Source organism: Pelodiscus sinensis, chromosome 25, assembly GCF_052426305.1.
Source record: "Pelodiscus sinensis isolate ZL-2025 chromosome 25, ASM5242630v1, whole genome shotgun sequence".
NCBI classification, from domain to species: domain Eukaryota; kingdom Metazoa; phylum Chordata; order Testudines; family Trionychidae; genus Pelodiscus; species Pelodiscus sinensis.
In genome coordinates this window covers 234,773-304,271 of record NC_143076.1, presented here as the reverse complement: position 1 = coordinate 304,271, position 69,499 = coordinate 234,773, and the positions used below count along the sequence as shown (strand labels likewise).

At 58.8% G+C, this 69,499-nt stretch overlaps 1 protein-coding gene and 1 long non-coding RNA gene across 2 annotated transcripts; both read right to left on the bottom strand.

Moving 5' to 3' along the window:
• Window positions 1-28,335: 28,335 nt before the first annotated feature.
• On the bottom strand, window positions 28,336-29,624 carry LOC149521602 (uncharacterized). The gene is made up of 3 exons (XR_016347836.1): window positions 29,459-29,624; window positions 28,604-29,059; window positions 28,336-28,440 (listed from the first exon to the last, which is right to left on the bottom strand). It is a non-coding gene; the product is annotated as an uncharacterized LOC149521602 (long non-coding RNA).
• Window positions 29,625-43,196: 13,572 nt separating this feature from the next.
• Window positions 43,197-45,642, bottom strand: LOC149521601 (maestro heat-like repeat-containing protein family member 7). The gene is made up of 6 exons (XM_089773346.1): window positions 45,518-45,642; window positions 44,896-44,963; window positions 44,391-44,496; window positions 43,773-43,877; window positions 43,239-43,374; window positions 43,197-43,207 (listed from the first exon to the last, which is right to left on the bottom strand). The coding sequence occupies exons 1-6, from the start codon at window positions 45,533-45,535 to the stop codon at window positions 43,197-43,199; spliced, it is 444 nt and encodes a 147-aa protein (XP_089629472.1). The 5' UTR covers window positions 45,536-45,642.
• Between the last annotated feature and the right edge of the window lie 23,857 nt (window positions 45,643-69,499).

Genomic DNA, 69,499 nt, shown 5'->3' with positions numbered 1-69,499 from the left:
CCCTACGCTGCAGGCTTCTTGCACAAGAACTGTTTCACACCGGAGTTCTTGCGCAAAAGGTCTCGTGCAAGAGCACCTCCACCCTGCCATGTGCTTTTGCACAAGAGTGTCCATGGCATTGTGAACGCTTTCTTGTGCAAGAAAGCTCTGATGACCATTTTAGCCATAAAAGTGACTTGCTCAAGAAGCCCCTGGTGCCCGTCCACGCTGCCTTCTTGCACAACAGCTCTTGCACAAAAGGGGCTTATTCCTCGTGGGGAGAGGAATAACTCCTGTGCAAGAAGCCCTCTTTTCTGATGCTTTACTGCAAATTTACTTGCACAAGAATTCACGTGCAGTGTAGACGCGCCACAAGTTTTTGCACAAGAACAGTTGTTCTTGAGCAAAATACCTGCAGTGCAGGCGTGGCCTTGGTGTCACCCAGCACTGGACTTCCTGGCCAGGAGCAAGAGTTAGAGCCTCCCACTCGCCCCGCTGCCTCTCACGGGCTCCCGTCCGGCCCCAGCCCTGGGCTTTGCCCTAGCGCATCCCAGCAAGGCCTCTGGCCTGCACTAGACCCATTGACATGTGGAGAATCCACCACTGCCCTGGGGCGCTTTTGTCTATGGGACTCGGACTCACAGCTGAGCATGGAGCCTGATTTCTCCCAGGACTTGGGCTCTTTCCTGGCCAGGCCCTGGAACTGGTTCCACCTTTGTCTGCCAGGGACCGATACTGTCTCTCCAGGGAGGCCCTGCAGTGCAGGCACCTTCCTTTCCCCCCTCCGGAGCAGTCATTGTTCTGCACCCCACAAAGCAGTGGGGGGCTCCTGGCTGCCCCAGCTCCAATCTCTGAGCTTCTCTCTCAACGGGGGCCAGGCCTGGAGGCTCTAGTCCCCCTGGGTATGTATTTCTACACTACCCCGCTAGTTTGAACTAGCGAGGTAATGTATGCATACCGAACTTGCTAATGAAGCCCGGGATTTGAATTTCCCGGGCTTCATTAGCATAAAGCCGGCGCCGCCATTTTTAAAAGCCGGCTAGTGCGAACCCCGTGCCTCGCGGCTACACGCGGCACGGGCTAGATAGTTCGAACTACGTAGCCCTTCCGAACTATCTGTACTCCTCGTTCCACGGCACGGGGTTCGCACTAACCGGCTTTTAAAAATGGCGGCGCCGGCTTTATGCTAATGAAGCCCGGGAAATTCAAATCCCGGGCTTCATTAGCAAGTTCGGTATGCATACATTACCCCCCTAGTTCGAACTAGCAGGGTAGTGTAGACATACCCCCTGAGACTCACTGGTGCTGGCTCACCCCCTGTCCTGCTCGTGGCTCCGTTGTCCTCCTCCCCACAGCCCCCCCCAGCTCTAAATGCTGCTCACATCAGTTCCCCTTCCCCGTGGCCAGGCCCTGCAGGGCTCTGGGGGCTGGTTTGCTGCCCTCAGCCCTGCAGTAGCCTGCTCCCCAGTTTGCAGCCCCTCCCATCATGCGTGGGGTCTCCTGGTACCGGAGGGAGGACGGGGGCAGACCAGGAAGGTTAATTTGATGTTGCAGCGGCAGGAAGAGGAGGGGTGGCGCAGAGGAGCTGTCAGTACATTATCCCAATACGCCATCCCAGTGCAGGCGTCGCACTCAGCTCTACCTGCAGAGGAGTCTCTATCTGCGCTGAGCAGAAAGGGGGTCTAGGACACACACACAAGTAGCCCCAGAACCACGCAGGAGCAGAGTCGTTCTGCGAAAGGGAGAGGTTTATTGGGTCTGCGAGGGCGGCCGTAGGGGGGTGTCGTGTGTGTGCCACTCATCTCCGTCTGGGCAGCGGCACCGGTCGGGCTCAGAACTGGGCACAGGACCCGACCACGGCACCATCGATCTCCACTGTATCGATCTGCTGGAAGCCGCGGCAGAGCTGAATTGCAGAACGGCTGCCCATTGGCAAAGACCTTGAAATGCTGGTTCCTGCAGCCGATGGAGAGGAACCCACTCCTCCTGGGGGGAGGAGCAGCCAAGAGAGGGACCCACTCAGACCGGTCTGGCAGCGTGACGTAGTGGAACCAGCGCTGCCTAGGTAGGGTTTTACCTCCCCCCAGTTTGCTTCTGAGACCGAGTTTCCCCCTCTGCCCCATGGGCTAACAACAAGGCACTTTACAAACATTCTCTGTGTCATCGGCATTGTATGAAGGGGGAAACTGAGGCATGGAGCGGCATCTGATTTATATAGCTCAATCCAGTCCCCACCCCTCTCGGTCTGCAGGAAAAGAAGCCAAGTGCTCTTGTTCCCACCAGTCCTCCATTCCCCTGCTTCCACCTGATGTCAAATACACAAAGCTCACTACTTCTTCTTTCCTGCACTTAAGCCAAGCAGATCAGGATGGGGAGGAGACATGAGGGAGCCCCCAGGCTCTTGCTCTTTCTCGCACATACACACACATATATTACTTTAGAAAATGCCAGGTGTGAGCTAGAGGAGAATCTCCATTAAATGTTAGCACTATAGGGCATATGATACATACATAAAGCATTTACAGTCCATCCAGCAGAGGGCAACAATACACCCCGCACACATGTAGCTCCCCCTCCTTTTCCAAATGCCCCAAGATTTAAACTACTGGAGACTACCCATTAGCTGTTAGTTGTATAGGAACTATGGGTATGTCTACACTACAAAGTTAATTCGAACTAACAGCCGTTAGTTGGAATTAACTTTCATAGGTGCTACACATACAAACCGCTAGATTGGACTTAATTCGAACTAGGTAAACTTCATTCTACCAGGAGTAACGCCAAATTCAAATTCAGTAGTTGGAATTAAGGGCTGTGTAGCCACTTAATTCGAAGTAGCTGGAGCCCAGCCCTCCCCAGGTTCCCCTGGTGGCTGCTCTGGGCCAAAGCAGGAAAACTCCTCTCCTCTCCCCTGCCCTGGGGCCCTTAAAGGGGTAGACTCTGGCCAGACGGCACTTGCCAGAGCCAGCCCTGCCAGCAGTCTCTGCCCCGAACCAGGGGCTGTAGGATGAGCCAGGCAGCCAGTGCCAGCGAGCCATCCCCCTGCCCAGTCCCCCAGCACCCAGGGGCCAGCCAGGGGCCGTAGATGGCGCGCACCCTCCTGGTCTAGTGTGGAGGTCATGGACCTCATTGAGGTTTGGGGGCAGGCCCCCAGCGTCCATGATCTCTGTACTAGGAGGAGGAACGTGGCCGTCTACGGGCGCATAGCGGCCGCCATGGCCCGAAAGGGACACAGGCCACCCAGGAGCAGGTGCACCTGAAAGTAAAACAGCTGCGGCAGGCGTACGCCATGGCCACCAGGGGCGGCGCCGCAGCAGGGGCTGCCACCTGCCCCTACTTCCCTGCCCTCGACCGACTCTTGGGGGGCGGGGCGGTCCGTGCCAGCCCGGGAGGCAGCGAGCCGGGACTGGAGGGCCCTGACCTGGGCACACCGGAGGGGCCACCACAAGGAGTTCCAGCACTGGAGTCGGCAGGGTCATCCAGGGAGACCGTACCGGGGAAGTAGTTCCAATTAAGTAGTTCGGGGGAGGAGGCGGGAGGGAGACCAGGGACCGCGCACGTGGGCCATGCCTCCCACGGATCACACAGACACCTGTGCACGTGCAAGCACATGCCATGCCACGCTCCAGCTGCGTGACACCCAGGGGCCGTGGCCCAATAGGCACATGCATGTCTGAAGAGACCTGACATGCTCCTGACCCTGGGGCGGGACCACAACTTCACGAGTTTTGCTTACAACACACCTGTTGATACAACCTAGAATCATATTTGCTTTTTTTGCAACAGCATCACACTGTTGACTCATATTCAACTTGTGGTCCACTATGACCCCTAGATCTCTTTCCACCATGCTCCTTCCTAGACAGTCGCTTCCCATCTTGTATGTATGGAACTGATTGTTCCTTCCTAAGTGGAGCACTTTGCATTTCTCTTTATTAATCCTCATCCTGTTTACCTCTGACCATTTCTCTAACTTGCTAAGGTCATTTTGAATTATGTCCCTCTCCTCCAAAGAAGTTGCAACCCCACCCAGTTTGGTATCATCTGCAAACTTAATAAGCGTACTCTCTATCCCAATATCTACATCATTGATGAAGATATTGAACAGTACGGGTCCCAAAACAGACCCTTGAGGAACTCCACTTGTTATCCCTTTCCAGCAGGATTTAGAACCGTTAACAACAACTCTCTGACTACGGTTACCCAGCCAATTATGCACCCACCTTATCGTGGCCCTATCTAAGTTATATTTGCCTAGTTTATCAATAAGAATATCATGCGAGACCGTATCAAATGCCTTACTAAAGTCTAGGTATATGACATCCACCGCTTCTCCCTTATCCACAAGGCTCGTTATCCTATCAAAGAAAGCTATCTGATTAGTTTGGCATGACTTGTTCTTCACAAACCCATGCTGGCTATTCCCTATCACTTTATTACCTTCCAAGTGTTTGCATAGGATTTCCTTAATTACCTGCTCCATTATCTTCCCTGGGACAGACGTTAAACTGACCGGTCTGTAGTTTCCTGGGTTGTTCTTATTCCCCTTTTTATAGATGGGCACAATATTTGCCCTTTTCCAGTCTTCTGGAATCTCCCCTGTCTGCCATGATTTTTCAAAAATCATAGCTAAAGGCTCAGATAGCTCCTCTATCAGCTCCTTGAGTATCCTGGGATGCATTTCATCAGGACCTGGTGACTTGCTGACATCTAACTTTCCTAAGTGATTTTTAACTTGTTCTTTGTGTATCCTATCTTCTAAACTTACCCTCTCTCTGCTTGTATTCACTACGTTTGGCACACCTCCAGACTTCTCGGTGAAGACCGAAACAAAGAAGTCATTGAGCATCTCTGCCATTTCCAAGTTTCCTGTTACTGCTTCTCCCTCCTCACTAAGCAGTGGGCCTACCCTGTCCTTGGTCTTCCTCTTGCTTTTAATGTATTTATAAAAGATCTTCTTGTTTCCCTTTATGCCTGTAGCTAGTTTGATCTCATTTTGTGCCTTTGCCTTTCTAATCTTACCCCTGCATTCCCGTGTTGCTTGCCTATATTCATCCTTTGTTAGTTGTCCTAGTTTCCATTTTTTATACGACTCCTTTTTTATTTTGAGATCATGCAAGATCTCCTTGTTAAGCCAAGCTGGTCTTTTGCCATATTTTCTATCTTTCCTACACAGCGGAATTGTTTGCTTTTGGGCACTTAACAACGTCCCTTTGAAATACTTCCAACTCTCCTCAGTTGTTTTTCCCTTCAGTCTTGCTTCCCATGGGACCTTACCTACAAGTTCTCTGAACTTATCAAAATCTGCCTTCCTGAAATCCATTAGCTCAATTGTGCTGGTCTCCCTTCTACCTTTCCTTAAGATCATGAACTCTATTATTTCATGATCACTGTCCCCTATACTGTCTTCCACTTTCAAGTTCTCAACTAGTTCCTCCCTATTTCTTAAAACCAAATCCAGAACAGCTTCTCCTCTGGTAGTTTTTTCAACCTTCTGAAACAGAAAGTTGTCTCCAATGCAGTCCAGAAACTTATTGGATAGCCTGCGCCCCACTGTGTTAGTTTCCCAACATATGTCTGGATAGTTGAAGTCCCCCATCACTACCAAATCTTGGGCTTTGGCTAGTTTTGTTAATTGTTTAAAAAAGGCCTCATCCACCTCTTCCACCTGGCTAGGTGGCCTGTAGTAGACTCCTAGCATGATATCACCCTCGTTTTTTACCCCTTTTAGCTTAACCCAGAGACTGTCTACACAGCTATCTCCTACGTTCATCTCCACTTCAGTCCAAGTGTGTACATTTTTAATATACAAGGCAACCCCTACTCCCTTTCTTCCCTGTCTGTCCTTCCTGAGCAAGCCGTACCCTTCCATACCAACATTCCAATTGTGCGTCCCATCCCACCAGGTTTCTGTAATACCAATGATATCAAAGTTGTATTTATTGGTTAGCAATTCCAGTTCTTCCTGCTTATTACCCATACTTCTTGGATTTGTATATAGGCATCTAAGATACTGATTTGATCTTGCCTCCCTGTTGTGCCCTGACCCTCCTTGCTCCTTCCCATTATAGGCCGTAATCCCCCCCATTTCCAACCCATCTCTCAGTCCCGCACATTCAGCACTTACCTGTGGGCTTTGCTCACCTGTCCCCGTCGAGCCTAGTTTAAAGCCCTCCTCACAAGGTTAGCCGGTCTGTGTCCAAACTGAATGACAGGAAATTACCTGTGAGAAATTTGAATGTGTGGAATCCAGGGAGCTCAGGGCTGGGGTGTGTGGGTGTGGGGAGATCAGGTTAGGGGGATGGAGTGTGAGGATGTGGGGGAGCTCAGGGCAGGGGGGTGGGAAGTCTGTAGATGTGGGGGAGCTCAGAGCAGTGGGATGGAGAATGTGGGAGTATGGGGAGCTCAGGGCGGGGGATGAGGAGTGTGAGGATGTGGGGGAGCTCAGGGCAGGGGGTGGGGAGTGTGGGAGGATGGGGAGCTCAGGGCAGGGGTATGGTGGAGCTCAGGACAGGGGGCTGGGGAGTGTATGGGTGTGGGGAGCTCAGGGCAGGGAGTCCAGGAGTGAGGGGGGGCGCAGTGCAGGGATTGTGGTGCAGGAGTCAGGGGTAGGTGGGGGGGGGGGTTTGGAGGCTCAGGGCAGGGGACTGGGAGTGCAGCCACTACACTACTTGGCCACCAAATCCCTGGAGTACACTGTGGCTGTGCAGCCCAGCGTGCTGACAGCACCCAAAGCCCCGCCCCCAGCCCGCCAGGCTTAGTGGGGCACCCCAGAACGGCTTCCTATCGCCCTTGTCTAGCACAACATGGACAGTTGGTTCCCACTACCGTGATCTCCTAGGAGACTGAGACACCATTCTGCCAGGACGGCCCAAGCTGCTGAGGGAAATTGCCCCTCACCATCCCGTCTGTCCATGTCCCTCTGCCTCTGGGTTTGTTCTTCAAGGGCCAGATGTGTGGGGCTGGGACTGTCCTTGTTCTGTGTTTGCAGAGTGCCCAGCAGAATGGCTCCTGCTTCACCCCTGGCCTAGAAATAACCAGAACAGGCAGTTTGGGGAGGGAAGAACCAGGGAAGGGAAGGTTTGGGGCCGGGGGCTAAGAGGCGGGGCTGGGAGGCAGGGCTGGGGTGGAGATGCAGATGTAGGGAGTTGGGGTGGAGGCTGGAAGAAATGGAACTCAAGGAGCTGGAAGGGTTGGTGAAGGATGGAGTAAAGGGAGGGGGGCCAGTCTACAGGACATGGAGGTGCCAGCCACAGGAGGGAGGAAGAGACGTTTGTTTGACAGGACCCCAGGGATTTGGGAGCGAGGAACAGTTGGAGGGGAGTGGGAAACATTTGGGGAGAGGAACCTTTGGGAGACCTGGTGGTGAGGAGGGCGGCAGTCAATGGGAGAGGAGACAAAACGGAGCAGGTGCTGCCTGGGTCCAAGGAGGTGGGGAGAGATGGGGTCTGGGTGTCACGAGTACCAGAGTTAGCTGCACCTCCGTCCTCCTCCCTACCTGGTATCTCTGCCCCCTCCCTCCCGAACTTTCCTTCTGCATGTCTCTGGGCCTCTCTGTCAGTGCCAGAGGGGATCCCCCCCCCCCCATGGCTGGATTCTTCCCTTCCCGAGACATGCAGTCACCATCTCAGTGGGGTGGGAGCCCTTTGATGCTTCGCCTGCGTGTTCCCAGCCGAGAAGGGGCGGCTAATCCCGCAGAAGCAGAGCCCTGCACTTTTGAGTACCTGGACCCAGGGTTTTGCTGCTTTATAGCGGGTGGGGTTAAAATAACGGAACGTCTCTTGTCCCACCAATCCCCCAGGACTCACCCCTCTTCTCTGCATTGCGCAGCGTCCGGGGGATACCGCCCCGCGGGGACACTCATGCCCGTGTCCAAGGGGCTGTCCCGTAGCCTATGTCAGTGTGAAAAGCATTAAAGGACCCTGCCCCAGAGGGAGAGCGTCTCTGGGGGCGTTGTCCCGGGATGACTGCAGTGCTTTGTCCACACCAGAGTAGTGAGAGGCAGCCGCAGCCAGGGTTGCCAGATGGTCAATAAAAATACCAGACATACTTGCCATTGCATCACAACCTAGAGTACATCTTATTTAGAAAATTGAGATATTTTCTCAATTTATCTCCTGGACAGAAAGCTCAAATACTGGACTGTCCGGTTCAAACGGGACACCTGGCAACCCTAGCCGCAGCCCCTGCCCGGAAAAGCTCCCACGCTAAGCACCTGGGGGATTTAGGAGCACCAAGCAGTGGGCACAAAGCACAGTCACACACTTGTGCTCCCAACTCCCTTAGGGCTTTGAAAATGCTCCCCTTAGACGAGTTAGAATCAGTGTCCCCGTTTCACAGACGGGAGCTGAGGCCCACTCAGGGGAGTGGCAGGGCCAAGGGCTCTGCAGCAGACCTGGGACTTGAATCTCAGTCTCCCAGAAGTTCCACAACCAGCCCGCTCTGCTTTGCTAAAGGAGCAGGCGGGACTGTTTGTGCAGGAGGAGGAGCTGGGCTGGCTGGCTGGCTGGGGCAGGCCACAGCAGGGCTCAGCCCTTGGCCTGGCTGAGAGCGAGGAGAGGCCTGCAGGCTGAGGGGCAGTGTGACGGACCGGGCCGTGTCTGGGCACAGCTGAGGGCGTCTGCTCAGGGCGAATTGCTCAAATCCGGGGCTCCTTACAGCCCCCAGACTGGTGACCTCTCCACACAGGCCACAAACCAGTCCCACAGAGCGCTTCAGCTGCCTGCCTGAAGCCTCACGAGCAAAACCCCTCCGGCACCCCAGCAATATCCATGCCCCCGATGGCCCCGGGCCTCATACACCGGTGGGGGTCCTAGCACCCAATCCCACCTACCCCGAACAAGTTCTGTCTGGTCCCAAGAAACCAGCCACAGATCCCTGGTCAATTTACCCTCTGGATCTTACCCACAAATCATGCTGAGCCAATCCTTTAGCATCTAACACCTAAAGGTTTATTATTACAATAAAGAAAAGCATGAGAGTAAGGTTGTTAAAGGAATAGTATGTTACATGCACCGAATCTCCCAGTTCTCGATGCAGCCTCTAGCAGAGATGTTACAGCTGCTGGTTTAAGAGTTCTTGTTGCACATCCTAGGGTCAGGATGGGTTCACAGGTCTCTCGGGCTCTTCGATCCCTGCAATGCTGCCTCTGGGATGAAGTGCTGAGCTGAGAACCAAGATGGCATCGACCACATGGCCTATTTATCCCTCCTTCCTGGCCTCTTCTTGGCTGCAGGAGATCACCTGGTCCTCAGCCTCTCTCTGCTGGCCGCTCTTAGCTGTCCGCCCTCATGCTTTAGGTGTGTCCTTGGCCCATTCAGTGCCATTGTCCCACAGGGCCTCGCTAATTAGCATGTCCACAGGCCGGGCTCTGCCCAATGCTCAACCACATGCAGAGAAATATTCAGGATCCACACAGACTACAGATTCCTAACTACACACACAGACATTATACAACCACATAAATAGCTTACATAGGACTATCAGATAATAAGCTTCTATTCAGCACCCCACATGGCCCCCTTTTCTACCATTTTCTGGGGCCAACACCCCCACCTATGGGTGCAGCAGTGATCTGGCTGCTCCCCTCAAGATCCAGTAATGTGACAGGCAGTGACTGGAGGAGCTGCCTGGGCATAGACTGTAACCCAGGGGCCCACAGTGCAGCAATCAACAGCAGTGTCTGTGTCTCCCCAGCCCCCATTCAGAGCTGAGTACAGGTACCTCCCCAGCCCCCTCCCCACCCCCGTCTCCTGCTCACAGCAGGTCAATAGGGTTCTCCCATTCTTGGGCCTCTGGTTCCCATGCAGCTGCTCCCAACAGGAGTCCCTTGCAGCCCGGCAGGCTGGGGCAGGCCCCATCTCTCCAGCACCAAGGTGATGACGGATACAGACACCAGGAGGAGCGAGACGAGGGTGCAGCCAATGGCCTAGCGGGCAGGAGATGTGGCCGGCCCTGCAAATGGAAAGGACCTGGTGACAGTCGGGTGCAAAGTGGCAAATGGCTCTGCAGTGCCAGCACTAGGCACAGAGCAGCTGCCGTGTAGAGACCTTGTGTGAGTGCCCAGAGGGCTAGATCTACAGGGGATCATGCTGCAGGGGGCATGTTCCCCCGACAGGAGGCCGAAGTGACAGAGGCTGTTGGGGACTCTCCTCCCTTTGCCCAGGTGGTGTTGGAGGAGCAGGGAAGGACCCAGGTTTGCTCAGGCTGCACCAGGACTTGGTGCAAAGGCCTGACAGGAGCCAGCAACGGACACAGCAGCCCAGACCCTCTCGCCTCTCCCCAGTATGGCTGGCAGCTCACAGGGGCGACCCCGCCCTGGGCACGAGGCCTTGGCACCGGCTGTGGGCTCAGGAGGGGGCGGACATGGGACATAAGCGATGCCGAAGGGAGGGGTGTGGGCATTAGAGGCCACTACCATTGCCCCGCCCCCTTCCCCGCACCTACCCCTGCCCCTGTTCTGAGGCCACGCCCCCACTCATTCCACTCCCCCCTCCCTCTGCTGCTTGGGCTCCCCCACCCTCACTCAGGTTCGCTGGCCTGAGGCTGGGGTTATGGTGCAGGATGGCTGGGGAGTGGGGCGCGGGAGAGGCTGCGGGTTGCAGGCTCTGGGACAGGTTCAGGGCAGCGATGGGAGTTTGGGTGCAGACTCAGAGGCAGTTAACTGTGGGAGGAGGATCCAACAGGAGGCTGGGGTTTGGGGTCGGGGGGTGTCTACCCCAGCTGCCTGAGAGATACTAGACTGACTCTGGTTTCCTTGTGTCTCCCCGGCTGGGCTCTCACTCCCACTTCTCCTCTCAGGGTCCCTGCCGGCTCCCCTGCTCTATCTGAATGCGTCCCTGGCGCCTCCAACCCCCCCCCCACAAGCCTCACGAATGTGGCCCCGACTGAGACATCTCACTCCCCTGGCACTCCAGCCCCAGCACAGATTAACTCTCCTGGGTTCCAGGGAGAGTGGCATTTGCGGGTCCCTCTCAATCTGAGGGGGGGCCAAAAATGAGGGATCCCCGAACCTCAGTCCTCCCTGTCCCTTCCCCTCACCTCAGTGAGGCTTGTGGGTTTTGGAAGAAGGGTTTTTGTATTTTGCTTTTCTCGTGTGTGGTCCCCAACTGGTTTTTCTGGGGGTCAGTGGCCCTGGAGACAAAAAAGGTTCCTCATCCCTGCCTTTAATAAAGAAAACTTTGAAACCCTTTGTGGGAGACAGAAATTAACATTTTACCTTATTTAAAATGAAGTTTCCTAAAGTTAAAACACCTAATCTGTGTAAACATTCAAATTAAACCAGTCACCCAAGCTCCAGCACTAGCACAATGGCGCCGCGTGATGATGCAATGGACGGTGCGCACCCAGGCTCCTACCCTCAGCTCTCTTCTGCACCCAACCGCCCCGTCCCAGACCCCAAACTCCTCGGTAGAAATGTGGCCCTTGACCACTTGCCAAAATGCCCCCCCCCATTAAACATTATTGACAAAGCCTGATCCAAATGTTTTTTGAAACGTTATTTAATCAGAATTTAAATACATTCTATACAATTGGGAGGGTTGGGGGGAGGGGGGACGCAGCTGCTGGCTCCTCAGCTCCTTGTGCTCTCACTGGCTGTCTTCCTGCTGCAAGGGAAGCAGAATCCGTCACATTCATCCCTGGGGACTCAGGGGTACTGGGCCCCCCCAGCATTTCCACCCTCCTCCCCCCTGCGCTGAGACTTGTTCTGCTCTCTGCTCACCCCCCGTCAGGCCCGCAGGGTGAGCTTCTGACCCACCCAGCAGGGACGTGGGGTGGGGGCAGCATGAGGAAAGGGGCGGGGGACTCCCTGAGGGGATGGGAAGGAGACCCTGGCCCTGCCCCACTCTCCTGCATCTGCTCCGGCTGCTCACCATGTATCCCAGGAGCTGATGGGCCTGCCCATGCAGGGCGTGGGCCAGGACCAGCCCGGCCTGGCTGGGGCGCCTCAGGGGGGAGCGGGCAGCGAGCAGAGCCTTGTCTAAAAAGCAGTTCTCCTGCTCTGGCGTGAAGAGCTGCCCAAAGACCTGAAATCAAGAGCACGGGAGGTTTCAGCTGACGGCCCAGAGCCCGGCCCCAACTCCTGGGGCTAAAACAGCTTCCTCCTTCTGCAAACTCCCTTCCAGACCCTGCACCCAGACGCTCTCCTCACCCTGCACCCCAACGCCTGCCCCAGGTCACACCTTCCTCCTGCCCCCAAGACCCTCCCAGACCTCACCCCCCTCCGCACAACAGAGCAGCCCTAGGCCACTGGCCAACATCTTGGAGCGACCTCCATCAAAAAGTGTTGCCCCCCGTCCCGCCCTGCTTCCCCTTCTATGGGAGAACCGGGGCAAGGTGCGGCGCTGCCCCTAGGAAGCGCCGCCCCTTTGAAACGCCGGGACAGCGTCACAAAGGGGCAGCGCCGCCCTGTCCACGGCTCGAATAGTCGAGGGAAAATGCATCGACCATTCGATCAGCGACTCCCCGCTTCCCACCCCGCGTCCTACCCGCACGAGAGCCCCAGCCAGCCCCACCCCCGAGCCCTGCCCTGCCCTGGCAGCGCGTCCTTACCTCTCCCACCCTGACGGTGTTGCTATGCGCCAGGACCCATCTCTCCTTATAGTAGTGCCTGCACCACAGGTCCTCTGCCTGGTGGATGTTGAGGCCTGCAAGAGACAAACCAGGGTGATTCTGCTGGCAGGTCTGAGCCCTTCCCCTCCCACGGGTCCCTGCAGGCATCCCTGGGCAAATGGAGGGGCACAGGGGGCAGAAGGGGAACACAGAGGGACGCATCCCCCCTTGGGCCAGTCTGGGGGGAAAGGGCTGGGTCCCCTCCCCCCGCCGCCGGCACCCTCAGGGTGTCCCTGGGGCCCAGGTCCCGGCTGGGTTCCTTACCCCTGTGGTGCAGGAGGAGTCGGTACAGGCTGTGCACCCCCTTCCGGGCCAGCCGGCTGACGTCTTCGGATGGGTCCGAAATAAAAAGGCCCAGCTGGGCCACGTGGTGACCCATCCTCGGCCAGTCGGCGGAGTTCTGAGGGGAGAGAAGGGGGGGGGTCCCTCAGCATCCTGGGGCTGCACGTCCCATGCTAACGGCCGCCGAGGCGGTTCTGAGCTCGGGGACGGACAGAGACACCTCCCGGGGCGGGGCGGGGCGGGGCGGGGCGGGGCCGGCCTTGCGAGGAGACAACCCTGAGCAATGGCCCCGACTGAAGGGTCACTCCGGGGGTGGAACAAGGGGATCCACTGACGGCCACTCCCCAGTCTGGGGCCCAGGTGCCCCCCGGAAAGGCCCAGGGTCGCCCCTCCCCGGGGAAAGGAGAACGCGGCCCATTCCCGGCCCATTCCCAGCTCTGCCTCCCGGGGACGCTCCCAGCCCCGCGCCCTGCAGCCCCAGACCCCCCGGCTCCGAGGTCACTTACCTCAAACCCCGGGAGGGTGGTGGCGACTCCCAGCAGGGCCGTGGTGCTGCCAAGGGCCCTGGCTCGCTCCTGGGGCAGGCGGGACTCCAGCCACAGGCTCAGGTGCTGGGGGGGAAAGAGGCAGGTCAGGACCCGTAGGGAGGCGCCGGTTCTGGGCAGAGCCTGGGGCTCCTCTCAGACTGTGCCCCCCCCCAGCCACTGACACAGCTCCTCTCTCGGCCCCCCGAGGAAGCAGGGCCAATGGCCCCGTCCCCCCCACGGGGCTCACCTCCATGATCAGCTGCAGCCTGACGGTGTCTGGGGACTCGGCGAGGAGGCTTGCCAGTAGGGCCTGGAGGTCGACGGGAAGGGCCCGGATGAACTGCTGCAAGACAAGGGGGAGCCCTGGGTCAGAGGGGGGTTGGGGAATCCAGGGTGCAGCCTTGAGCAGGGTCTGAGCCGCCTCGCAGAGCAGGGAGGAGCCCAGGCTGGGCATGGAAGGGACGGGCCCCCAGGGAGAGCAACGGGAAACCTGGAGGGAAGGATTCAAACCTGCAGCTTCTTCTCTCCCTCTGCCCCCACCCCCACTCCTCTCTGGAGCTCCAGCCCAGCCCGGGAGCAGGGCCCGGAGGGACGTACCTGTGTGTGGATGGGCTCCTGCTGCCAGTCCCCAGACACAGTCTGTCCCACGGCCGCCCTCAGCAGGGGGCTCAGGAGCTGGGCCTGTAGGGGAGGCTGCAAGGTGCTGGCAGGAGAGAGGGGCAGAGACTGTTAATTCAGCAGCAGGGCTGTGTCCAGACTCAGGGGGTTTTTCGGGAAAAGTAGCCTTTTTCCGAAAAAACATCACCTGCGTCTAGACTGCAGTCGCGTTCTTTCGAAATTAAATCGAAAGAACGCGGCTTTTCTTTCCACGGCGGTAAACCTCATTTCACGAGGAAGAACGCCTTCTTTGGAAAGTGCTTCTTTCGAACGAAGGCGTTCTTGAATGGAACTAGGGCTTCTTCGAAAGAGAGCATCCAGACTCACTGGGTGCTCTCTTTCGAAAGAGGCTTGCAGTCTAGACATAGCCCAGGAGACAGAGACTTTCCCACTCCCTGGTCAGGGGATCTGCTCTGGGGGGGAGTCGGTGGGGGGGGGTCGGTACCTGAGGCTGCAGGCGGCGTTGAGGCAGTCGGCCAAGACCAGTGGGGTGGGGGAGTCCTCCATGATCTCCTGTGAGACCCAAGGAGACAAAGGGGCGTGTGAGGCTGGGGCCCCCAAGAGACGCTCACACGGCCAGCGCCCCCACCCAGCAGGATCCAACCCCACTGCCTCCCGCTGGCCTGTAGCCCCCCTGCCCGGCACAGGGCCCCTCCCAGCACCCCCCTCCCAAACCGGGACCAGCTCAATCCTTGTCCCCAGGCCGTCTCCTGCCCCTCACTGCCCTGGTGACCAGCCTCTGAACCTCCTCATCCCTGCTCCCCAGGCGCATCCTCAGCAGCCCGCTCTGCTAACCTTCCAGCTCCCCCCCCCATGGCACGGGGAGACCCCTCCCTGTTCCGAATCCCCCTCCCTGTCCAGCACCCCAGACCTGCCCCATTTCTGTGTCCCTCCCTCCTCCAGCATCCCCACGCACCCTCCCCATGTCCACCTCCCCCTCCCCCTCCAGCATTCCTGGCCCCACCCATCCCATTTCCAGCACCCCCACCCGCCGCCATGGCCCAGGCAGACCCCTGTCCACCCCACGTATCCCCTCCCCTCCTCCCGGCCGCCGCGACTCGCCCACCACGATCCTGGCCATCATGGTGTCCTTGCAGCAGTGCGGCGCCAGGGTGTCCTCGCCCCTTTGGAGGGCGGCGAGGCAGGCGGGGGGGACGGCCAGGAGGAACCGCTGCAGGGCGGCTGGGCTCTGCACCCCAGAGAGAGTCTGTGAGCCTGGGGCCTGCCTGCCCCCCACGGACAGCTGCAGGGCTCAGGCCTCCCAGGAGTGGAGGTGGGAGCTGCCGGTTGTCCAAGCACCCACACTCCCCCCCCCAACTGCTTCCTCAGGCTTGTGGGGGCCCAGCTGGTGCATGACAAGAGACCTCAGCTTGGGGGGCCCAGGTCATGCAGGAGAAGGGGCCCCAGGGGGATCCCCAGGGACAAGCCCCTCCCGGAGGGGGGGACGTGCTGGGAAGGGGCCGGACAATCTCGGGTCCCCCCCCCGTGTGGAGAAGGTTCCTACCGTGTCCCGGGTGTGGAGCTGCTCTTCAATATCATAGATGGCCCCTTCCTCCACCCGGGAGTCCATCCGCTCCTGGCAGAGCTCCGCCGAGGTGCAGGGGGGCTCTGTGCGGGAGGGAAGGGACCAGGGTGACTCCAGCGGCCAGCAGGGGTCACGCGCCCCCATGTCAGGGACCCAGGGCAGGTTGGGCCCCACACGCCCCTCGCAGGGACCCATCCCCCTTCCACCCTCACATCTGCCAACGCCCTCAGCAGAGCCCCCACCAGGAACAAGAGAGCCAAGCAGCAGCTCCCGCCCCCATCCATTGCCCTGGCTGCGGGGCAGACACTGGGGCTGCCCCCCCGTGTACTGGGTGAGCCCCTGGGCCCAGCATGTTCACGGCCCCTCACCTGGGTCTGAGCGGCTGCAGGAGGTGGCCCGGCTGCAGCTGGAGGCCCAGGCGCTGCTGCTCACTGAGCTGGACCCACAGCTGCAGGGGCTGGTGCGGAGAGGCTGGGGGCTCCCGGAGACTGGCAGGTCCCCGAGGGCCGGGCAGGGCGATGCCCCCTGGTGGTAATGGGGGCTGGGCTCCTGGGGCAGGTGTTTCTCTCCACAGAGGAGGCCCCAGAGCCACCCTACCCGGCTGCCCCGCTGGGCTGGGTCCCGCCTTCCCAGCCGCCTCTGGAGCCAGGTCCGGAGGGGCCTGGCCGGTGGGCGAGTCGCCCCGAGCTGGTGGGATTCAGCTTCCCCGCCCGCGGGGACGGAGGAGCTGCTTCCCACCGGCCCTGGGGCCATCTTCAGGGCTTTCCGGAACCACAGCCTGATGTGTTTGGCCATGCTGCAAATGAGGGGAGCAAAGGGGAGCTTGGGGCGCAGCCTGCAGACCGAAATCCAGGGGTTCCAGCTCCCCAGAGCGACTGCCCCCAGCCCCCAAATGGCCCCTTGCTTATCGGCTCGGTCTTGCACAGGCACTTCTGGCCCTTGACCGAGGGCTGGGCCTGCCTGGAACCCAGCCGGCCCCGGGCGGGATCCAAACCCCTGGGGGCTCTTACCTTCTGCAAAACGCTGTCCGGATGTGGAACTCACAGAGGACAAAGCAACTGTGAGCAGGAGACGCACCAGAGCTAAAGCAACCGGGGGTCTCCAAAGTCCCCTGGGCCCGCCCCCCCCTTTATCAGCCTGAGATGTGGGTTCCTCTGTGAGGTCACCACCTCCCCACCTGCCCTTTGCCTGATCTGCTGAGGGCTGCCCAAAGCCCCTGTGAGGTCACTGCCCCCCCCCTCACCTCACCCTGCCAGGCAAATGTCCTGCCTCTGGCCACCCCTCTGGGAAGTTGGAGCCATTCCTAGGGGTCCCCCCCACTCCCTGACTGGGCATCCTGCGGCCAGCAGCTCCAGTAGCCCCATAGGCTGCTCCCTGCCCTACACTGCAGGCTTCTTGCACAAGAACTGTTTCACACCGGAGTTCTTGCGCAAAAGGTCTCGTGCAAGAGCACCTCCACCCTGCCATGTGCTTTTGCACAAGAGTGTCCATGGCATTGTGAACGCTTTCTTGTGCAAGAAAGCTCTGATGACCATTTTAGCCATAAAAGTGTCTTGCTCAAGAAGCCCCTGGTGTCCGTCCACGCTGCCTTCTTGCACAACAGCTCTTGCACAAAAGGGGCTTATTCCTCGTGGGGAGAGGAATAACTCCTGTGCAAGAAGCCCTCTTTTCTGATGCTTTACTGCAAATTTACTTGCACAAGAATTCACGTGCAGTGTAGACGCGCCACAAGTTTTTGCACAAGAACAGTTGTTCTTGAGCAAAATACCTGCAGTGCAGGCGTGGCCTTGGTGTCACCCAGCACTGGACTTCCTGGCCAGGAGCAAGAGTTAGAGCCTCCCACTCGCCCCGCTGCCTCTCACGGGCTCCCGTCCGGCCCCAGCCCTGGGCTTTGCCCTAGCGCATCCCAGCAAGGCCTCTGGCCTGCACTAGACCCATTGACATGTGGAGAATCCACCACTGCCCTGGGGCGCTTTTGTCTATGGGACTCGGACTCACAGCTGAGCATGGAGCCTGATTTCTCCCAGGACTTGGGCTCTTTCCTGGCCAGGCCCTGGAACTGGTTCCACCTTTGTCTGCCAGGGACCGATACTGTCTCTCCAGGGAGGCCCTGCAGTGCAGGCACCTTCCTTTCCCCCCTCGGGAGCAGTCATTGTTCTGCACCCCACAAAGCAGTGGTTCGCACTAGCTGGCTTTTAAAAATGGCGGCGCCGGCTTTATGCTAATGAAGCCCGGGAAATTCAAATCCCGGGCTTCATTAGCAAGTTCGGTATGCATACATTACCCCCCTAGTTCGAACTAGCGGGGTAGTGTAGACATACCCCCTGAGACTCACTGGTGCTGGCTCACCCCCTGTCCTGCTCGTGGCTCCGTTGTCCTCCTCCCCACAGCCCCCCCCAGCTCTAAATGCTGCTCACATCAGTTCCCCTTCCCCGTGGCCAGGCCCTGCAGGGCTCTGGGGGCTGGTTTGCTGCCCTCAGCCCTGCAGTAGCCTGCTCCCCAGTTTGCAGCCCCTCCCATCATGCGTGGGGTCTCCTGGTACCGGAGGGAGGACGGGGGCAGACCAGGAAGGTTAATTTGATGTTGCAGCGGCAGGAAGAGGAGGGGTGGCGCAGAGGAGCTGTCAGTACATTATCCCAATACGCCATCCCAGTGCAGGCGTCGCACTCAGCTCTACCTGCAGAGGAGTCTCTATCTGCGCTGAGCAGAAAGGGGGTCTAGGACACACACACAAGTAGCCCCAGAACCACGCAGGAGCAGAGTCGTTCTGCGAAAGGGAGAGGTTTATTGGGTCTGCGAGGGCGGCCGTAGGGGGGTGTCGTGTGTGTGCCACTCATCTCCGTCTGGGCAGCGGCACCGGTCGGGCTCAGAACTGGGCACAGGACCCGACCACGGCACCATCGATCTCCAGTGTATCGATCTGCTGGAAGCCGCGGCAGAGCTGAATTGCAGAACGGCTGCCCATTGGCAAAGACCTTGAAATGCTGGTTCCTGCAGCCGATGGAGAGGAACCCACTCCTCCTGGGGGGAGGAGCAGCCAAGAGAGGGACCCACTCAGACCGGTCTGGCAGCGTGACGTAGTGGAACCAGCGCTGCCTAGGTAGGGTTTTACCTCCCCCCAGTCTGCTTCTGAGACCGAGTTTCCCCCTCTGCCCCATGGGCTAACAACAAGGCACTTTACAAACATTCTCTGTGTCATCGGCATTGTATGAAGGGGGAAACTGAGGCATGGAGCGGCATCTGATTTATATAGCTCAATCCAGTCCCCACCCCTCTCGGTCTGCAGGAAAAGAAGCCAAGTGCTCTTGTTCCCACCAGTCCTCCATTCCCCTGCTTCCACCTGATGTCAAATACACAAAGCTCACTACTTCTTTCCTGCACTTAAGCCAAGCAGATCAGGATGGGGAGGAGACATGAGGGAGCCCCCAGGCTCTTGCTCTTTCTCGCACATACACACACATATATTACTTTAGAAAATGCCAGGTGTGAGCTAGAGGAGAATCTCCATTAAATGTTAGCACTATAGGGCATATGATACATACATAAAGCATTTACAGTCCATCCAGCAGAGGGCAACAATACACCCCGCACACATGTAGCTCCCCCTCCTTTTCCAAATGCCCCAAGATTTAAACTACTGGAGACTACCCATTAGTTGTTAGTTGTATAGGAACTATGGGTATGTCTACACTACAAAGTTAATTTGAACTAACAGCCGTTAGTTGGAATTAACTTTCATAGGTGCTACACATACAAACCGCTAGTTTGGACTTAATTCGAACTAGGTAAACTTCATCCTACCAGGAGTAACGCCAAATTCAAATTCAGTAGTTGGAATTAAGGGCTGTGTAGCCACTTAATTCGAAGTAGCTGGAGCCCAGCCCTCCCCAGGTTCCCCTGGTGGCTGCTCTGGGCCAAACCAGGAAAACTCCTCTCCTCTCCCCTGCCCTGGGGCCCTTAAAGGGGTAGACTCTGGCCAGACGGCACTTGCCAGAGCCAGCCCTGCCAGCAGTCTCTGCCCCGAACCAGCGGCTGCAGGATGAGCCAGGCAGCCAGTGCCAGCGAGCCGTCCCCCCGCCCAGTCCCCCAGCACCCAGGGGCCAGCCAGGGGCCGTAGATGGCGCGCACCCTCCTGGTCTAGTGTGGAGGTCATGGACCTCATTGAGGTTTGGGGGCAGGCCCCCAGCGTCCATGATCTCTGTACTAGGAGGAGGAACGTGGCCGTCTACGGGCGCATAGCGGCCGCCATGGCCCGAAAGGGACACAGGCCACCCAGGAGCAGGTGCACCTGAAAGTAAAACAGCTGCGGCAGGCGTACGCCATGGCCACCAGGGGCGGCGTCGCAGCAGGGGCTGCCACCTGCCCCTACTTCCCTGCCCTCGACCGACTCTTGGGGGGGCGGGGCGGTCCGTGCCAGCCCAGGAGGCAGCGAGCCGGGACTGGAGGGCCCTGACCTGGGCACACCGGAGGGGCCACCACAAGGAGTTCCAGCACTGGAGTCGGCAGGGTCATCCAGGGAGACCGTACCGGGGAAGTAGTTCCAATTAAGTAGTTCGGGGGAGGAGGCGGGAGGGAGACCAGGGACCGCGCACGTGGGCCATGCCTCCCACGGATCACACAGACACCTGTGCACGTGCAAGCACATGCCATGCCACGCTCCAGCTGCGTGACACCCAGGGGCCGTGGCCCAATAGGCACATGCATGTCTGAAGAGACCTGACATGCTCCTGACCCTGGGGCGGTACCACAACTTCACGAGTTTTGCTTACAACACACCTGTTGATACAACCTAGAATCATATTTGCTTTTTTTGCAACAGCATCACACTGTTGACTCATATTCAACTTGTGGTCCACTATGACCCCTAGATCCCTTTCCACCATGCTCCTTCCTAGACAGTCGCTTCCCATCTTGTATGTATGGAACTGATTGTTCCTTCCTAAGTGGAGCACTTTGCATTTCTCTTTATTAAACCTCATCCTGTTTACCTCTGACCATTTCCCTAACTTGCTAAGGTCATTTTGAATTATGTCCCTCTCCTCCAAAGAAGTTGCAACCCCACCCAGTTTGGTATCATCTGCAAACTTAATAAGCGTACTCTCTATCCCAATATCTACATCATTGATGAAGATATTGAACAGTACGGGTCCCAAAACAGACCCTTGAGGAACTCCACTTGTTATCCCTTTCCAGCAGGATTTAGCACCGTTAACAACAACTCTCTGACTACGGTTATCCAACCAATTATGCACCCACCTTATCGTGGCCCTATCTAAGTTATATTTGCCTAGTTTATCAATAAGAATATCATGCGAGACCGTATCAAATGGCTTACTAAAGTCTAGGTATATGACATCCACCGCTTCTCCCTTATCCACAAGGCTCGTTATCCTATCAAAGAAAGCTATCAGATTAGTTTGGCATGACTTGTTCTTCACAAACCCATGCTGGCTATTCCCTATCACTTTATTACCTTCCAAGTGTTTGCATAGGATTTCCTTAATTACCTGCTCCATTATCTTCCCTGGGACAGACGTTAAACAGACCGGTCTGTAGTTTCCTGGGTTGTTCTTATTCCCCTTTTTATAGATGGGCACAATATTTGCCCTTTTCCAGTCTTCTGGAATCTCCCCTGTCTGCCATGATTTTTCAAAAATCATAGCTAAAGGCTCAGATAGCTCCTCTATCAGCTCCTTGAGTATCCTGGGATGCATTTCATCAGGACCTGGTGAACAGTGGGATGGGGAATGTGGGAGTATGGGGAGCTCAGGGTGGGGGATGAGGAGTGTGAGGATGTGGGGGAGCTCAGGGCAGGGGGTGGGGAGTGTGGGAGGATGGGGAGCTCAGGGCAGGGGTATGGTGGAGCTCAGGACAGGGGGCTGGGGAGTGTATGGGTGTGGGGAGCTCAGGGCAGGGAGTCCAGGAGTGAGGGGGGGCGCAGTGCAGGGATTGTGGTGCAGGAGTCAGGGGTAGGTGGGGGGGGGGTGTTTGGAGGCTCAGGGCAGGGGACTGGGAGTGCAGCCACTACACTACTTGGCCACCAAATCCCTGGAGTACACTGTGGCTGTGCAGCCCAGCGTGCTGACAGCACCCAAAGCCCCGCCCCCAGCCCGCCAGGCTTAGTGGGGCACCCCAGAACGGCTTCCTATCGCCCTTGTCTAGCACAACATGGACAGTTGGTTCCCACTACCGTGATCTCCTAGGAGACTGAGACACCATTCTGCCAGGACGGCCCAAGCTGCTGAGGGAAATTGCCCCTCACCATCCCGTCTGTCCAGGTCCCTCTGCCTCTGGGTTTGTTCTTCAAGGGCCAGATGTGTGGGGCTGGGACTGTCCTTGTTCTGTGTTTGCAGAGTGCCCAGCAGAATGGCTCCTGCTTCACCCCTGGCCTAGAAATAACCAGAACAGGCACTTTGGGGAGGGAAGAACCAGGGAAGGGAAGGTTTGGGGCCGGGGGCTAAGAGGCGGGGCTGGGAGGCAGGGCTGGGGTGGAGATGCAGATGTAGGGAGTTGGGGTGGAGGCTGGAAGAAATGGAACTCAAGGAGCTGGAAGGGTTGGTGAAGGATGGAGTAAAGGGAGGGGGGCCAGTCTACAGGACATGGAGGTGCCAGCCACAGGAGGGAGGAAGAGACGTTTGTTTGACAGGACCCCAGGGATTTGGGAGCGAGGAACAGTGGGAGGGGAGTGGGAAACATTTGGGGAGAGGAACCTTTGGGAGACCTGGTGGTGAGGAGGGCGGCAGTCAATGGGAGAGGAGACAAAACGGAGCAGGTGCTGCCTGGGTCCAAGGAGGTGGGGAGAGATGGGGTCTGGGTGTCACGAGTACCAGAGTTAGCTGCACCTCCGTCCTCCTCCCTACCTGGTATCTCTGCCCCCTCCCTCCCGAACTTTCCTTCTGCATGTCTCTGGGCCTCTCTGTCAGTGCCAGAGGGGATCCCCCGCCCCCCCCCATGGCTGGATTCTTCCCTTCCCGAGACATGCAGTCACCATCTCAGTGGGGTGGGAGCCCTTTGATGCTTCGCCTGCGTGTTCCCAGCCGAGAAGGGGCGGCTAATCCCGCAGAAGCAGAGCCCTGCACTTTTGAGTACCTGGACCCAGGGTTTTGCTGCTTTATAGCGGGTGGGGTTAAAATAACGGAACGTCTCTTGTCCCACCAATCCCCCAGGACTCACCCCTCTTCTCTGCATTGCGCAGCGTCCGGGGGATACCGCCCCGCGGGGACACTCATGCCCGTGTCCAAGGGGCTGTCCCGTAGCCTATGTCAGTGTGAAAAGCATTAAAGGACCCTGCCCCAGAGGGAGAGCGTCTCTGGGGGCGTTGTCCCGGGATGACTGCAGTGCTTTGTCCACACCAGAGTAGTGAGAGGCAGCCGCAGCCAGGGTTGCCAGATGGTCAATAAAAATACCAGACATACTTGCCATTGCATCACAACCTAGAGTACATCTTATTTAGAAAATTGAGATATTTTCTCAATTTATCTCCTGAACAGAAAGCTCAAATACTGGACTGTCCGGTTCAAACGGGACACCTGGCAACCCTAGCCGCAGCCCCTGCCCGGAAAAGCTCCCAAGCTAAGCACCTGGGGGATTTAGGAGCACCAAGCAGTGGGCACAAAGCACAGTCACACACTTGTGCTCCCAACTCCCTTAGGGCTTTGAAAATGCTCCCCTTAGACGAGTTAGAATCAGTGTCCCCGTTTCACAGACGGGAGCTGAGGCCCACTCAGGGGAGTGGCAGGGCCAAGGGCTCTGCAGCAGACCTGGGACTTGAACCTCAGTCTCCCAGAAGTTCCACAACCAGCCCGCTCTGCTTTGCTAAAGGAGCAGGCGGGACTGTTTGTGCAGGAGGAGGAGCTGGGCTGGCTGGCTGGCTGGGGCAGGCCACAGCAGGGCTCAGCCCTTGGCCTGGCTGAGAGCGAGGAGAGGCCTGCAGGCTGAGGGGCAGTGTGACGGACCGGGCCGTGTCTGGGCACAGCTGAGGGCGTCTGCTCAGGGCGAATTGCTCAACTTCGGGGCTCCTTACAGCCCCCAGACTGGTGACCTCTCCACACAGGCCACAAACCAGTCCCACAGAGCGCTTCAGCTGCCTGCCTGAAGCCTCACGAGCAAAACCCCTCCGGCACCCCAGCAATATCCATGCCCCCGATGGCCCCGGGCCTCATACACCGGTGGGGGTCCTAGCACCCAATCCCACCTACCCCGAACAAGTTCTGTCTGGTCCCAAGAAACCAGCCACAGATCCCTGGTCAATTTACCCTCTGGATCTTACCCACAAATCATGCTGAGCCAATCCTTTAGCATCTAACACCTAAAGGTTTATTATTACAATAAAGAAAAGCATGAGAGTAAGGTTGTTAAAGGAATAGTATGTTACATGCACCGAATCTCCCAGTTCTCGATGCAGCCTCTAGCAGAGATGTTACAGCTGCTTGTTTAAGAGTTCTTGTTGCACATCCTAGGGTCAGGATGGGTTCACAGGTCTCTCGGGCTCTTCGATCCCTGCAATGCTGCCTCTGGGATGAAGTGCTGAGCTGAGAACCAAGATGGCATCGACCACATGGCCTATTTATCCCTCCTTCCTGGCCTCTTCTTGGCTGCAGGAGATCACCTGGTCCTCAGCCTCTCTCTGCTGGCCGCTCTTAGGTGTCCGCCCTCATGCTTTAGGTGTGTCCTTGGCCCATTCAGTGCCATTGTCCCACAGGGCCTCGCTAATTAGCATGTCCACAGGCCGGGCTCTGCCCAATGCTCAACCACATGCAGAGAAATATTCAGGATCCACACAGACTACAGATTCCTAACTACACACACAGACGTTATACAACCACATAAATAGCTTACATAGGACTATCAGATAATAAGCTTCTATTCAGCACCCCACATGGCCCCCTTTTCTACCATTTTCTGGGGCCAACACCCCCACCTATGGGTGCAGCAGTGATCTGGCTGCTCCCCTCAAGATCCAGTAATGTGACAGGCAGTGACTGGAGGAGCTGCCTGGGCATAGACTGTAACCCAGGGGCCCACAGTGCAGCAATCAACAGCAGTGTCTGTGTCTCCCCAGCCCCCATTCAGAGCTGAGTACAGGTACCTCCCCAGCCCCCTCCCCACCCCCGTCTCCTGCTCACAGCAGGTCAATAGGGTTCTCCCATTCTTGGGCCTCTGGTTCCCATGCAGCTGCTCCCAACAGGAGTCCCTTGCAGCCCGGCAGGCTGGGGCATCACCAAGGTGATGACGGATACAGACACCAGGAGGAGCGAGACGAGGGTGCAGCCAATGGCCTAGCGGGCAGGAGATGTGGCCGGCCCTGCAAATGGAAAGGACCTGGTGACAGTCGGGTGCAAAGTGGCAAATGGCTCTGCAGTGCCAGCACTAGGCACAGAGCAGCTGCCGTGTAGAGACCTTGTGTGAGTGCCCAGAGGGCTAGATCTACAGGGGATCATGCTGCAGGGGGCATGTTCCCCCGACAGGAGGCCGAAGTGACAGAGGCTGTTGGGGACTCTCCTCCCTTTGCCCAGGTGGTGTTGGAGGAGCAGGGAAGGACCCAGGTTTGCTCAGGCTGCACCAGGACTTGGTGCAAAGGCCTGACAGGAGCCAGCAACGGACACAGCAGCCCAGACCCTCTCGCCTCTCCCCAGTATGGCTGGCAGCTCACAGGGGCGACCCCGCCCTGGGCACGAGGCCTTGGCACCGGCTGTGGGCTCAGGAGGGGGCGGACATGGGACATAAGCGATGCCGAAGGGAGGGGTGTGGGCATTAGAGGCCACTACCATTGCCCCGCCCCCTTCCCCGCACCTACCCCTGCCCCTGTTCTGAGGCCACGCCCCCACTCATTCCACTCCCCCCTCCCTCTGCTGCTTGGGCTCCCCCACCCTCACTCAGGTTCGCTGGCCTGAGGCTGGGGTTATGGTGCAGGATGGCTGGGGAGTGGGGCGCGGGAGAGGCTGCGGGTTGCAGGCTCTGGGACAGGTTCAGGGCAGCGATGGGAGTTTGGGTGCAGACTCAGAGGCAGTTAACTGTGGGAGGAGGATCCAACAGGAGGCTGGGGTTTGGGGTCGGGGGGTGTCTACCCCAGCTGCCTGAGAGATACTAGACTGACTCTGGTTTCCTTGTGTCTCCCCGGCTGGGCTCTCACTCCCACTTCTCCTCTCAGGGTCCCTGCCGGCTCCCCTGCTCTATCTGAATGCGTCCCTGGCGCCTCCAACCCCCCCCCCCCCCCACAAGCCTCACGAATGTGGCCCCGACTGAGACATCTCACTCCCCTGGCACTCCAGCCCCAGCACAGATTAACTCTCCTGGGTTCCAGGGAGAGTGGCATTTGCGGGTCCCTCTCAATCTGAGGGGGGGCCAAAAATGAGGGATCCCCGAACCTCAGTCCTCCCTGTCCCTTCCCCTCACCTCAGTGAGGCTTGTGGGTTTTGGAAGAAGGGTTTTTGTATTTTGCTTTTCTCGTGTGTGGTCCCCAACTGGTTTTTCTGGGGGTCAGTGGCCCTGGAGACAAAAAAGGTTCCTCATCCCTGCCTTTAATAAAGAAAACTTTGAAACCCTTTGTGGGAGACAGAAATTAACATTTTACCTTATTTAAAATGAAGTTTCCTAAAGTTAAAACACCTAATCTGTGTAAACATTCAAATTAAACCAGTCACCCAAGCTCCAGCACTAGCACAATGGCGCCGCGTGATGATGCAATGGACGGTGCGCACCCAGGCTCCTACCCTCAGCTCTCTTCTGCACCCAACCGCCCCGTCCCAGACCCCAAACTCCTCGGTAGAAATGTGGCCCTTGACCACTTGCCAAAATGCCCCCCCCCATTAAACATTATTGACAAAGCCTGATCCAAATGTTTTTTGAAACGTTATTTAATCAGAATTTAAATACATTCTATACAATTGGGAGGGTTGGGGGGAGGGGGACGCAGCTGCTGGCTCCTCAGCTCCTTGTGCTCTCACTGGCTGTCTTCCTGCTGCAAGGGAAGCAGAATCCGTCACATTCATCCCTGGGGACTCAGGGGTACTGGGCCCCCCCAGCATTTCCACCCTCCTCCCCCCTGCGCTGAGACTTGTTCTGCTCTCTGCTCACCCCCCGTCAGGCCCGCAGGGTGAGCTTCTGACCCACCCAGCAGGGACGTGGGGTGGGGGCAGCATGAGGAAAGGGGCGGGGGACTCCCTGAGGGGATGGGAAGGAGACCCTGGCCCTGCCCCACTCTCCTGCATCTGCTCCGGCTGCTCACCATGTATCCCAGGAGCTGATGGGCCTGCCCATGCAGGGCGTGGGCCAGGACCAGCCCGGCCTGGCTGGGGCGCCTCAGGGGGGAGCGGGCAGCGAGCAGAGCCTTGTCTAAAAAGCAGTTCTCCTGCTCTGGCGTGAAGAGCTGCCCAAAGACCTGAAATCAAGAGCACGGGAGGTTTCAGCTGACGGCCCAGAGCCCGGCCCCAACTCCTGGGGCTAAAACAGCTTCCTCCTTCTGCAAACTCCCTTCCAGACCCTGCACCCAGACGCTCTCCTCACCCTGCACCCCAACGCCTGCCCCAGGTCACACCTTCCTCCTGCCCCCAAGACCCTCCCAGACCTCACCCCCTCCGCACAACAGAGCAGCCCTAGGCCACTGGCCAACATCTTGGAGCGACCTCCATCAAAAAGTGTTGCCCCCCGTCCCGCCCTGCTTCCCCTTCTATGGGAGAACCGGGGCAAGGTGCGGCGCTGCCCCTAGGAAGCGCCGCCCCTTTGAAACGCCGGGACAGCGTCACAAAGGGGCAGCGCCGCCCTGTCCACGGCTCGAATAGTCGAGGGAAAATGCATCGACCATTCGATCAGCGACTCCCCGCTTCCCACCCCGCGTCCTACCCGCACGAGAGCCCCAGCCAGCCCCACCCCTGAGCCCTGCCCTGCCCTGGCAGCGCGTCCTTACCTCTCCCACCCTGACGGTGTTGCTATGCGCCAGGACCCATCTCTCCTTATAGTAGTGCCTGCACCACAGGTCCTCTGCCTGGTGGATGTTGAGGCCTGCAAGAGACAAACCAGGGTGATTCTGCTGGCAGGTCTGAGCCCTTCCCCTCCCACGGGTCCCTGCAGGCATCCCTGGGCAAATGGAGGGGCACAGGGGGCAGAAGGGGAACACAGAGGGACGCATCCCCCCTTGGGCCAGTCTGGGGGGAAAGGGCTGGGTCCCCTCCCCCCGCCGCCGGCACCCTCAGGGTGTCCCTGGGGCCCAGGTCCCGGCTGGGTTCCTTACCCCTGTGGTGCAGGAGGAGTCGGTACAGGCTGTGCACCCCCTTCCGGGCCAGCCGGCTGACGTCTTCGGATGGGTCCGAAATAAAAAGGCCCAGCTGGGCCACGTGGTGACCCATCCTCGGCCAGTCGGCGGAGTTCTGAGGGGAGAGAAGGGGGGGGGTCCCTCAGCATCCTGGGGCTGCACATCCCATGCTAACGGCCGCCGAGGCGGTTCTGAGCTCGGGGACGGACAGAGACACCTCCCGGGGCGGGGCGGGGCGGGGCGGGGCGGGGCCGGCCTTGCGAGGAGACAACCCTGAGCAATGGCCCCGACTGAAGGGTCACTCCGGGGGTGGAACAAGGGGATCCACTGACGGCCACTCCCCAGTCTGGGGCCCAGGTGCCCCCCGGAAAGGCCCAGGGTCGCCCCTCCCCGGGGAAAGGAGAACGCGGCCCATTCCCGGCCCATTCCCAGCTCTGCCTCCCGGGGACGCTCCCAGCCCCGCGCCCTGCAGCCCCAGACCCCCCGGCTCCGAGGTCACTTACCTCAAACCCCGGGAGGGTGGTGGCGACTCCCAGCAGGGCCGTGGTGCTGCCAAGGGCCCTGGCTCGCTCCTGGGGCAGGCGGGACTCCAGCCACGGGCTCAGGTGCTGGGGGGGAAAGAGGCAGGTCAGGACCCGTAGGGAGGCGCCGGTTCTGGGCAGAGCCTGGGGCTCCTCTCAGACTGTGCCCCCCCCCAGCCACTGACACAGCTCCTCTCTCGGCCCCCCGAGGAAGCAGGGCCAATGGCCCCGTCCCCCCCACGGGGCTCACCTCCATGATCAGCTGCAGCCTGACGGTGTCTGGGGACTCGGCGAGGAGGCTTGCCAGTAGGGCCTGGAGGTCGACGGGAAGGGCCCGGATGAACTGCTGCAAGACAAGGGGGAGCCCTGGGTCAGAGGGGGGTTGGGGAATCCAGGGTGCAGCCTTGAGCAGGGTCTGAGCCGCCTCGCAGAGCAGGGAGGAGCCCAGGCTGGGCATGGAAGGGACGGGCCCCCAGGGAGAGCAACGGGAAACCTGGAGGGAAGGATTCAAACCTGCAGCTTCTTCTCTCCCTCTGCCCCCACCCCCACTCCTCTCTGGAGCTCCAGCCCAGCCCGGGAGCAGGGCCCGGAGGGACGTACCTGTGTGTGGATGGGCTCCTGCTGCCAGTCCCCAGACACAGTCTGTCCCACGGCCGCCCTCAGCAGGGGGCTCAGGAGCTGGGCCTGTAGGGGAGGCTGCAAGGTGCTGGCAGGAGAGAGGGGCAGAGACTGTTAATTCAGCAGCAGGGCTGTGTCCAGACTCAGGGGGTTTTTCGGGAAAAGTAGCCTTTTTCCGAAAAAACATCACCTGCGTCTAGACTGCAGTCGCGTTCTTTCGAAATTAAATCGAAAGAACGCGGCTTTTCTTTCCACGGCGGTAAACCTCATTTCACGAGGAAGAACGCCTTCTTTGGAAAGTGCTTCTTTCGAACGAAGGCGTTCTTGAATGGAACTAGGGCTTCTTCGAAAGAGAGCATCCAGACTCACTGGGTGCTCTCTTTCGAAAGAGGCTTGCAGTCTAGACATAGCCCAGGAGACAGAGACTTTCCCACTCCCTGGTCAGGGGATCTGCTCTGGAGGGGAGCCGGCGGGGGGGGGTCGGTACCTGAGGCTGCAGGCGGCGTTGAGGCAGTCGGCCAAGACCAGTGGGGTGGGGGAGTCCTCCATGATCTCCTGTGAGACCCAAGGAGACAAAGGGGCGTGTGAGGCTGGGGCCCCCAAGAGACGCTCACACGGCCAGCGCCCCCACCCAGCAGGATCCAACCCCACTGCCTCCCGCTGGCCTGTAGCCCCCCTGCCCGGCACAGGGCCCCTCCCAGCACCCCCCTCCCAAACCGGGACCAGCTCAATCCTTGTCCCCAGGCCGTCTCCTGCCCCTCACTGCCCTGGTGACCAGCCTCTGAACCTCCTCATCCCTGCTCCCCAGGCGCATCCTCAGCAGCCCGCTCTGCTAACCTTCCAGCTCCCCCCCCCATGGCACGGGGAGACCCCTCCCTGTTCCGAATCCCCCTCCCTGTCCAGCACCCCAGACCTGCCCCATTTCTGTGTCCCTCCCTCCTCCAGCATCCCCACGCACCCTCCCCATGTCCACCTCCCCCTCCCCCTCCAGCATTCCTGGCCCCACCCATCCCATTTCCAGCACCCCCACCCGCCGCCATGGCCCAGGCAGACCCCTGTCCACCCCACGTATCCCCTCCCCTCCTCCCGGCCGCCGCGACTCGCTCACCACGATCCTGGCCATCATGGTGTCCTTGCAGCAGTGCGGCGCCAGGGTGTCCTCGCCCCTTTGGAGGGCGGCGAGGCAGGCGGGGGGGACGGCCAGGAGGAACCGCTGCAGGGCGGCTGGGCTCTGCACCCCAGAGAGAGTCTGTGAGCCTGGGGCCTGCCTGCCCCCCACGGACAGCTGCAGGGCTCAGGCCTCCCAGGAGTGGAGGTGGGAGCTGCCGGTTGTCCAAGCACCCACACTCCCCCCCCCAACTGCTTCCTCAGGCTTGTGGGGGCCCAGCTGGTGCATGACAAGAGACCTCAGCTTGGGGGGCCCAGGTCATGCAGGAGAAGGGGCCCCAGGGGGATCCCCAGGGACAAGCCCCTCCCGGAGGGGGGGACGTGCTGGGAAGGGGCCGGACAATTTCGGGTCCCCCCCCCGTGTGGAGAAGGTTCCTACCGTGTCCCGGGTGTGGAGCTGCTCTTCAATATCATAGATGGCCCCTTCCTCCACCCGGGAGTCCATCCGCTCCTGGCAGAGCTCCGCCGAGGTGCAGGGGGGCTCTGTGCGGGAGGGAAGGGACCAGGGTGACTCCAGCGGCCAGCAGGGGTCACGCGCCCCCATGTCAGGGACCCAGGGCAGGTTGGGCCCCACACGCCCCTCGCAGGGACCCATCCCCCTTCCACCCTCACATCTGCCAACGCCCTCAGCAGAGCCCCCACCAGGAACAAGAGAGCCAAGCAGCAGCTCCCGCCCCCATCCATTGCCCTGGCTGCGGGGCAGACACTGGGGCTGCCCCCCCGTGTACTGGGTGAGCCCCTGGGCCCAGCATGTTCACGGCCCCTCACCTGGGTCTGAGCGGCTGCAGGAGGTGGCCCGGCTGCAGCTGGAGGCCCAGGCGCTGCTGCTCACTGAGCTGGACCCACAGCTGCAGGGGCTGGTGCGGAGAGGCTGGGGGCTCCCGGAGACTGGCAGGTCCCCGAGGGCCGGGCAGGGCGATGCCCCCTGGTGGTAATGGGGGCTGGGCTCCTGGGGCAGGTGTTTCTCTCCACAGAGGAGGCCCCAGAGCCACCCTACCCGGCTGCCCCGCTGGGCTGGGTCCCGCCTTCCCAGCCGCCTCTGGAGCCAGGTCCGGAGGGGCCTGGCCGGTGGGCGAGTCGCCCCGAGCTGGTGGGATTCAGCTTCCCCGCCCGCGGGGACGGAGGAGCTGCTTCCCACCGGCCCTGGGGCCATCTTCAGGGCTTTCCGGAACCACAGCCTGATGTGTTTGGCCATGCTGCAAATGAGGGGAGCAAAGGGGAGCTTGGGGCGCAGCCTGCAGACCGAAATCCAGGGGTTCCAGCTCCCCAGAGCGACTGCCCCCAGCCCCCAAATGGCCCCTTGCTTATCGGCTCGGTCTTGCACAGGCACTTCTGGCCCTTGACCGAGGGCTGGGCCTGCCTGGAACCCAGCCGGCCCCGGGCGGGATCCAAACCCCTGGGGGCTCTTACCTTCTGCAAAACGCTGTCCGGATGTGGAACTCACAGAGGACAAAGCAACTGTGAGCAGGAGACGCACCAGAGCTAAAGCAACCGGGGGTCTCCAAAGTCCCCTGGGCCCGCCCCCCCCTTTATCAGCCTGAGATGTGGGTTCCTCTGTGAGGTCACCACCTCCCCACCTGCCCTTTGCCTGATCTGCTGAGGGCTGCCCAAAGCCCCTGTGAGGTCACTGCCCCCCCCCCTCACCTCACCCTGCCAGGCAAATGTCCTGCCTCTGGCCACCCCTCTGGGAAGTTGGAGCCATTCCTAGGGGTCCCCCCCACTCCCTGACTGGGCATCCTGCGGCCAGCAGCTCCAGTAGCCCCATAGGCTGCTCCCTGCCCTACACTGCAGGCTTCTTGCACAAGAACTGTTTCACACCGGAGTTCTTGCGCAAAAGGTCTCGTGCAAGAGCACCTCCACCCTGCCATGTGCTTTTGCACAAGAGTGTCCATGGCATTGTGAACGCTTTCTTGTGCAAGAAAGCTCTGATGACCATTTTAGCCATAAAAGTGTCTTGCTCAAGAAGCCCCTGGTGTCCGTCCACGCTGCCTTCTTGCACAACAGCTCTTGCACAAAAGGGGCTTATTCCTCGTGGGGAGAGGAATAACTCCTGTGCAAGAAGCCCTCTTTTCTGATGCTTTACTGCAAATTTACTTGCACAAGAATTCACGTGCAGTGTAGACGCGCCACAAGTTTTTGCACAAGAACAGTTGTTCTTGAGCAAAATACCTGCAGTGCAGGCGTGGCCTTGGTGTCACCCAGCACTGGACTTCCTGGCCAGGAGCAAGAGTTAGAGCCTCCCACTCGCCCCGCTGCCTCTCACGGGCTCCCGTCCGGCCCCAGCCCTGGGCTTTGCCCTAGCGCATCCCAGCAAGGCCTCTGGCCTGCACTAGACCCATTGACATGTGGAGAATCCACCACTGCCCTGGGGCGCTTTTGTCTATGGGACTCGGACTCACAGCTGAGCATGGAGCCTGATTTCTCCCAGGACTTGGGCTCTTTCCTGGCCAGGCCCTGGAACTGGTTCCACCTTTGTCTGCCAGGGACCGATACTGTCTCTCCAGGGAGGCCCTGCAGTGCAGGCACCTTCCTTTCCCCCCTCGGGAGCAGTCATTGTTCTGCACCCCACAAAGCAGTGGTTCGCACTAGCTGGCTTTTAAAAATGGCGGCGCCGGCTTTATGCTAATGAAGCCCGGGAAATTCAAATCCCGGGCTTCATTAGCAAGTTCGGTATGCATACATTACCCCCCTAGTTCGAACTAGCGGGGTAGTGTAGACATACCCCCTGAGACTCACTGGTGCTGGCTCACCCCCTGTCCTGCTCGTGGCTCCGTTGTCCTCCTCCCCACAGCCCCCCCCAGCTCTAAATGCTGCTCACATCAGTTCCCCTTCCCCGTGGCCAGGCCCTGCAGGGCTCTGGGGGCTGGTTTGCTGCCCTCAGCCCTGCAGTAGCCTGCTCCCCAGTTTGCAGCCCCTCCCATCATGCGTGGGGTCTCCTGGTACCGGAGGGAGGACGGGGGCAGACCAGGAAGGTTAATTTGATGTTGCAGCGGCAGGAAGAGGAGGGGTGGCGCAGAGGAGCTGTCAGTACATTATCCCAATACGCCATCCCAGTGCAGGCGTCGCACTCAGCTCTACCTGCAGAGGAGTCTCTATCTGCGCTGAGCAGAAAGGGGGTCTAGGACACACACACAAGTAGCCCCAGAACCACGCAGGAGCAGAGTCGTTCTGCGAAAGGGAGAGGTTTATTGGGTCTGCGAGGGCGGCCGTAGGGGGGTGTCGTGTGTGTGCCACTCATCTCCGTCTGGGCAGCGGCACCGGTCGGGCTCAGAACTGGGCACAGGACCCGACCACGGCACCATCGATCTCCAGTGTATCGATCTGCTGGAAGCCGCGGCAGAGCTGAATTGCAGAACGGCTGCCCATTGGCAAAGACCTTGAAATGCTGGTTCCTGCAGCCGATGGAGAGGAACCCACTCCTCCTGGGGGGAGGAGCAGCCAAGAGAGGGACCCACTCAGACCGGTCTGGCAGCGTGACGTAGTGGAACCAGCGCTGCCTAGGTAGGGTTTTACCTCCCCCCAGTCTGCTTCTGAGACCGAGTTTCCCCCTCTGCCCCATGGGCTAACAACAAGGCACTTTACAAACATTCTCTGTGTCATCGGCATTGTATGAAGGGGGAAACTGAGGCATGGAGCGGCATCTGATTTATATAGCTCAACCCAGTCCCCACCCCTCTCGGTCTGCAGGAAAAGAAGCCAAGTGCTCTTGTTCCCACCAGTCCTCCATTCCCCTGCTTCCACCTGATGTCAAATACACAAAGCTCACTACTTCTTCTTTCCTGCACTTAAGCCAAGCAGATCAGGATGGGGAGGAGACATGAGGGAGCCCCCAGGCTCTTGCTCTTTCTCGCACATACACACACATATATTACTTTAGAAAATGCCAGGTGTGAGCTAGAGGAGAATCTCCATTAAATGTTAGCACTATAGGGCATATGATACATACATAAAGCATTTACAGTCCATCCAGCAGAGGGCAACAATACACCCCGCACACATGTAGCTCCCCCTCCTTTTCCAAATGCCCCAAGATTTAAACTACTGGAGACTACCCATTAGCTGCTAGTTGTATAGGAACTATGGGTATGTCTACACTACAAAGTTAATTCGAACTAACAGCCGTTAGTTGGAAGTAACTTTCATAGGTGCTACACATACAAACCGCTAGTTTGGACTTAATTCGAACTAGGTAAACTTCATTCTACCAGGAGTAACGCCAAATTCGAATTCAGTAGTTGGAATTAAGGGCTGTGTAGCCACTTAATTCGAAGTAGCTGGAGCCCAGCCCTCCCCAGGTTCCCCTGGTGGCTGCTCTGGGCCAAAGCAGGAAAACTCCTCTCCTCTCCCCAGCCCTGGGGCCCTTAAAGGGGTAGACTCTGGCCAGACGGCACTTGCCAGAGCCAGCCCTGCCAGCAGTCTCTGCCCCGAACCAGGGGCTGTAGGATGAGCCAGGCAGCCAGTGCCAGCGAGCTGTCCCCCGCCCAGTCCCCCAGCACCCAGGGGCCAGCCAGGGGCCGTAGATGGCGCGCACCCTCCTGGTCTAGTGTGGAGGTCATGGACCTCATTGAGGTTTGGGGGCAGGCCCCCAGCGTCCATGATCTCTGTACTAGGAGGAGGAACGTGGCCGTCTACGGGCGCATAGCGGCCGCCATGGCCCGAAAGGGACACAGGCCACCCAGGAGCAGGTGCACCTGAAAGTAAAACAGCTGCGGCAGGCGTACGCCATGGCCACCAGGGGCGGCGCCGCAGCAGGGGCTGCCACCTGCCCCTACTTCCCTGCCCTCGACCGACTCTTGGGGGGCGGGGCGGTCCGTGCCAGCCCGGGAGGCAGCGAGCCGGGACTGGAGGGCCCTGACCTGGGCACACCGGAGGGGCCACCACAAGGAGTTCCAGCACTGGAGTCGGCAGGGTCATCCAGGGAGACCGTACCGGGGAAGTAGTTCGAATTAAGTAGTTCGGGGGAGGAGGCGGGAGGGAGACCAGGGACCGCGCACGTGGGCCATGCCTCCCACGGATCACACAGACACCTGTGCACGTGCAAGCACATGCCATGCCACGCTCCAGCTGCGTGACACCCAGGGGCCGTGGCCCAATAGGCACATGCATGTCTGAAGAGACCTGACATGCTCCTGACCCTGGGGCGGTACCACAACTTCACGAGTTTTGCTTACAACACACCTGTTGATACAACCTAGAATCATATTTGCTTTTTTTGCAACAGCATCACACTGTTGACTCATATTCAACTTGTGGTCCACTATGACCCCTAGATCCCTTTCCACCATGCTCCTTCCTAGACAGTCGCTTCCCATCTTGTATGTATGGAACTGATTGTTCCTTCCTAAGTGGAGCACTTTGCATTTCTCTTTATTAAACCTCATCCTGTTTACCTCTGACCATTTCCCTAACTTGCTAAGGTCATTTTGAATTATGTCCCTCTCCTCCAAAGAAGTTGCAACCCCACCCAGTTTGGTATCATCTGCAAACTTAATAAGCGTACTCTCTATCCCAATATCTACATCATTGATGAAGATATTGAACAGTACGGGTCCCAAAACAGACCCTTGAGGAACTCCACTTGTTATCCCTTTCCAGCAGGATTTAGCACCGTTAACAACAACTCTCTGACTACGGTTATCCAACCAATTATGCACCCACCTTATCGTGGCCCTATCTAAGTTATATTTGCCTAGTTTATCAATAAGAATATCATGCGAGACCGTATCAAATGGCTTACTAAAGTCTAGGTATATGACATCCACCGCTTCTCCCTTATCCACAAGGCTCGTTATCCTATCAAAGAAAGCTATCAGATTAGTTTGGCATGACTTGTTCTTCACAAACCCATGCTGGCTATTCCCTATCACTTTATTACCTTCCAAGTGTTTGCATAGGATTTCCTTAATTACCTGCTCCATTATCTTCCCTGGGACAGACGTTAAACAGACCGGTCTGTAGTTTCCTGGGTTGTTCTTATTCCCCTTTTTATAGATGGGCACAATATTTGCCCTTTTCCAGTCTTCTGGAATCTCCCCTGTCTGCCATGATTTTTCAAAAATCATAGCTAAAGGCTCAGATAGCTCCTCTATCAGCTCCTTGAGTATCCTGGGATGCATTTCATCAGGACCTGGTGAACAGTGGGATGGGGAATGTGGGAGTATGGGGAGCTCAGGGTGGGGGATGAGGAGTGTGAGGATGTGGGGGAGCTCAGGGCAGGGGGTGGGGAGTGTGGGAGGATGGGGAGCTCAGGGCAGGGGTATGGTGGAGCTCAGGACAGGGGGCTGGGGAGTGTATGGGTGTGGGGAGCTCAGGGCAGGGAGTCCAGGAGTGAGGGGGGGCGCAGTGCAGGGATTGTGGTGCAGGAGTCAGGGGTAGGTGGGGGGGGGGTGTTTGGAGGCTCAGGGCAGGGGACTGGGAGTGCAGCCACTACACTACTTGGCCACCAAATCCCTGGAGTACACTGTGGCTGTGCAGCCCAGCGTGCTGACAGCACCCAAAGCCCCGCCCCCAGCCCGCCAGGCTTAGTGGGGCACCCCAGAACGGCTTCCTATCGCCCTTGTCTAGCACAACATGGACAGTTGGTTCCCACTACCGTGATCTCCTAGGAGACTGAGACACCATTCTGCCAGGACGGCCCAAGCTGCTGAGGGAAATTGCCCCTCACCATCCCGTCTGTCCAGGTCCCTCTGCCTCTGGGTTTGTTCTTCAAGGGCCAGATGTGTGGGGCTGGGACTGTCCTTGTTCTGTGTTTGCAGAGTGCCCAGCAGAATGGCTCCTGCTTCACCCCTGGCCTAGAAATAACCAGAACAGGCAGTTTGGGGAGGGAAGAACCAGGGAAGGGAAGGTTTGGGGCCGGGGGCTAAGAGGCGGGGCTGGGAGGCAGGGCTGGGGTGGAGATGCAGATGTAGGGAGTTGGGGTGGAGGCTGGAAGAAATGGAACTCAAGGAGCTGGAAGGGTTGGTGAAGGATGGAGTAAAGGGAGGGGGGCCAGTCTACAGGACATGGAGGTGCCAGCCACAGGAGGGAGGAAGAGACGTTTGTTTGACAGGACCCCAGGGATTTGGGAGCGAGGAACAGTTGGAGGGGAGTGGGAAACATTTGGGGAGAGGAACCTTTGGGAGACCTGGTGGTGAGGAGGGCGGCAGTCAATGGGAGAGGAGACAAAACGGAGCAGGTGCTGCCTGGGTCCAAGGAGGTGGGGAGAGATGGGGTCTGGGTGTCACGAGTACCAGAGTTAGCTGCACCTCCGTCCTCCTCCCTACCTGGTATCTCTGCCCCCTCCCTCCCGAACTTTCCTTCTGCATGTCTCTGGGCCTCTCTGTCAGTGCCAGAGGGGATCCCCCCCCCCCCCATGGCTGGATTCTTCCCTTCCCGAGACATGCAGTCACCATCTCAGTGGGGTGGGAGCCCTTTGATGCTTCGCCTGCGTGTTCCCAGCCGAGAAGGGGCGGCTAATCCCGCAGAAGCAGAGCCCTGCACTTTTGAGTACCTGGACCCAGGGTTTTGCTGCTTTATAGCGGGTGGGGTTAAAATAACGGAACGTCTCTTGTCCCACCAATCCCCCAGGACTCACCCCTCTTCTCTGCATTGCGCAGCGTCCGGGGGATACCGCCCCGCGGGGACACTCATGCCCGTGTCCAAGGGGCTGTCCCGTAGCCTATGTCAGTGTGAAAAGCATTAAAGGACCCTGCCCCAGAGGGAGAGCGTCTCTGGGGGCGTTGTCCCGGGATGACTGCAGTGCTTTGTCCACACCAGAGTAGTGAGAGGCAGCCGCAGCCAGGGTTGCCAGATGGTCAATAAAAATACCAGACATACTTGCCATTGCATCACAACCTAGAGTACATCTTATTTAGAAAATTGAGATATTTTCTCAATTTATCTCCTGGACAGAAAGCTCAAATACTGGACTGTCCGGTTCAAACGGGACACCTGGCAACCCTAGCCGCAGCCCCTGCCCGGAAAAGCTCCCACACTAAGCACCTGGGGGATTTAGGAGCACCAAGCAGTGGGCACAAAGCACAGTCACACACTTGTGCTCCCAACTCCCTTAGGGCTTTGAAAATGCTCCCCTTAGACGAGTTAGAATCAGTGTCCCCGTTTCACAGACGGGAGCTGAGGCCCACTCAGGGGAGTGGCAGGGCCAAGGGCTCTGCAGCAGACCTGGGACTTGAACCTCAGTCTCCCAGAAGTTCCACAACCAGCCCGCTCTGCTTTGCTAAAGGAGCAGGCGGGACTGTTTGTGCAGGAGGAGGAGCTGGGCTGGCTGGCTGGCTGGGGCAGGCCACAGCAGGGCTCAGCCCTTGGCCTGGCTGAGAGCGAGGAGAGGCCTGCAGGCTGAGGGGCAGTGTGACGGACCGGGCCGTGTCTGGGCACAGCTGAGGGCGTCTGCTCAGGGCGAATTGCTCAACTTCGGGGCTCCTTACAGCCCCCAGACTGGTGACCTCTCCACACAGGCCACAAACCAGTCCCACAGAGCGCTTCAGCTGCCTGCCTGAAGCCTCACGAGCAAAACCCCTCCGGCACCCCAGCAATATCCATGCCCCCGATGGCCCCGGGCCTCATACACCGGTGGGGGTCCTAGCACCCAATCCCACCTACCCCGAACAAGTTCTGTCTGGTCCCAAGAAACCAGCCACAGATCCCTGGTCAATTTACCCTCTGGATCTTACCCACAAATCATGCTGAGCCAATCCTTTAGCATCTAACACCTAAAGGTTTATTATTACAATAAAGAAAAGCATGAGAGTAAGGTTGTTAAAGGAATAGTATGTTACATGCACCGAATCTCCCAGTTCTCGATGCAGCCTCTAGGAGAGATGTTACAGCTGCTTGTTTAAGAGTTCTTGTTGCACATCCTAGGGTCAGGATGGGTTCACAGGTCTCTCGGGCTCTTCGATCCCTGCAATGCTGCCTCTGGAATGAAGTGCTGAGCTGAGAACCAAGATGGCATCGACCACATGGCCTATTTATCCCTCCTTCCTGGCCTCTTCTTGGCTGCAGGACATCACCTGGTCCTCAGCCTCTCTCTGCTGGCCGCTCTTAGCTGTCCGCCCTCATGCTTTAGGTGTGTCCTTGGCCCATTCAGTGCCATTGTCCCACAGGGCCTCGCTAATTAGCATGTCCACAGGCCGGGCTCTGCCCAATGCTCAACCACATGCAGAGAAATATTCAGGATCCACACAGACTACAGATTCCTAACTACACACACAGACGTTATACAACCACATAAATAGCTTACATAGGACTATCAGATAATAAGCTTCTATTCAGCACCCCACATGGCCCCCTTTTCTACCATTTTCTGGGGCCAGCACCCCCACCTATGGGTGCAGCAGTGATCTGGCTGCTCCCCTCAAGATCCAGTAATGTGACAGGCAGTGACTGGAGGAGCTGCCTGGGCATAGACTGTAACCCAGGGGCCCACAGTGCAGCAATCATCAGCAGTGTCTGTGTCTCCCCAGCCCCCATTCAGAGCTGAGTACAGGTACCTCCCCAGCCCCCTCCCCACCCCCGTCTCCTGCTCACAGCAGGTCAATAGGGTTCTCCCATTCTTGGGCCTCTGGTTCCCATGCAGCTGCTCCCAACAGGAGTCCCTTGCAGCCCGGCAGGCTGGGGCAGGCCCCATCTCTCCAGCACCAAGGTGATGACGGATACAGACACCAGGAGGAGCGAGACGAGGGTGCAGCCAATGGCCTAGCGGGCAGGAGATGTGGCCGGCCCTGCAAATGGAAAGGACCTGGTGACAGTCGGGTGCAAAGTGGCAAATGGCTCTGCAGTGCCAGCACTAGGCACAGAGCAGCTGCCGTGTAGAGACCTTGTGTGAGTGCCCAGAGGGCTAGATCTACAGGGGATCATGCTGCAGGGGGCATGTTCCCCCGACAGGAGGCCGAAGTGACAGAGGCTGTTGGGGACTCTCCTCCCTTTGCCCAGGTGGTGTTGGAGGAGCAGGGAAGGACCCAGGTTTGCTCAGGCTGCACCAGGACTTGGTGCAAAGGCCTGACAGGAGCCAGCAACGGACACAGCAGCCCAGACCCTCTCGCCTCTCCCCAGTATGGCTGGCAGCTCACAGGGGCGACCCCGCCCTGGGCACGAGGCCTTGGCACCGGCTGTGGGCTCAGGAGGGGGCGGACATGGGACATAAGCGATGCCGAAGGGAGGGGTGTGGGCATTAGAGGCCACTACCATTGCCCCGCCCCCTTCCCCGCACCTACCCCTGCCCCTGTTCTGAGGCCACGCCCCCACTCATTCCACTCCCCCCTCCCTCTGCTGCTTGGGCTCCCCCACCCTCAGGGTATGTCTACACTACCCCGCTAGTTCGAACTAGCGGGGTAATGTATGCATACCGCACTTGCTAATGAAGCCCGGGATTTGAATTTCCCGGGCTTCATTAGCATAAGCGGGGAGCCGCCATTTTTAAATCCCCGCTGCTTCGAACCCCGTGTAGCGCGGCTACACGGGGCTCGAACTAGGTAGTTCGGACTAGGGTCCTATTCCGAACTACCGGTACTCCTCGTGAAATGAGGTGTACCGGTAGTTCGGAATAGGCACCCTAGTCCGAACTACCTAGTTCGAGCCCCGTGTAGCCGCGCTACACGGGGTTCGAAGCAGCGGGGATTTAAAAATGGCGGCTCCCCGCTTATGCTAATGAAGCCCGGGAAATTCAAATCCCGGGCTTCATTAGCAAGTGCGGTATGCATACATTACCCTCCTAGTTCGAACTAGGAGGGTAGTGTAGACATACCCTCACTCAGGTTCGCTGGCCTGAGGCTGGGGTTATGGTGCAGGATGGCTGGGGAGTGGGGCGCGGGAGAGGCTGCGGGTTGCAGGCTCTGGGACAGGTTCAGGGCAGCGATGGGAGTTTGGGTGCAGACTCAGAGGCAGTTAACTGTGGGAGGAGGATCCAACAGGAGGCTGGGGTTTGGGGTGGGGGGTGTCTACCCCAGCTGCCTGTGAGATACTAGACTGACTCTGGTTTCCTTGTGTCTCCCCGGCTGGGCTCTCACTCCCACTTCTCCTCTCAGGGTCCCTGCCGGCTCCCCTGCTCTATCTGAATGCGTCCCTGGCGCCTCCAACCCCCGCTCCCCCACAAGCCTCACGAATGTGGCCCCGACTGAGACATCTCACTCCCCTGGCACTCCAGCCCCAGCACAGATTAACTCTCCTGGGTTCCAGGGAGAGTGGCATTTGCGGGTCCCTCTCAATCTGAGGGGGGGCCAAAAATGAGGGATCCCCGAACCTCAGTCCTCCCTGTCCCTTCCCCTCACCTCAGTGAGGCTTGTGGGTTTTGGAAGAAGGGTTTTTGTATTTTGCTTTTCTCGTGTGTGGTCCCCAACTGGTTTTTCTGGGGGTCAGTGGCCCTGGAGACAAAAAAGGTTCCTCATCCCTGCCTTTAATAAAGAAAACTTTGAAACCCTTTGTGGGAGACAGAAATTAACATTTTACCTTATTTAAAATGAAGTTTCCTAAAGTTAAAACACCTAATCTGTGTAAACATTCCAATTAAACCAGTCACCCAAGCACCAGCACTAGCACAATGGCGCCGCGTGATGATGCAATGGACGGTGCGCACCCAGGCTCCTCCCCTCAGCTCTCTTCTGCACCCAACCGCCCCGTCCCAGACCCCAAACTCCTCGGTAGAAATGTGGCCCTTGACCACTTGCCAAAATGCCCCCCCCCCCCATTAAACATTATTGACAAAGCCTGATCCAAATGTTTTTTGAAACGTTATTTAATCAGAATTTAAATACATTCTATACAATTGGGAGGGTTGGGGGGAGGGGGACGCAGCTGCTGGCTCCTCAGCTCCTTGTGCTCTCACTGGCTGTCTTCCTGCTGCAAGGGAAGCAGAATCCGTCACATTCATCCCTGGGGACTCAGGGGTACTGGGCCCCCCCAGCATTTCCACCCTCCTCCCCCCTGCGCTGAGACTTGTTCTGCTCTCTGCTCACCCCCCGTCAGGCCCGCAGGGTGAGCTTCTGACCCACCCAGCAGGGACGTGGGGTGGGGGCAGCATGAGGAAAGGGGCGGGGGACTCCCTGAGGGGATGGGAAGGAGACCCTGGCCCTGCCCCACTCTCCTGCATCTGCTCCGGCTGCTCACCATGTATCCCAGGAGCTGATGGGCCTGCCCATGCAGGGCGTGGGCCAGGACCAGCCCGGCCTGGCTGGGGCGCCTCAGGGGGGAGCGGGCAGCGAGCAGAGCCTTGTCTAAAAAGCAGTTCTCCTGCTCTGGCGTGAAGAGCTGCCCAAAGACCTGAAATCAAGAGCACGGGAGGTTTCAGCTGACGGCCCAGAGCCCGGCCCCAACTCCTGGGGCTAAAACAGCTTCCTCCTTCTGCAAACTCCCTTCCAGACCCTGCACCCAGACGCTCTCCTCACCCTGCACCCTAACCCCTGCCCCAGGTCACACCTTCCTCCTGCCCCCAAGACCCTCCCAGACCTCACCCCCTCCGCACAACAGAGCAGCCCTAGGCCACTGGCCAACATCTTGGAGCGACCTCCATCAAAAAGTGTTGCCCCCCGTCCCGCCCTGCTTCCCCTTCTATGGGAGAACCGGGGCAAGGTGCGGCGCTGCCCCTAGGAAGCGCCGCCCCTTTGAAACGCCGGGACAGCGTCACAAAGGGGCAGCGCCGCCCTGTCCACGGCTCGAATAGTCGAGGGAAAATGCATCGACCATTCGATCAGCGACTCCCCGCTTCCCACCCCGCGTCCTACCCGCACGAGGGCCCCAGCCAGCCCCACCCCCGAGCCCTGCCCTGCCCTGGCAGCGCGTCCTTACCTCTCCCACCCTGACGGTGTTGCTATGCGCCAGGACCCATCTCTCCTTATAGTAGTGCCTGCACCACAGGTCCTCTGCCTGGTGGATGTTGAGGCCTGCAAGAGACAAACCAGGGTGATTCTGCTGGCAGGTCTGAGCCCTTCCCCTCCCACGGGTCCCTGCAGGCATCCCTGGGCAAATGGAGGGGCACAGGGGGCAGAAGGGGAACACAGAGGGACGCATCCCCCCTTGGGCCAGTCTGGGGAAAAGGGCTGGGTCCCCTCCCCCCGCCGCCGGCACCCTCAGGGTGTCCCTGGGGCCCAGGTCCCGGCTGGGTTCCTTACCCCTGTGGTGCAGGAGGAGTCGGTACAGGCTGTGCACCCCCTTCCGGGCCAGCCGGCTGACGTCTTCGGATGGGTCCGAAATAAAAAGGCCCAGCTGGGCCACGTGGTGACCCATCCTCGGCCAGTCGGCGGAGTTCTGAGGGGAGAGAAGAGGGGGGGTCCCTCAGCATCCTGGGGCTGCACGTCCCATGCTAACGGCCGCCGAGGCGGTTCTGAGCTCGGGGACGGACAGAGACACCTCCCGGGGCGGGGCGGGGCGGGGCGGGGCGGGGCGGGGCGGGGCCGGCCTTGCGAGGAGACAACCCTGAGCAATGGCCCCGACTGAAGGGTCACTCCGGGGGTGGAACAAGGGGATCCACTGACGGCCACTCCCCAGTCTGGGGCCCAGGTGCCCCCCGGAAAGGCCCAGGGTCGCCCCTCCCCGGGGAAAGGAGAACGCGGCCCATTCCCGGCCCATTCCCAGCTCTGCCTCCCGGGGACGCTCCCAGCCCCGCGCCCTGCAGCCCCAGACCCCCCGGCTCCGAGGTCACTTACCTCAAACCCCGGGAGGGTGGTGGCGACTCCCAGCAGGGCCGTGGTGCTGCCAAGGGCCCTGGCTCGCTCCTGGGGCAGGCGGGACTCCAGCCACGGGCTCAGGTGCTGAGGGGGAAAGAGGCAGGTCAGGACCCGTAGGGAGGCGCCGGTTCTGGGCAGAGCCTGGGGCTCCTCTCAGACTGTGCCCCCCCCCAGCCACTGACACAGCTCCTCTCTCGGCCCCCCGAGGAAGCAGGGCCAATGGCCCCGTCGCCCCCACGGGGCTCACCTCCATGATCAGCTGCAGCCTGACGGTGTCTGGGGACTCGGCGAGGAGGCTTGCCAGTAGGGCCTGGAGGTCGACGGGAAGGGCCCGGATGAACTGCTGCAAGACAAGGGGGAGCCCTGGGTCAGAGGGGGGTTGGGGAATCCAGGGTGCAGCCTTGAGCAGGGTCTGAGCCGCCTCGCAGAGCAGGGAGGAGCCCAGGCTGGGCATGGAAGGGACGGGCCCCCAGGGAGAGCAACGGGAAACCTGGAGGGAAGGATTCAAACCTGCAGCTTCTTCTCTCCCTCTGCCCCCACCCCCACTCCTCTCTGGAGCTCCAGCCCAGCCCGGGAGCAGGGCCCGGAGGGACGTACCTGTGTGTGGATGGGCTCCTGCTGCCAGTCCCCAGACACAGTCTGTCCCACGGCCGCCCTCAGCAGGGGGCTCAGGAGCTGGGCCTGTAGGGGAGGCTGCAAGGTGCTGGCAGGAGAGAGGGGCAGAGACTGTTAATTCAGCAGCAGGGCTGTGTCCAGACTCAGGGGGTTTTTCGGGAAAAGTAGCCTTTTTCCGAAAAAACATCACCTGCGTCTAGACTGCAGTCGCGTTCTTTCGAAATTAAATCGAAAGAACGCGGCTTTTCTTTCCACGGCAGTAAACCTCATTTCACGAGGAAGAACGCCTTCTTTGGAAAGTGCTTCTTTCGAACGAAGGCGTTCTTGAATGGAACTAGGGCTTCTTCGAAAGAGAGCATCCAGACTCACTGGGTGCTCTCTTTCGAAAGAGGCTTGCAGTCTAGACATAGCCCAGGAGACAGAGACTTTCCCACTCCCTGGTCAGGGGATCTGCTCTGGGGGGGAGTCGGCGGGGGGGGGTCGGTACCTGAGGCTGCAGGCGGCGTTGAGGCAGTCGGCCAAGACCAGTGGGGTGGGGGAGTCCTCCATGATCTCCTGTGAGACCCAAGGAGACAAAGGGGCGTGTGAGGCTGGGGCCCCCAAGAGACGCTCACACGGCCAGCGCCCCCACCCAGCAGGATCCAACCCCACTGCCTCCCGCTGGCCTGTAGCCCCCCTGCCCGGCACAGGGCCCCTCCCAGCACCCCCCTCCCAAACCGGGACCAGCTCAATCCTTGTCCCCAGGCCGTCTCCTGCCCCTCACTGCCCTGGTGACCAGCCTCTGAACCTCCTCATCCCTGCTCCCCAGGCGCATCCTCAGCAGCCCGCTCTGCTAACCTTCCAGCTCCCCCCCCCCATGGCACGGGGAGACCCCTCCCTGTTCCGAATCCCCCTCCCTGTCCAGCACCCCAGACCTGCCCCATTTCTGTGTCCCTCCCTCCTCCAGCATCCCCACCCACCCTCCCCATGTCCACCTCCCCCTCCCCCTCCAGCATTCCTGGCCCCACCCATCCCATTTCCAGCACCCCCACCCGCCGCCATGGCCCAGGCAGACCCCTGTCCACCCCACGTATCCCCTCCCCTCCTCCCGGCCGCCGCGACTCGCTCACCACGATCCTGGCCATCATGGTGTCCTTGCAGCAGCGCGGCGCCAGGGTGTCCTCGCCCCTTTGGAGGGCGGCGAGGCAGGCGGGGGGGACGGCCAGGAGGAACCGCTGCAGGGCGGCTGGGCTCTGCACCCCAGAGAGAGTCTGTGAGCCTGGGGCCTGCCTGCCCCCCACGGACAGCTGCAGGGCTCAGGCCTCCCAGGAGTGGAGGTGGGAGCTGCCGGTTGTCCAAGCACCCACACTCCCCCCCCAACTGCTGCCTCAGGCTTGTGGGGGCCCAGCTGGTGCATGACAAGAGACCTCAGCTTGGGGGGCCCAGGTCATGCAGGAGAAGGGGCCCCAGGGGGATCCCCAGGGACAAGCCCCTCCCGGAGGGGGGGACGTGCTGGGAAGGGGCCGGACAATCTCGGGTCCCCCCCCCGTGTGGAGAAGGTTCCTACCGTGTCCCGGGTGTGGAGCTGCTCTTCAATATCATAGATGGCCCCTTCCTCCACCCGGGAGTCCATCCGCTCCTGGCAGAGCTCCGCCGAGGTGCAGGGGGGCTCTGTGCGGGAGGGAAGGGACCAGGGTGACTCCAGCGGCCAGCAGGGGTCACGCGCCCCCATGTCAGGGACCCAGGGCAGGTTGGGCCCCACACGCCCCTCGCAGGGACCCATCCCCCTTCCACCCTCACATCTGCCAACGCCCTCAGCAGAGCCCCCACCAGGAACAAGAGAGCCAAGCAGCAGCTCCCGCCCCCATCCATTGCCCTGGCTGCGGGGCAGACACTGGGGCTGCCCCCCCGTGTACTGGGTGAGCCCCTGGGCCCAGCATGTTCACGGCCCCTCACCTGGGTCTGAGCGGCTGCAGGAGGTGGCCCGGCTGCAGCTGGAGGCCCAGGCGCTGCTGCTCACTGAGCTGGACCCACAGCTGCAGGGGCTGGTGCGGAGAGGCTGGGGGCTCCCGGAGACTGGCAGGTCCCCGGGGGCCGGGCAGGGCGATGCCCCCTGGTGGTAATGGGGGCTGGGCTCCTGGGGCAGGTGTTTCTCTCCACAGAGGAGGCCCCAGAGCCACCCTACCCGGCTGCCCCGCTGGGCTGGGTCCCGCCTTCCCAGCCGCCTCTGGAGCCAGGTCCGGAGGGGCCTGGCCGGTGGGCGAGTCGCCCCGAGCTGGTGGGATTCAGCTTCCCCGCCCGCGGGGACGGAGGAGCTGCTTCCCACCGGCCCTGGGGCCATCTTCAGGGCTTTCCGGAACCACAGCCTGATGTGTTTGGCCATGCTGCAAATGAGGGGAGCAAAGGGGAGCTTGGGGCGCAGCCTGCAGACCGAAATCCAGGGGTTCCAGCTCCCCAGAGCGACTGCCCCCAGCCCCCAAATGACCCCTTGCTTATCGGCTCGGTCTTGCACAGGCACTTCTGGCCCTTGACCGAGGGCTGGGCCTGCCTGGAACCCAGCCGGCCCCGGGCGGGATCCAAACCCCTGGGGGCTCTTACCTTCTGCAAAACGCTGTCCGGATGTGGAACTCACAGAGGACAAAGCAACTGTGAGCAGGAGACGCACCAGAGCTAAAGCAACCGGGGGTCTCCAAAGTCCCCTGGGCCCGCCCCCCCCTTTATCAGCCTGAGATGTGGGTTCCTCTGTGAGGTCACCACCTCCCCACCTGCCCTTTGCCTGATCTGCTGAGGGCTGCCCAAAGCCCCTGTGAGGTCACTGCCCCCCCCCCTCACCTCACCCTGCCAGGCAAATGTCCTGCCTCTGGCCACCCCTCTGGGAAGTTGGAGCCATTCCTAGGGGTCCCCCCCCCACTCCCTGACTGGGCATCCTGCAGCCAGCAGCTCCAGTAGCCCCATAGGCTGCTCCCTGCCCTACGCTGCAGGCTTCTTGCACAAGAACTGTTTCACACCGGAGTTCTTGCGCAAAAGGTCTCGTGCAAGAGCACCTCCACCCTGCCATGTGCTTTTGCACAAGAGTGTCCATGGCATTGTGAACGCTTTCTTGTGCAAGAAAGCTCTGATGACCATTTTAGCCATAAAAGTGACTTGCTCAAGAAGCCCCTGGTGCCCGTCCACGCTGCCTTCTTGCACAACAGCTCTTGCACAAAAGGGGCTTATTCCTCGTGGGGAGAGGAATAACTCCTGTGCAAGAAGCCCTCTTTTCTGATGCTTTACTGCAAATTTACTTGCACAAGAATTCACGTGCAGTGTAGACGCGCCACAAGTTTTTGCACAAGAACAGTTGTTCTTGAGCAAAATAACTGCAGTGCAGGCGTGGCCTTGGTGTCACCCAGCACTGGACTTCCTGGCCAGGAGCAAGAGTTAGAGCCTCCCACTCGCCCCGCTGCCTCTCACGGGCTCCCGTCCGGCCCCAGCCCTGGGCTTTGCCCTAGCGCATCCCAGCAAGGCCTCTGGCCTGCACTAGACCCATTGACATGTGGAGAATCCACCACTGCCCTGGGGCGCTTTTGTCTATGGGACTCGGACTCACAGCTGAGCATGGAGCCTGATTTCTCCCAGGACTTGGGCTCTTTCCTGGCCAGGCCCTGGAACTGGTTCCACCTTTGTCTGCCAGGGACCGATACTGTCTCTCCAGGGAGGCCCTGCAGTGCAGGCACCTTCCTTTCCCCCCTCCGGAGCAGTCATTGTTCTGCACCCCACAAAGCAGTGGGGGGCTCCTGGCTGCCCCAGCTCCAATCTCTGAGCTTCTCTCTCAACGGGGGCCAGGCCTGGAGGCTCTAGTCCCCCTGGGTATGTATTTCTACACTACCCCGCTAGTTTGAACTAGCGAGGTAATGTATGCATACCGAACTTGCTAATGAAGCCCGGGATTTGAATTTCCCGGGCTTCATTAGCATAAAGCCGGCGCCGCCATTTTTAAAAGCCGGCTAGTGCGAACCCCGTGCCTCGCGGCTACACGCGGCACGGGCTAGATAGTTCGAACTACGTAGCCATTCCGAACTATCTGTACTCCTCGTTCCACGGCACGGGGTTCGCACTAACCGGCTTTTAAAAATGGCGGCGCCGGTTTTATGCTAATGAAGCCCGGGAAATTCAAATCCCGGGCTTCATTAGCAAGTTCGGTATGCATACATTACCCCCCTAGTTCGAACTAGCAGGGTAGTGTAGACATACCCCTTGAGACTCACTGGTGCTGGCTCACCCCCTGTCCTGCTCGTGGCTCCGTTGTCCTCCTCCCCACAGCCCCCCCCAGCTCTAAATGCTGCTCACATCAGTTCCCCTTCCCCGTGGCCAGGCCCTGCAGGGCTCTGGGGGCTGGTTTGCTGCCCTCAGCCCTGCAGTAGCCTGCTCCCCAGTTTGCAGCCCCTCCCATCATGCGTGGGGTCTCCTGGTACCGGAGGGAGGACGGGGGCAGACCAGGAAGGTTAATTTGATGTTGCAGCGGCAGGAAGAGGAGGGGTGGCGCAGAGGAGCTGTCAGTACATTATCCCAATACGCCATCCCAGTGCAGGCGTCGCACTCAGCTCTACCTGCAGAGGAGTCTCTATCTGCGCTGAGCAGAAAGGGGGTCTAGGACACACACACAAGTAGCCCCAGAACCACGCAGGAGCAGAGTCGTTCTGCGAAAGGGAGAGGTTTATTGGGTCTGCGAGGGCGGCCGTAGGGGGGTGTCGTGTGTGTGCCACTCATCTCCGTCTGGGCAGCGGCACCGGTCGGGCTCAGAACTGGGCACAGGACCCGACCACGGCACCATCGATCTCCAGTGTATCGATCTGCTGGAAGCCGCGGCAGAGCTGAATTGCAGAACGGCTGCCCATTGGCAAAGACCTTGAAATGCTGGTTCCTGCAGCCGATGGAGAGGAACCCACTCCTCCTGGGGGGAGGAGCAGCCAAGAGAGGGACCCACTCAGACCGGTCTGGCAGCGTGACGTAGTGGAACCAGCGCTGCCTAGGTAGGGTTTTACCTCCCCCCAGTTTGCTTCTGAGACCGAGTTTCCCCCTCTGCCCCATGGGCTAACAACAAGGCACTTTACAAACATTCTCTGTGTCATCGGCATTGTATGAAGGGGGAAACTGAGGCATGGAGCGGCATCTGATTTATATAGCTCAATCCAGTCCCCACCCCTCTCGGTCTGCAGGAAAAGAAGCCAAGTGCTCTTGTTCCCACCAGTCCTCCATTCCCCTGCTTCCACCTGATGTCAAATACACAAAGCTCACTACTTCTTCTTTCCTGCACTTAAGCCAAGCAGATCAGGATGGGGAGGAGACATGAGGGAGCCCCCAGGCTCTTGCTCTTTCTCGCACATACACACACATATATTACTTTAGAAAATGCCAGGTGTGAGCTAGAGGAGAATCTCCATTAAATGTTAGCACTATAGGGCATATGATACATACATAAAGCATTTACAGTCCATCCAGCAGAGGGCAACAATACACCCCGCACACATGTAGCTCCCCCTCCTTTTCCAAATGCCCCAAGATTTAAACTACTGGAGACTACCCATTAGCTGCTAGTTGTATAGGAACTATGGGTATGTCTACACTACAAAGTTAATTCGAACTAACAGCCGTTAGTTGGAATTAACTTTCATAGGTGCTACACATACAAACCGCTAGTTTGGACTTAATTCGAACTAGGTAAACTTCATTCTACCAGGAGTAACGCCAAATTCAAATTCAGTAGTTGGAATTAAGGGCTGTGTAGCCACTTAATTCGAAGTAGCTGGAGCCCAGCCCTCCCCAGGTTCCCCTGGTGGCTGCTCTGGGCCAAAGCAGGAAAACTCCTCTCCTCTCCCCTGCCCTGGGGCCCTTAAAGGGGTAGACTCTGGCCAGACGGCACTTGCCAGAGCCAGCCCTGCCAGCAGTCTCTGCCCCGAACCAGCGGCTGCAGGATGAGCCAGGCAGCCAGTGCCAGCGAGCCGTCCCCCCGCCCAGTCCCCCAGCACCCAGGGGCCAGCCAGGGGCCGTAGATGGCGTGCACCCTCCTGGTCTAGTGTGGAGGTCATGGACCTCATTGAGGTTTGGGGGCAGGCCCCCAGCGTCCATGATCTCTGTACTAGGAGGAGGAACGTGGCCGTCTACGGGCGCATAGCGGCCGCCATGGCCCGAAAGGGACACAGGCCACCCAGGAGCAGGTGCACCTGAAAGTAAAACAGCTGCGGCAGGCGTACGCCATGGCCACCAGGGGCGGCGCCGCAGCAGGGGCTGCCACCTGCCCCTACTTCCCTGCCCTCGACCGACTCTTGGGGGGCGGGGCGGTCCGTGCCAGCCCGGGAGGCAGCGAACCGGGACTGGAGGGCCCTGACCTGGGCACACCGGAGGGGCCACCACAAGGAGTTCCAGCACTGGAGTCGGCAGGGTCATCCAGGGAGACCGTACCGGGGAAGTAGTTCCAATTAAGTAGTTCGGGGGAGGAGGCGGGAGGGAGACCAGGGACCGCGCACGTGGGCCATGCCTCCCACGGATCACACAGACACCTGTGCACGTGCAAGCACATGCCATGCCACGCTCCAGCTGCGTGACACCCAGGGGCCGTGGCCCAATAGGCACATGCATGTCTGAAGAGACCTGACATGCTCCTGACCCTGGGGCGGGACCACAACTTCACGAGTTTTGCTTACAACACACCTGTTGATACAACCTAGAATCATATTTGCTTTTTTTGCAACAGCATCACACTGTTGACTCATATTCAACTTGTGGTCCACTATGACCCCTAGATCTCTTTCCACCATGCTCCTTCCTAGACAGTCGCTTCCCATCTTGTATGTATGGAACTGATTGTTCCTTCCTAAGTGGAGCACTTTGCATTTCTCTTTATTAATCCTCATCCTGTTTACCTCTGACCATTTCTCTAACTTGCTAAGGTCATTTTGAATTATGTCCCTCTCCTCCAAAGAAGTTGCAACCCCACCCAGTTTGGTATCATCTGCAAACTTAATAAGCGTACTCTCTATCCCAATATCTACATCATTGATGAAGATATTGAACAGTACGGGTCCCAAAACAGACCCTTGAGGAACTCCACTTGTTATCCCTTTCCAGCAGGATTTAGAACCGTTAACAACAACTCTCTGACTACGGTTACCCAGCCAATTATGCACCCACCTTATCGTGGCCCTATCTAAGTTATATTTGCCTAGTTTATCAATAAGAATATCATGCGAGACCGTATCAAATGCCTTACTAAAGTCTAGGTATATGACATCCACCGCTTCTCCCTTATCCACAAGGCTCGTTATCCTATCAAAGAAAGCTATCTGATTAGTTTGGCATGACTTGTTCTTCACAAACCCATGCTGGCTATTCCCTATCACTTTATTACCTTCCAAGTGTTTGCATAGGATTTCCTTAATTACCTGCTCCATTATCTTCCCTGGGACAGACGTTAAACTGACCGGTCTGTAGTTTCCTGGGTTGTTCTTATTCCCCTTTTTATAGATGGGCACAATATTTGCCCTTTTCCAGTCTTCTGGAATCTCCCCTGTCTGCCATGATTTTTCAAAAATCATAGCTAAAGGCTCAGATAGCTCCTCTATCAGCTCCTTGAGTATCCTGGGATGCATTTCATCAGGACCTGGTGACTTGCTGACATCTAACTTTCCTAAGTGATTTTTAACTTGTTCTTTGTGTATCCTATCTTCTAAACTTACCCTCTCTCTGCTTGTATTCACTACGTTAGGCACACCTCCAGACTTCTCGGTGAAGACCGAAACAAAGAAGTCATTGAGCATCTCTGCCATTTCCAAGTTTCCTGTTAATGCTTCTCCCTCCTCACTAAGCAGTGGGCCTACCCTGTCCTTGGTCTTCCTCTTGCTTTTAATGTATTTATAAAAGATCTTCTTGTTTCCCTTTATGCCTGTAGCTAGTTTGATCTCATTTTGTGCCTTTGCCTTTCTAATCTTGCCCCTGCATTCCTGTGTTGCTTGCCTATATTCATCCTTTGTTAGTTGTCCTAGTTTCCATTTTTTATACGACTCCTTTTTTATTTTGAGATCATGCAAGATCTCCTTGTTAAGCCAAGCTGGTCTTTTGCCATATTTTCTATCTTTCCTACACAGCGGAATTGTTTGCTTTTGGGCACTTAACAACGTCCCTTTGAAATACTTCCAACTCTCCTCAGTTGTTTTTCCCTTCAGTCTTGCTTCCCATGGGACCTTACCTACAAGTTCTCTGAACTTATCAAAATCTGCCTTCCTGAAATCCATTAGCTCAATTGTGCTGGTCTCCCTTCTACCTTTCCTTAAGATCATGAACTCTATTATTTCATGATCACTGTCCCCTATACTGTCTTCCACTTTCAAGTTCTCAACTAGTTCCTCCCTATTTCTTAAAACCAAATCCAGAACAGCTTCTCCTCTGGTAGTTTTTTCAACCTTCTGAAACAGAAAGTTGTCTCCAATGCAGTCCAGAAACTTATTGGATAGCCTGCGCCCCACTGTGTTAGTTTCCCAACATATGTCTGGATAGTTGAAGTCCCCCATCACTACCAAATCTTGGGCTTTGGCTAGTTTTGTTAATTGTTTAAAAAAGGCCTCATCCACCTCTTCCACCTGGCTAGGTGGCCTGTAGTAGACTCCTAGCATGATATCACCCTCGTTTTTTACCCCTTTTAGCTTAACCCAGAGACTGTCTACACAGCTATCTCCTACGTTCATCTCCACTTCAGTCCAAGTGTGTACATTTTTAATATACAAGGCAACCCCTACTCCCTTTCTTCCCTGTCTGTCCTTCCTGAGCAAGCCGTACCCTTCCATACCAACATTCCAATTGTGCGTCCCATCCCACCAGGTTTCTGTAATACCAATGATATCAAAGTTGTATTTATTGGTTAGCAATTCCAGTTCTTCCTGCTTATTACCCATACTTCTTGGATTTGTATATAGGCATCTAAGATACTGATTTGATCTTGCCTCCCTGTTGTGCCCTGACCCTCCTTGCTCCTTCCCATTATAGGCCGTAATCCCCCCCATTTCCAACCCATCTCTCAGTCCCGCACATTCAGCACTTACCTGTGGGCTTTGCTCACCTGTCCCCGTCGAGCCTAGTTTAAAGCCCTCCTCACAAGGTTAGCCGGTCTGTGTCCAAACTGAATGACAGGAAATTACCTGTGAGAAATTTGAATGTGTGGAATCCAGGGAGCTCAGGGCTGGGGTGTGTGGGTGTGGGGAGCTCAGGTTAGGGGGATGGAGTGTGAGGATGTGGGGGAGCTCAGGGCAGGGGGGTGGGAAGTCTGTAGATGTGGGGGAGCTCAGAGCAGTGGGATGGAGAATGTGGGAGTATGGGGAGCTCAGGGCGGGGGATGAGGAGTGTGAGGATGTGGGGGAGCTCAGGGCAGGGGGTGGGGAGTGTGGGAGGATGGGGAGCTCAGGGCAGGGGTATGGTGGAGCTCAGGACAGGGGGCTGGGGAGTGTATGGGTGTGGGGAGCTCAGGGCAGGGAGTCCAGGAGTGAGGGGGGGCGCAGTGCAGGGATTGTGGTGCAGGAGTCAGGGGTAGGTGGGGGGGGGGTGTTTGGAGGCTCAGGGCAGGGGACTGGGAGTGCAGCCACTACACTACTTGGCCACCAAATCCCTGGAGTACACTGTGGCTGTGCAGCCCAGCGTGCTGACAGCACCCAAAGCCCCGCCCCCAGCCCGCCAGGCTTAGTGGGGCACCCCAGAACGGCTTCCTATCGCCCTTGTCTAGCACAACATGGACAGTTGGTTCCCACTACCGTGATCTCCTAGGAGACTGAGACACCATTCTGCCAGGACGGCCCAAGCTGCTGAGGGAAATTGCCCCTCACCATCCCGTCTGTCCAGGTCCCTCTGCCTCTGGGTTTGTTCTTCAAGGGCCAGATGTGTGGGGCTGGGACTGTCCTTGTTCTGTGTTTGCAGAGTGCCCAGCAGAATGGCTCCTGCTTCACCCCTGGCCTAGAAATAACCAGAACAGGCAGTTTGGGGAGGGAAGAACCAGGGAAGGGAAGGTTTGGGGCCGGGGGCTAAGAGGCGGGGCTGGGAGGCAGGGCTGGGGTGGAGATGCAGATGTAGGGAGTTGGGGTGGAGGCTGGAAGAAATGGAACTCAAGGAGCTGGAAGGGTTGGTGAAGGATGGAGTAAAGGGAGGGGGGCCAGTCTACAGGACATGGAGGTGCCAGCCACAGGAGGGAGGAAGAGACGTTTGTTTGACAGGACCCCAGGGATTTGGGAGCGAGGAACAGTGGGAGGGGAGTGGGAAACATTTGGGGAGAGGAACCTTTGGGAGACCTGGTGGTGAGGAGGGCGGCAGTCAATGGGAGAGGAGACAAAAAGGAGCAGGTGCTGCCTGGGTCCAAGGAGGTGGGGAGAGATGGGGTCTGGGTGTCACGAGTACCAGAGTTAGCTGCACCTCCGTCCTCCTCCCTACCTGGTATCTCTGCCCCCTCCCTCCCGAACTTTCCTTCTGCATGTCTCTGGGCCTCTCTGTCAGTGCCAGAGGGGATCCCCCCCCCCCCCATGGCTGGATTCTTCCCTTCCCGAGACATGCAGTCACCATCTCAGTGGGGTGGGAGCCCTTTGATGCTTCGCCTGCGTGTTCCCAGCCGAGAAGGGGCGGCTAATCCCGCAGAAGCAGAGCCCTGCACTTTTGAGTACCTGGACCCAGGGTTTTGCTGCTTTATAGCGGGTGGGGTTAAAATAACGGAACGTCTCTTGTCCCACCAATCCCCCAGGACTCACCCCTCTTCTCTGCATTGCGCAGCGTCCGGGGGATACCGCCCCGCGGGGACACTCATGCCCGTGTCCAAGGGGCTGTCCCGTAGCCTATGTCAGTGTGAAAAGCATTAAAGGACCCTGCCCCAGAGGGAGAGCGTCTCTGGGGGCGTTGTCCCGGGATGACTGCAGTGCTTTGTCCACACCAGAGTAGTGAGAGGCAGCCGCAGCCAGGGTTGCCAGATGGTCAATAAAAATACCAGACATACTTGCCATTGCATCACAACCTAGAGTACATCTTATTTAGAAAATTGAGATATTTTCTCAATTTATCTCCTGGACAGAAAGCTCAAATACTGGACTGTCCGGTTCAAACGGGACACCTGGCAACCCTAGCCGCAGCCCCTGCCCGGAAAAGCTCCCACGCTAAGCACCTGGGGGATTTAGGAGCACCAAGCAGTGGGCACAAAGCACAGTCACACACTTGTGCTCCCAACTCCCTTAGGGCTTTGAAAATGCTCCCCTTAGACGAGTTAGAATCAGTGTCCCCGTTTCACAGACGGGAGCTGAGGCCCACTCAGGGGAGTGGCAGGGCCAAGGGCTCTGCAGCAGACCTGGGACTTGAACCTCAGTCTCCCAGAAGTTCCACAACCAGCCCGCTCTGCTTTGCTAAAGGAGCAGGCGGGACTGTTTGTGCAGGAGGAGGAGCTGGGCTGGCTGGCTGGCTGGGGCAGGCCACAGCAGGGCTCAGCCCTTGGCCTGGCTGAGAGCGAGGAGAGGCCTGCAGGCTGAGGGGCAGTGTGACGGACCGGGCCGTGTCTGGGCACAGCTGAGGGCGTCTGCTCAGGGCAAATTGCTCAACTTCGGGGCTCCTTACAGCCCCCAGACTGGTGACCTCTCCACACAGGCCACAAACCAGTCCCACAGAGCGCTTCAGCTGCCTGCCTGAAGCCTCACGAGCAAAACCCCTCCGGCACCCCAGCAATATCCATGCCCCCGATGGCCCCGGGCCTCATACACCGGTGGGGGTCCTAGCACCCAATCCCACCTACCCCGAACAAGTTCTGTCTGGTCCCAAGAAACCAGCCACAGATCCCTGGTCAATTTACCCTCTGGATCTTACCCACAAATCATGCTGAGCCAATCCTTTAGCATCTAACACCTAAAGGTTTATTATTACAATAAAGAAAAGCATGAGAGTAAGGTTGTTAAAGGAATAGTATGTTACATGCACCGAATCTCCCAGTTCTCGATGCAGCCTCTAGCAGAGATGTTACAGCTGCTGGTTTAAGAGTTCTTCTTGCACATCCTAGGGTCAGGATGGGTTCACAGGTCTTCCTGGCTCTTCGATCCCTGCAATGCTGCCTCTGGAATGAAGTGCTGAGCTGAGAACCAAGATGGCATCGACCACATGGCCTATTTAACCCTCCTTCCTGGCCTCTTCTTGGCTGCAGGAGATCACCTGGTCCTCAGCCTCTCTCTGCTGGCCGCTCTTAGCTGTCCGCCCTCATGCTTTAGGTGTGTCCTTGGCCCATTCAGTGCCATTGTCCCACAAGGCCTCGCTAATTAGCATGTCCACAGGCCGGGCTCTGCCCAATGCTCAACCACATGCAGAGAAATATTCAGGATCCACACAGACTACAGATTCCTAACTACACACACAGACGTTATACAACCACATAAATAGCTTACATAGGACTATCAGACAATAAGCTTCTATTCAGCACCCCACATGGCCCCCTTTTCTACCATTTTCTGGGGCCAACACCCCCACCTATGGGTGCAGCAGTGATCTGGCTGCTCCCCTCAAGATCCAGTAATGTGACAGGCAGTGACTGGAGGAGCTGCCTGGGCATAGACTGTAACCCAGGGGCCCACAGTGCAGCAATCATCAGCAGTGTCTGTGTCTCCCCAGCCCCCATTCAGAGCTGAGTACAGGTACCTCCCCAGCCCCCTCCCCACCCCCGTCTCCTGCTCACAGCAGGTCAATAGGGTTCTCCCATTCTTGGGCCTCTGGTTCCCATGCAGCTGCTCCCAACAGGAGTCCCTTGCAGCCCGGCAGGCTGGGGCAGGCCCCATCTCTCCAGCACCAAGGTGATGACGGATACAGACACCAGGAGGAGCGAGACGAGGGTGCAGCCAATGGCCTAGCGGGCAGGAGATGTGGCCGGCCCTGCAAATGGAAAGGACCTGGTGACAGTCGGGTGCAAAGTGGCAAATGGCTCTGCAGTGCCAGCACTAGGCACAGAGCAGCTGCCGTGTAGAGACCTTGTGTGAGTGCCCAGAGGGCTAGATCTACAGGGGATCATGCTGCAGGGGGCATGTTCCCCCGACAGGAGGCCGAAGTGACAGAGGCTGTTGGGGACTCTCCTCCCTTTGCCCAGGTGGTGTTGGAGGAGCAGGGAAGGACCCAGGTTTGCTCAGGCTGCACCAGGACTTGGTGCAAAGGCCTGACAGGAGCCAGCAACGGACACAGCAGCCCAGACCCTCTCGCCTCTCCCCAGTATGGCTGGCAGCTCACAGGGGCGACCCTGCCCTGGGCACGAGGCCTTGGCACCGGCTGTGGGCTCAGGAGGGGGCGGACATGGGACATAAGCGATGCCGAAGGGAGGGGTGTGGGCATTAGAGGCCACTACCATTGCCCCGCCCCCTTCCCCGCACCTACCCCTGCCCCTGTTCTGAGGCCACGCCCCCACTCATTCCACTCCCCCCTCCCTCTGCTGCTTGGGCTCCCCCACCCTCACTCAGGTTCGCTGGCCTGAGGCTGGGGTTACGGTGCAGGATGGCTGGGGAGTGGGGCGCGGGAGAGGCTGCGGGTTGCAGGCTCTGGGACAGGTTCAGGGCAGCGATGGGAGTTTGGGTGCAGACTCAGAGGCAGTTAACTGTGGGAGGAGGATCCAACAGGAGGCTGGGGTTTGGGGTGGGGGGTGTCTACCCCAGCTGCCTGAGAGATACTAGACTGACTCTGGTTTCCTTGTGTCTCCCCGGCTGGGCTCTCACTCCCACTTCTCCTCTCAGGGTCCCTGCCGGCTCCCCTGCTCTATCTGAATGCGTCCCTGGCGCCTCCAACCCCCCCCCCCCCACAAGCCTCACGAATGTGGCCCCGACTGAGACATCTCACTCCCCTGGCACTCCAGCCCCAGCACAGATTAACTCTCCTGGGTTCCAGGGAGAGTGGCATTTGCGGGTCCCTCTCAATCTGAGGGGGGGCCAAAAATGAGGGATCCCCGAACCTCAGTCCTCCCTGTCCCTTCCCCTCACCTCAGTGAGGCTTGTGGGTTTTGGAAGAAGGGTTTTTGTATTTTGCTTTTCTCGTGTGTGGTCCCCAACTGGTTTTTCTGGGGGTCAGTGGCCCTGGAGACAAAAAAGGTTCCTCATCCCTGCCTTTAATAAAGAAAACTTTGAAACCCTTTGTGGGAGACAGAAATTAACATTTTACCTTATTTAAAATGAAGTTTCCTAAAGTTAAAACACCTAATCTGTGTAAACATTCAAATTAAACCAGTCACCCAAGCTCCAGCACTAGCACAATGGCGCCGCGTGATGATGCAATGGACGGTGCGCACCCAGGCTCCTCCCCTCAGCTCTCTTCTGCACCCAACCGCCCCGTCCCAGACCCCAAACTCCTCGGTAGAAATGTGGCCCTTGACCACTTGCCAAAATGCCCCCCCCCCCCCATTAAACATTATTGACAAAGCCTGATCCAAATGTTTTTTGAAACGTTATTTAATCAGAATTTAAATACATTCTATACAATTGGGAGGGTTGGGGGGAGGGGGACGCAGCTGCTGGCTCCTCAGCTCCTTGTGCTCTCACTGGCTGTCTTCCTGCTGCAAGGGAAGCAGAATCCGTCACATTCATCCCTGGGGACTCAGGGGTACTGGCCCCCCCCCAGCATTTCCACCCTCCTCCCCCCTGCGCTGAGACTTGTTCTGCTCTCTGCTCACCCCCCGTCAGGCCCGCAGGGTGAGCTTCTGACCCACCCAGCAGGGACGTGGGGTGGGGGCAGCATGAGGAAAGGGGCGGGGGACTCCCTGAGGGGATGGGAAGGAGACCCTGGCCCTGCCCCACTCTCCTGCATCTGCTCCGGCTGCTCACCATGTATCCCAGGAGCTGATGGGCCTGCCCATGCAGGGCGTGGGCCAGGACCAGCCCGGCCTGGCTGGGGCGCCTCAGGGGGGAGCGGGCAGCGAGCAGAGCCTTGTCTAAAAAGCAGTTCTCCTGCTCTGGCGTGAAGAGCTGCCCAAAGACCTGAAATCAAGAGCACGGGAGGTTTCAGCTGACGGCCCAGAGCCCGGCCCCAACTCCTGGGGCTAAAACAGCTTCCTCCTTCTGCAAACTCCCTTCCAGACCCTGCACCCAGACGCTCTCCTCACCCTGCACCCCAACGCCTGCCCCAGGTCACACCTTCCTCCTGCCCCCAAGACCCTCCCAGACCTCACCCCCCTCCGCACAACAGAGCAGCCCTAGGCCACTGGCCAACATCTTGGAGCGACCTCCATCAAAAAGTGTTGCCCCCCGTCCCGCCCTGCTTCCCCTTCTATGGGAGAACCGGGGCAAGGTGCGGCGCTGCCCCTAGGAAGCGCCGCCCCTTTGAAACGCCGGGACAGCGTCACAAAGGGGCAGCGCCGCCCTGTCCACGGCTCGAATAGTCGAGGGAAAATGCATCGACCATTCGATCAGCGACTCCCCGCTTCCCACCCCGCGTCCTACCCGCACGAGGGCCCCAGCCAGCCCCACCCCCGAGCCCTGCCCTGCCCTGGCAGCGCGTCCTTACCTCTCCCACCCTGACGGTGTTGCTATGCGCCAGGACCCATCTCTCCTTATAGTAGTGCCTGCACCACAGGTCCTCTGCCTGGTGGATGTTGAGGCCTGCAAGAGACAAACCAGGGTGATTCTGCTGGCAGGTCTGAGCCCTTCCCCTCCCACGGGTCCCTGCAGGCATCCCTGGGCAAATGGAGGGGCACAGGGGGCAGAAGGGGAACACAGAGGGACGCATCCCCCCTTGGGCCAGTCTGGGGAAAAGGGCTGGGTCCCCTCCCCCCGCCGCCGGCACCCTCAGGGTGTCCCTGGGGCCCAGGTCCCGGCTGGGTTCCTTACCCCTGTGGTGCAGGAGGAGTCGGTACAGGCTGTGCACCCCCTTCCGGGCCAGCCGGCTGACGTCTTCGGATGGGTCCGAAATAAAAAGGCCCAGCTGGGCCACGTGGTGACCCATCCTCGGCCAGTCGGCGGAGTTCTGAGGGGAGAGAAGGGGGGGGGGTCCCTCAGCATCCTGGGGCTGCACGTCCCATGCTAACGGCCGCCGAGGCGGTTCTGAGCTCGGGGGACGGACAGAGACACCTCCCGGGGCGGGGCGGGGCGGGGCGGGGCGGGGCCGGCCTTGCGAGGAGACAACCCTGAGCAATGGCCCCGACTGAAGGGTCACTCCGGGGGTGGAACAAGGGGATCCACTGACGGCCACTCCCCAGTCTGGGGCCCAGGTGCCCCCCGGAAAGGCCCAGGGTCGCCCCTCCCCGGGGAAAGGAGAACGCGGCCCATTCCCGGCCCATTCCCAGCTCTGCCTCCCAGGGACGCTCCCAGCCCCGCGCCCTGCAGCCCCAGACCCCCCGGCTCCGAGGTCACTTACCTCAAACCCCGGGAGGGTGGTGGCGACTCCCAGCAGGGCCGTGGTGCTGCCAAGGGCCCTGGCTCGCTCCTGGGGCAGGCGGGACTCCAGCCACGGGCTCAGGTGCTGGGGGGGAAAGAGGCAGGTCAGGACCCGTAGGGAGGCGCCGGTTCTGGGCAGAGCCTGGGGCTCCTCTCAGACTGTGCCCCCCCCCAGCCACTGACACAGCTCCTCTCTCGGCCCCCCGAGGAAGCAGGGCCAATGGCCCCGTCGCCCCCACGGGGCTCACCTCCATGATCAGCTGCAGCCTGACGGTGTCTGGGGACTCGGCGAGGAGGCTTGCCAGTAGGGCCTGGAGGTCGACGGGAAGGGCCCGGATGAACTGCTGCAAGACAAGGGGGAGCCCTGGGTCAGAGGGGGGTTGGGGAATCCAGGGTGCAGCCTTGAGCAGGGTCTGAGCCGCCTCGCAGAGCAGGGAGGAGCCCAGGCTGGGCATGGAAGGGACGGGCCCCCAGGGAGAGCAACGGGAAACCTGGAGGGAAGGATCCAAACCTGCAGCTTCTTCTCTCCCTCTGCCCCCACCCCCACTCCTCTCTGGAGCTCCAGCCCAGCCCGGGAGCAGGGCCCGGAGGGACGTACCTGTGTGTGGATGGGCTCCTGCTGCCAGTCCCCAGACACAGTCTGTCCCACGGCCGCCCTCAGCAGGGGGCTCAGGAGCTGGGCCTGTAGGGGAGGCTGCAAGGTGCTGGCAGGAGAGAGGGGCAGAGACTGTTAATTCAGCAGCAGGGCTGTGTCCAGACTCAGGGGGTTTTTCGGGAAAAGTAGCCTTTTTCCGAAAAAACATCACCTGCGTCTAGACTGCAGTCGCGTTCTTTCGAAATTAAATCGAAAGAACGCGGCTTTTCTTTCCACGGCGGTAAACCTCATTTCACGAGGAAGAACGCCTTCTTTGGAAAGTGCTTCTTTCGAACGAAGGCGTTCTTGAATGGAACTAGGGCTTCTTCGAAAGAGAGCATCCAGACTCACTGGGTGCTCTCTTTCGAAAGAGGCTTGCAGTCTAGACATAGCCCAGGAGACAGAGACTTTCCCACTCCCTGGTCAGGGGATCTGCTCTGGGGGAGTCGGCGGGGGGGGGTCGGTACCTGAGGCTGCAGGCGGCGTTGAGGCAATCGGCCAAGACCAGTGGGGTGGGGGAGTCCTCCATGATCTCCTGTGAGACCCAAGGAGACAAAGGGGCGTGTGAGGCTGGGGCCCCCAAGAGACGCTCACACGGCCAGCGCCCCCACCCAGCAGGATCCAACCCCACTGCCTCCCGCTGGCCTGTAGCCCCCCTGCCCGGCACAGGGCCCCTCCCAGCACCCCCCTCCCAAACCGGGACCAGCTCAATCCTTGTCCCCAGGCCGTCTCCTGCCCCTCACTGCCCTGGTGACCAGCCTCTGAACCTCCTCATCCCTGCTCCCCAGGCGCATCCTCAGCAGCCCGCTCTGCTAACCTTCCAGCTCCCCCCCCCATGGCACGGGGAGACCCCTCCCTGTTCCGAATCCCCCTCCCTGTCCAGCACCCCAGACCTGCCCCATTTCTGTGTCCCTCCCTCCTCCAGCATCCCCACCCACCCTCCCCATGTCCACCTCCCCCTCCCCCTCCCCCTCCAGCATTCCTGGCCCCACCCATCCCATTTCCAGCACCCCCACCCGCCGCCCTGGCCCAGGCAGACCCCTGTCCACCCCACGTATCCCCTCCCCTCCTCCCGGCCGCCGCGACTCGCTCACCACGATCCTGGCCATCATGGTGTCCTTGCAGCAGCGCGGCGCCAGGGTGTCCTCGCCCCTTTGGAGGGCGGCGAGGCAGGCCGGGGGGACGGCCAGGAGGAACCGCTGCAGGGCGGCTGGGCTCTGCACCCCAGAGAGAGTCTGTGAGCCTGGGGCCTGCCTGCCCCCCACGGACAGCTGCAGGGCTCAGGCCTCCCAGGAGTGGAGGTGGGAGCTGCCGGTTGTCCAAGCACCCACACTCCCCCCCCCAACTGCTTCCTCAGGCTTGTGGGGGCCCAGCTGGTGCATGACAAGAGACCTCAGCTTGGGGGGCCCAGGTCATGCAGGAGAAGGGGCCCCAGGGGGATCCCCAGGGACAAGCCCCTCCCGGAGGGGGGGACGTGCTGGGAAGGGGCCGGACAATTTCGGGTCCCCCCCCCGTGTGGAGAAGGTTCCTACCGTGTCCCGGGTGTGGAGCTGCTCTTCAATATCATAGATGGCCCCTTCCTCCACCCGGGAGTCCATCCGCTCCTGGCAGAGCTCCGCCGAGGTGCAGGGGGGCTCTGTGCGGGAGGGAAGGGACCAGGGTGACTCCAGTGGCCAGCAGGGGTCACGCGCCCCCATGTCAGGGACCCAGGGCAGGTTGGGCCCCACACGCCCCTCGCAGGGACCCATCCCCCTTCCACCCTCACATCTGCCAACGCCCTCAGCAGAGCCCCCGCCAGGAACAAGAGAGCCAAGCAGCAGCTCCCGCCCCCATCCATTGCCCTGGCTGCGGGGCAGACACTGGGGCTGCCCCCCCGTGTACTGGGTGAGCCCCTGGGCCCAGCATGTTCACGGCCCCTCACCTGGGTCTGAGTGGCTGCAGGAGGTGGCCCGGCTGCAGCTGGAGGCCCAGGCGCTGCTGCTCACTGAGCTGGACCCACAGCTGCAGGGGCTGGTGCGGAGAGGCTGGGGGCTCCCGGAGACTGGCAGGTCCCCGGGGGCCGGGCAGGGCGATGCCCCCTGGTGGTAATGGGGGCTGGGCTCCTGGGGCAGGTGTTTCTCTCCACAGAGGAGGCCCCAGAGCCACCCTACCCGGCTGCCCCGCTGGGCTGGGTCCCGCCTTCCCAGCCGCCTCTGGAGCCAGGTCCGGAGGGGCCTGGCCGGTGGGCGAGTCGCCCCGAGCTGGTGGGATTCAGCTTCCCCGCCCGCGGGGACGGAGGAGCTGCTTCCCACCGGCCCTGGGGCCATCTTCAGGGCTTTCCGGAACCACAGCCTGATGTGTTTGGCCATGCTGCAAATGAGGGGAGCAAAGGGGAGCTTGGGGCGCAGCCTGCAGACCGAAATCCAGGGGTTCCAGCTCCCCAGAGCGACTGCCCCCAGCCCCCAAATGGCCCCTTGCTTATCGGCTCGGTCTTGCACAGGCACTTCTGGCCCTTGACCGAGGGCTGGGCCTGCCTGGAACCCAGCCGGCCCCGGGCGGGATCCAAACCCCTGGGGGCTCTTACCTTCTGCAAAACGCTGTCCGGATGTGGAACTCACAGAGGACAAAGCAACTGTGAGCAGGAGACGCACCAGAGCTAAAGCAACCGGGGGTCTCCAAAGTCCCCTGGGCCCGCCCCCCCCTTTATCAGCCTGAGATGTGGGTTCCTCTGTGAGGTCACCACCTCCCCACCTGCCCTTTGCCTGATCTGCTGAGGGCTGCCCAAAGCCCCTGTGAGGTCACTGCCCCCCCCCTCACCTCACCCTGCCAGGCAAATGTCCTGCCTCTGGCCACCCCTCTGGGAAGTTGGAGCCATTCCTAGGGGTCCCCCCCACTCCCTGACTGGGCATCCTGCAGCCAGCAGCTCCAGTAGCCCCATAGGCTGCTCCCTGCCCTACGCTGCAGGCTTCTTGCACAAGAACTGTTTCACACCGGAGTTCTTGCGCAAAAGGTCTCGTGCAAGAGCACCTCCACCCTGCCATGTGCTTTTGCACAAGAGTGTCCATGGCATTGTGAACGCTTTCTTGTGCAAGAAAGCTCTGATGACCATTTTAGCCATAAAAGTGTCTTGCTCAAGAAGCCCCTGGTGTCCGTCCACGCTGCCTTCTTGCACAACAGCTCTTGCACAAAAGGGGCTTATTCCTCGTGGGGAGAGGAATAACTCCTGTGCAAGAAGCCCTCTTTTCTGATGCTTTACTGCAAATTTACTTGCACAAGAATTCACGTGCAGTGTAGACGCGCCACAAGTTTTTGCACAAGAACAGTTGTTCTTGAGCAAAATGCCTGCAGTGCAGGCGTGGCCTTGGTGTCACCCAGCACTGGACTTCCTGGCCAGGAGCAAGAGTTAGAGCCTCCCACTCGCCCCGCTGCCTCTCACGGGCTCCCGTCCGGCCCCAGCCCTGGGCTTTGCCCTAGCGCATCCCAGCAAGGCCTCTGGCCTGCACTAGACCCATTGACATGTGGAGAATCCACCACTGCCCTGGGGCGCTTTTGTCTATGGGACTCGGACTCACAGCTGAGCATGGAGCCTGATTTCTCCCAGGACTTGGGCTCTTTCCTGGCCAGGCCCTGGAACTGGTTCCACCTTTGTCTGCCAAGGACCGATACTGTCTCTCCAGGGAGGCCCTGCAGTGCAGGCACCTTCCTTTCCCCCCTCGGGAGCAGTCATTGTTCTGCACCCCACAAAGCAGTGGTTCGCACTAGCTGGCTTTTAAAAATGGCGGCGCCGGCTTTATGCTAATGAAGCCCGGGAAATTCAAATCCCGGGCTTCATTAGCAAGTTCGGTATGCATACATTACCCCCCTAGTTCGAACTAGCGGGGTAGTGTAGACATACCCCCTGAGACTCACTGGTGCTGGCTCACCCCCTGTCCTGCTCGTGGCTCCGTTGTCCTCCTCCCCACAGCCCCCCCCAGCTCTAAATGCTGCTCACATCAGTTCCCCTTCCCCGTGGCCAGGCCCTGCAGGGCTCTGGGGGCTGGTTTGCTGCCCTCAGCCCTGCAGTAGCCTGCTCCCCAGTTTGCAGCCCCTCCCATCATGCGTGGGGTCTCCTGGTACCGGAGGGAGGACGGGGGCAGACCAGGAAGGTTAATTTGATGTTGCAGCGGCAGGAAGAGGAGGGGTGGCGCAGAGGAGCTGTCAGTACATTATCCCAATACGCCATCCCAGTGCAGGCGTCGCACTCAGCTCTACCTGCAGAGGAGTCTCTATCTGCGCTGAGCAGAAAGGGGGTCTAGGACACACACACAAGTAGCCCCAGAACCACGCAGGAGCAGAGTCGTTCTGCGAAAGGGAGAGGTTTATTGGGTCTGCGAGGGCGGCCGTAGGGGGGTGTCGTGTGTGTGCCACTCATCTCCGTCTGGGCAGCGGCACCGGTCGGGCTCAGAACTGGGCACAGGACCTGACCACGGCACCATCGATCTCCAGTGTATCGATCTGCTGGAAGCCGCGGCAGAGCTGAATTGCAGAACGGCTGCCCATTGGCAAAGACCTTGAAATGCTGGTTCCTGCAGCCGATGGAGAGGAACCCACTCCTCCTGGGGGGAGGAGCAGCCAAGAGAGGGACCCACTCAGACCGGTCTGGCAGCGTGACGTAGTGGAACCAGCGCTGCCTAGGTAGGGTTTTACCTCCCCCCAGTCTGCTTCTGAGACCGAGTTTCCCCCTCTGCCCCATGGGCTAACAACAAGGCACTTTACAAACATTCTCTGTGTCATCGGCATTGTATGAAGGGGGAAACTGAGGCATGGAGCGGCATCTGATTTATATAGCTCAACCCAGTCCCCACCCCTCTCGGTCTGCAGGAAAAGAAGCCAAGTGCTCTTGTTCCCACCAGTCCTCCATTCCCCTGCTTCCACCTGATGTCAAATACACAAAGCTCACTACTTCTTCTTTCCTGCACTTAAGCCAAGCAGATCAGGATGGGGAGGAGACATGAGGGAGCCCCCAGGCTCTTGCTCTTTCTCGCACATACACACACATATATTACTTTAGAAAATGCCAGGTGTGAGCTAGAGGAGAATCTCCATTAAATGTTAGCACTATAGGGCATATGATACATACATAAAGCATTTACAGTCCATCCAGCAGAGGGCAACAATACACCCCGCACACATGTAGCTCCCCCTCCTTTTCCAAATGCCCCAAGATTTAAACTACTGGAGACTACCCATTAGCTGCTAGTTGTATAGGAACTATGGGTATGTCTACACTACAAAGTTAATTCGAACTAACAGCCGTTAGTTGGAATTAACTTTCATAGGTGCTACACATACAAACCGCTAGTTTGGACTTAATTCGAACTAGGTAAACTTCATTCTACCAGGAGTAACGCCAAATTCAAATTCAGTAGTTGGAATTAAGGGCTGTGTAGCCACTTAATTCGAAGTAGCTGGAGCCCAGCCCTCCCCAGGTTCCCCTGGTGGCTGCTCTGGGCCAAAGCAGGAAAACTCCTCTCCTCTCCCCAGCCCTGGGGCCCTTAAAGGGGTAGACTCTGGCCAGACGGCACTTGCCAGAGCCAGCCCTGCCAGCAGTCTCTGCCCCGAACCAGGGGCTGTAGGATGAGCCAGGCAGCCAGTGCCAGCGAGCCATCCCCCTGCCCAGTCCCCCAGCACCCAGGGGCCAGCCAGGGGCCGTAGATGGCGCGCACCCTCCTGGTCTAGTGTGGAGGTCATGGACCTCATTGAGGTTTGGGGGCAGGCCCCCAGCGTCCATGATCTCTGTACTAGGAGGAGGAACGTGGCCGTCTACGGGCGCATAGCGGCCGCCATGGCCCGAAAGGGACACAGGCCACCCAGGAGCAGGTGCACCTGAAAGTAAAACAGCTGCGGCAGGCGTACGCCATGGCCACCAGGGGCGGCGCCGCAGCAGGGGCTGCCACCTGCCCCTACTTCCCTGCCCTCGACCGACTCTTGGGGGGGCGGGGCGGTCCGTGCCAGCCCGGGAGGCAGCGAGCCGGGACTGGAGGGCCCTGACCTGGGCACACCGGAGGGGCCACCACAAGGAGTTCCAGCACTGGAGTCGGCAGGGTCATCCAGGGAGACCGTACCGGGGAAGTAGTTCCAATTAAGTAGTTCGGGGGAGGAGGCGGGAGGGAGACCAGGGACCGCGCACGTGGGCCATGCCTCCCACGGATCACACAGACACCTGTGCACGTGCAAGCACATGCCAGGCCACGCTCCAGCTGCGTGACACCCAGGGGCCGTGGCCCAATAGGCACATGCATGTCTGAAGAGACCTGACATGCTCCTGACCCTGGGGCGGTACCACAACTTCACGAGTTTTGCTTACAACACACCTGTTGATACAACCTAGAATCATATTTGCTTTTTTTGCAACAGCATCACACTGTTGACTCATATTCAACTTGTGGTCCACTATGACCCCTAGATCCCTTTCCACCATGCTCCTTCCTAGACAGTCGCTTCCCATCTTGTATGTATGGAACTGATTGTTCCTTCCTAAGTGGAGCAATTTGCATTTCTCTTTATTAAACCTCATCGGGTATGTCTACACTACCCCGCTAGTTCGAACTAGCGGGGTAATGTATGCATACCGCACTTGCTAATGAAGCCCGGGATTTGAATTTCCCGGGCTTCATTAGCATAAGCGGGGAGCCGCCATTTTTAAATCCCCGCTGCTTCGAACCCCGTGTAGCGCGGCTACACGGGGCTCGAACTAGGTAGTTCGGACTAGGGTGCCTATTCCGAACTACCGGTACACCTCGTTTCACGAGGAGTACCGGTAGTTCGGAATAGGACCCTAGTCCGAACTACCTAGTTCGAGCCCCGTGTAGCCGCGCTACACGGGGTTCGAAGCAGCGGGGATTTAAAAATGGCGGCTCCCCGCTTATGCTAATGAAGCCCGGGAAATTCAAATCCCGGGCTTCATTAGCAAGTGCGGTATGCATACATTACCCCGCTAGTTCGAACTAGCGGGGTAGTGTAGACATACCCATCCTGTTTACCTCTGACCATTTCCCTAACTTGCTAAGGTCATTTTGAATTATGTCCCTCTCCTCCAAAGAAGTTGCAACCCCACCCAGTTTGGTATCATCTGCAAACTTAATAAGCGTACTCTCTATCCCAATATCTACATCATTGATGAAGATATTGAACAGTACGGGTCCCAAAACAGACCCTTGAGGAACTCCACTTGTTATCCCTTTCCAGCAGGATTTAGCACCGTTAACAACAACTCTCTGACTACGGTTATCCAACCAATTATGCACCCACCTTATCGTGGCCCTATCTAAGTTATATTTGCCTAGTTTATCAATAAGAATATCATGCGAGACCGTATCAAATGGCTTACTAAAGTCTAGGTATATGACATCCACCGCTTCTCCCTTATCCACAAGGCTCGTTATCCTATCAAAGAAAGCTATCAGATTAGTTTGGCATGACTTGTTCTTCACAAACCCATGCTGGCTATTCCCTATCACTTTATTACCTTCCAAGTGTTTGCATATGATTTCCTTAATTACCTGCTCCATTATCTTCCCTGGGACAGACGTTAAACAGACCGGTCTGTAGTTTCCTGGGTTGTTCTTATTCCCCTTTTTATAGATGGGCACAATATTTGCCCTTTTCCAGTCTTCTGGAATCTCCCCTGTCTGCCATGATTTTTCAAAAATCATAGCTAAAGGCTCAGATAGCTCCTCTATCAGCTCCTTGAGTATCCTGGGATGCATTTCATCAGGACCTGGTGAACAGTGGGATGGGGAATGTGGGAGTATGGGGAGCTCAGGGTGGGGGATGAGGAGTGTGAGGATGTGGGGGAGCTCAGGGCAGGGGGTGGGGAGTGTGGGAGGATGGGGAGCTCAGGGCAGGGGTATGGTGGAGCTCAGGACAGGGGGCTGGGGAGTGTATGGGTGTGGGGAGCTCAGGGCAGGGAGTCCAGGAGTGAGGGGGGGCGCAGTGCAGGGATTGTGGTGCAGGAGTCAGGGGTAGGTGGGGGGGGGTTTGGAGGCTCAGGGCAGGGGACTGGGAGTGCAGCCACTACACTACTTGGCCACCAGATCCCTGGAGTACACTGTGGCTGTGCAGCCCAGCGTGCTGACAGCACC

Coding starts and splice junctions, on each gene's coding strand:
- LOC149521601 (XM_089773346.1), bottom strand. Junction 44,497..44,895: donor AACGCCGCCTGCAGCCTCAG/GTACCGACCCCC, acceptor CTCTCCTGCCAG/CACCTTGCAGCCTCCCCTAC. Junction 43,878..44,390: donor AGGAGCCCATCCACACACAG/GTACGTCCCTCC, acceptor TTTCCCCCTCAG/CACCTGAGCCCGTGGCTGGA.